We start from the raw sequence: 72,089 nt of genomic DNA, 5'->3' as shown, positions 1-72,089 counted from the left end.
TAACAACCTTTCAGTTAATTAATTTGAGGGCACGAGCACGGGAATTCATAGAGTATAATAATTTAATTTTGTACAGAGAATATTATTCTATATTTAATTTACTTAAAGTCTGAGGATATAAATGAGTGTATGTTAAAAAGAATGACGACTTAAAACTAATTCCAGGTGTTTGAGGTGTTAAGGAAATCTGTCTAATACTCACTCGGAATGCATTTTATAATTTATAATGATTTAATTATTTTCTAAGAATCATATTTCAGCAGAATCATATTTCAGCACAACTTCATTAAATTTTTAATATAGTGATCCCATGTCTGGTTCTTATATCTCTGTCCTGTGATGTTTTCCCATTTTAATTCCCTGACATCTATTTAATGGATTCACGAACGGAGCACCCCACGGGATCCTCGTGATTCTCCGCTGGAGTTGGACGGGCGCAATATGAATTATGATTTTTCAGGAAAGAGCCAAGACAAATATTAGGAATTTCTGTAACAATTTACTTGTAATAGGGCAATAATAATCACATGGCATATTACAATTGTCTCAACTTCATTAGAAAAATTTAAAAAAGGGGTTTGGAAAAGTGCAAAAGAACGAATTATACAAATGAAAAAAATAAATTGTACGTTTGCAATAAGTTTGTATGACACTTAACAAGATAGAACAGACAAACGCGAACACAGAGGATAATGTAGTCTTCCTACTGTTAGTGTTGGTATGACTGGAAATGTTCGCATGTATTTATCCGAGCACTACGCAGTAGTAAATGTGTGGCGGCCGCAAGAGTGGCAAGATTATGTCTTACGTACTCTGGAGTGGCGTTGACGCTTCCCGGTGATTATGGCTCAACCCCACGTCAGTTGTATACACCGTATATATCGTGTGAACCCACAAAAGATAATCTAAGGGTCAGAGATATGGAGACTCAGATGGTCACCGTTCGAGGCACTCAACGACCGATCGATTGATCTGGATACCTCTATCTTAGCAGTGTGGTTACGGAGCCGGTACAGTGGGCTGGTTCATCTTGATCTACGTAATGCTAAGGAGAAGTCTTCGCGCAAGTTCGGCAAGTCATTTCTCACATGCGTTTTACCGTAAACCCCCAATTTGGTCAGACTGCCATCAATAATAACAGGACCAAAACGATGATTGTTCCTCTTTCCAGAGATCGCCTTAATTTTCAATCTGAGTCGATGGTCAGTCCCATCTTCTAATACATCTAACATTCTCTAATGCCTATAAATGCACATTATGTAAGTTGTACGTTCGATCGCTTATGAATGTTTCCTTATTCTACCGCCAGTCAATGGATTTCCAGTGAGGAAAAACATCCGCGGGTTTCAGATCCTGAGTAGAGTAATCAATATAAGTATAAACGCTTCATCGAACATTATTTTTAAAACAGCCGAATTACTAAGTCTAAAACTTGTGGCACTTTGTCGAATCGTGAACTGTGGATTGTCATCGAAGATATCGATAAGTATGGGCCTTATTTCTGCAATTCATTCTGGTAGCGCTTATTTATATTGACCGTAAGAAAGGTAAACCATCCCCTACATCACTATGTGTACGTGTAAATACACTTTGAGCTGAGAATCTACGGCCTGGAAAACGTTCATAATAACCCCGTGGAGCAGTGCAGCACTACCATTGCGGAATATGTACAAGAACACATCATGAGCGAATTCCTACTGAGAGTACATGAAACATTTTCTCAATTCTGAAGTAATTAATCTATTGGTGTTAATGTCCGTAAACGAGGCAAGTAATCCCCATTTAATACAGTATTAAACAGCGGAGATCAATAGTACTGCGCTGTACAGACATCCCTAACGGAAGTGTTTGGTTTAAGACTGAGAAGGAGATTTCAATAGCGAGATCAGTTTATTTGTAAGCACAGACTGAATCGTCATAAAAATCAGCCAATTTGCGAAGAATGTAAACACTGATGCAGCCGAATACCTCGCTTGAGATATCTGCGACATCTATGTCTTAACTGTGAGGGTTTAATTTAATTACCCCTCTATTTGAGTGTTGCCAATATGACAAAAACAGGCCTAAATAAGTACCATTGCTAATCTACAGCATAAAAATTACAGGATGAATAATTACAATGCGATTTACGTTGTTTACAAATGCGGAGTTAAGGAATGATTTTTTAGGAGTATGAAGAGAGTCTTTCAGTGAAAGTAAACCTACGTCCTGAACTGCTGGTTTACGTGTACCAAAGCGAACACGAAAGGCTCAGAATAACATGGAGAATGTTCCCCTTCATCCCTAAAAGTAACAGTAATGTCCCAGAGGTTGTTCATGTTTTAGAAAAAATCTACGTAGGCTCATAAGTCTTCTTCTATTCTTCATTAACAAGTGATGCCTGAAAGTTATGGGGTTCGAACCAAAGTGTGAAATCAATGAATAAGCCTGATCTCGTACGAGAATGTACCGTGATTTTGTGAATATTCACTGATATCATGTTCGTCACTATGGGCATCTTATCTACGAGGGGAATTACAAGATGAAATAATAATAACGACAACAACAATAATGATAATTTTGCCTTTTTAACGATAGAGGTTGCTAATCGATGACATGGATAATTGAGATCATGTGAGATGCTTCATAATGAAAATCCAAGTTGATCGGAATACTCCCAAACTCAGTAGATTAAACGAGATGTGGATATTCCAATCTACAGCTGATATGTGTGAATGGATGAGTCTAATGTATTGACAGATTAAATTTAGGTTAATTAATAAGATATTTCAATAATTAACTGGGCGGAAGAAGCAATTAACATGATAATAATACAAATTAATAAGCAAGTAGAAGTTTTCAACGTTACAGTTGAAAGCTACACATACGTTTAATTACTGCAGTAAATACTGTTTTTAATCATGCAGTGTCGACTTCCATGACAGTGCAGATTGTTACATATTCTCACAAGAATGTTCATTCCGTCTTATTGTATAACGTCAGACATATTAGACGAAAATAGAAAGCTGAAGCATACAAACGGACTTAGCTAGGAAAATGAGCCTTCAAAGAGTAATTCTCCAAGTCTTGCTTTAGATTGGTTTGTTGTCACAAAAGTTGGAAGGAACAAAGGTTATATTAAAGTGCGACACGAGTGACAGCGAGAAATAAGCAAATACAATATCATATGCGATGTTTATTGAAAATGCATGTAGGGAATTGTAATATTATTGTGTATACATTAATATTAATAAAATATCAATTAAGATGTGTAGCCTATTTATCTAGAACTGTGAGAAAGTCATTGCGACAGATACGAATTACCTTGTTAACACTACCTATTTGAATTCACAGCTACGGAAGGCATGTTCATGTATATTATCATCCAGGAGCATTCTACTAACACAACGAGCCAGCATTAAAGACAATCCAAGGCCTAGGAAGATGGGCCAGTATTTGACGGTGGATCCAGGCTAAATGTGAGATAAAATCAAGGATGAGTCCAGGGATAACCTAACAGCACCACAACGATGTATCCAGCCAAGGTCGTTCAATTGGTTCTAAAACGTCCAATTACAAATAAGTTTAAATGTCTCTGTTCTTTAAATATATGCCATATATTTATTTTCAAGTTTTCAAGTAGCACTCAATTTGTCCTTATGTAACCTTTCTTTATTTTCAAGTTTAATTTAGAATATTATTCATGTTGATTACATTTAACCTATTTACTTGAATATCAGTAACATGGGACTTAGGATCTTTAAAATTAATCTGAAATGAATATAGTGCTTTGGTTTTCAAACACTTGAATTAATTTATATAAGCCAAAGTATGAATTATATAAATAATTTCAATCCCTAATACATTATGATAACCTTAAATGAAGGAGAGACAGTCATCTAAACATTGATATACTACCTATATTATGGTGTTATGTCAAGAAGATATTCTGTGGTAGTGGAATTACCTAAGGTCATGTCAAATAGCTTAGTGTCTTCACATTCTAACATAACTTATATCAAAAGATAGATTTGAGAACCAGGTAGTTAAAGTTGAGGATGTTAGGTTGGAGTCGTAGTAACTATTAATATGTGATGTTCGAGATGTATATGTAGGAAATGTGATATTTTATGGAAGTAAAGAATCATATGGAGGTTTATAGTCGTCAGGTATGCAAGGGCAGTCTTCATGATAACAGTGAATACCTATGATGTCTTGTGTATTGACGATGCAGATCTGATTTATTTGGGAAGTAGCTTTCATGTTATGAGTGATAAAGAGATGAATTCTGACGAAAATTGCAAGAGAAAAACCGTACATTTATAGTACACCACAAGTGAGTTACAGTAGTGGATGGCAGTGTAATGAGCATAGGAAAACCTCATGGTAGGTAGACCCATAAATGAATGTAGATCTTGCAGGTTCTTAATACATATTAAGGAAACTAAATGGTAAATGACTGATGAATATTTTCAAAACATGAGCGTTGAGTGAGAATGCATATTAATTACCCACACATTGAAATACACTGAATAATTAGGTGGATTCAGATATTAGGGAAGTGAGAGTCATATACAGGGTTATTCACCTAAGACGTTACACGGAAATAACTTCTAAACCATTAAAGATAACGGCATTCTGTTTTCATATTCGTAAATGTTACCCATGTAAATCGACGCGTTACTTATTCTGATGGGTGATTAATAACCGAGATATTGATACTAACTCCATATTCTTAAATGGAATGGCAGGAATGCATACAGCTGGCCTAAACGTTCAACTGCGTACAAGTTCAAATATGTAAGTATATTCAAAATCGGACAGTAACTTCTTGAGGTATCAATAAGAATGCATGTGGGCTTTTGCGTGCCGCATCAGACAGCGTATGGTTGGCCAAGGACGTATTGTCACGCATGCTGTTTCCTGGCATTGATTCCAGCCACAGAATGGATACGAGGCATGTACTGTAAACTATCGTACACATAATATGATGTACCGTAACATACCCCGGATGTGTAACGTTGTTGTATGACTGGCGAACACACAGCGGGGAAGAGAGATAATTCGGACATTATTCATTTTCTTTTCTAGAAGGAGCTCTTCCGGTGTCCTGCATTATGTTTAATTCTCAATTCATGCAGTAGTTTCTACTTTACGCTCAAACCAGTGAAAATAATAGTTTTCGTTATGTTCCTTTGAAGTGAAAGTAATAATTTTATTCATTTAAAAATTATCACACCTCCCTATTCTATCACGAATTCGCCTGTCATACACAGTTTGCAAACCCGTCACATGTGTATGATATGCTTATATTCCTGGTATCCATTGTGTGGCAGGAATCACACCAAGGAACTGCTTGCGCGTCAATATGTCCTTGCCCGACTTCACGCTGTCTGATGCGGCATGCAAAACAGCGCATTCTGTTCTTATTGATATCTCAAATAAAACTAAAAGTCCGATTTTGAAAATACTTACGTATTTGAACTTATACACAGTTGAACTTTTAGACCAGCTGTATGAATTTGTGCCATTCTATTTAAAAGTATGGAGTTAGTATCAATATCTCGGTTATTAATCACCCCATGGAAATACGTACCACACGGGTTTACAAGCTCCTGGGTACCATTTACGAAAATAAAAACATAATGCCGATATTTTTAATGGTTTAAAAGTTATTTCCGTGTAACATCATAAGTGAATAACCCTGTATTTACGTTAACTGTGATACTTTGATCTTTTTCAGGCATTCATCATTGGGTGATACATTTATGTTTTTATTTCAGAGTTCCTGAGAAGATATTGACTTCCTACACGTAGAATTAATTTTAAGGTCTTTCTCACTTGCATTTCAAACTGTGTTACGTAATCAACGTTGTCATGATAGGAGGTGGTATATTTTTCAACTTGCTGATATATTTTAAATTATTTTGTTTTCTTTACTGAACGGAGTAAATAAGAATTCGGGGAACAGCCACATTTAAGCTATATTATATCCATGGGAGGAACTGATTGTATTTCTCATGATTTATACATTAATTACTATATACATAAATTGTAACACCCGTCATGATTTTGCAATTACGTTTCGACAAAATTTTAATCCAAATCTTTCATTTTAAAATCCAATATCTGGATAATTTGAAGTAATTATTGGCGTCAATCATGATTTCCGAAACTGGATAGACGTTTCCATCGGCTTTTAATTATTATTTTTAAAACTGAGTCAATATCAACAATCTGAAGAACGGCATTGATGTAACCTAAAGACGTATTACCATCTTAATGTTTATATTCAATATACTTTCTTTTGGAAAATTCCTCTCTCAAGTGAATCAATGATTTTTAACAACATATTTGCTTAAACTTCAGTTCGACATTAGTTGACATTATTGAATAAAGAAAGAAAAAAATATCCCGTCCTAATTTCCCGTCCTGCAGAATCATTACCACGCCCATGAGAGGTAAGTATCGTGACTCGACGACTGACAGAAAACCGGAGCAACGAAGGGAAATTTGGAGTGTAATAATAATAATAATAATAATAATAATAATAATAATAATAATAATAATAATAATAATAATAATAATAATAATCGTATGTCCATAGCCGCCTGCTAGAGGCATTTTCATTTGGCATCTTTTAGTCTGTCTGCGTGTCATTTTTAAAGTACTATTTTACTGTACCAGATGCTAGAGATGCCTGAGGTCTAATTAGATTGTCGGGTAAACACCCAACGTAACACTAGAAATATTTTGCATGCCTACATCATCCTACGTGGAGTGCGAATAGACTTATTCCACCCTTCAAAAATCAACTTCCTCTGCCGGAATCGACCTCACGATCTATGGAACGAGGCTGTACTACTGATCCACAGAGGAAGCTAACAAAGTACAGTACATACAGTATTACGAAGTTCACCGAAATATATTTTCTGTCCTGTTTTACTTGTTTACTAATGTTGTAACACGTTATTAATAGACAAATAATGTTATTTTATTTATGTCTCACTAACAATATTTTCATGGTTTTTGGAGATCCCAGATGGGAGAATTGTGTCCCGCAGGAGTTCCCTTATGTGTAACACGTTGTTGCCAATAGATGAAGAGCTGAGCGTTTGTCGTCATTTGTATCGTATTAAGTTGTAGTTTTGCCGACCGTTGTTTACTCTTTACAAAGTAGACCTACAGTTCACTAGTATGAGTAATGTGACTATAATTATATTTTATAACATATCCAATTTCAGAAATCGTCACCTCAAATTTTAAAACCTAGGCTTGTTAGTTCGTAAACTATGAGAACGCATAGAAGTCAGGTAGTGTTAAATAGGCTAGATGTAGAAATGTACGAGGAATAAAGCTTTCAAATGACGGGCTTTAACAACCAATCAATTACCACCAATCTGCATTTAGGACTGCTATCCCACTAACTATATTTACATGTTTATTTTGGAGATCCAAACTGCCAGAATTTTTTCCCGAAGGAGTTCCCTTACGTGTAACACGTTATTGCAAACATATGAAGAGCTGAGCGTGTGGTTTTTGTTTGAGTCATCAGACATAGAACGGTTTGATACAGCTTCCATGCCATCCTATCATGTGCTAACCTCTTCACTTCTACCTAGAGGAATCTTCACTCGAGATTCGATCTATCCATCTCATCTTCAGCATTCTTCTGTAACAAATTTACAAATCTAGGCTTGTTTGGTCGTAAACTATGAGAACACATAGAAGTCAGGTAGTGTTAAATAGGCTAGATGTAGAAATACACGAGGAATAAAACTTTCAAATAATGGGCTTTAACAACCATTCGAATAAACGTATATTTGACCCAATTAGTCCCCTTGAATTCCAACGTTACCTTCATATTATGAAGCTTACTACATTGGAAAACACCATTCACTCTTGTTCCTCTGCTAATGTCATTGCACGTCATCCCTCCGCTGAGAGCATGGAACATACCGCTTAGTCCAGCATTTGACCCAATTCGTCCTATTGAATTCCAACTTTACCTTCATATTATGATGCTTACTACATTGGAAAACTCCATTCACTTTTGTCCCTCTGCTAATGTCATTCCACTTCATCTCTCCGCTGACAGCGCGGATTATACCGCTTTGTCGATCATTTCACCCAATTAGTCCCCTTGAATTCCAACTTTTCCTTCATTTCATGATGCTTACTACATTGGAAAACTCCATTCACTCTTGTCCCTCTGCTAATGTAATTTACGTCATCTCTCCGCTGACAGCGCAGGACATACCGCTCAGTCGAACATTTGAGCCAATTAGTCCTATTGAATTCCAACTTTATCTTCATATTATGATGCTTACTACATTGGAAAACACCATTTACTCTTCTTTGTTGTTGTAAGGGGCCTAACATCGCAGGTCATCGACCCCCATTCACTCTTGTCCCTCTGCTAATGTCATTTCACGTCATCCCTCCGCTGACAGTGCGGAACATACCGCTTAGTCGAGCATTTTGTCTTCTTACTCCCAATACCTCCCAGCCCGAAGTTTGTAACATTTTCGTAACATTACTCTCTTCTTGGAAGTCATCCAGAACAAATCGTGCTACTCGTCTTCAGCTCATTCGAAGTTCTCGAATCACGTAATTTTATGAGGGTCCAACACACAGGAACTATACTATAATGCGTTTCTTACAGTGAATTATTCACCCTCTCCTTCACATCTTTACTCCAGTCCCTAAATAACCTCATAATAATATGAAGAGATCTGTAATCCTTATTTGCAATCCCGCCATTGTGATTGCCCCAATGGAGATCTCTCCTTATATACTGGCGGACAAAAATACCAATTACCAGAAACGGGTTGTGCTAGGTTAACGAACATTGGTAGGCGTGTTTATAAATCTGAAATATGACGTTTATTAACATTTCCCGCAAATGCATTAGCGTGGCGCTAGTAGCGGTCCTATGACATTACACATCAGGTTTATTTTAAATACGGGCTGTACTGTGCGAGAGCGTTAGTTACTTGTGAGATTGGACGGGTGACTATGAGTGAGTCAAGAATAACTTTACGATGACAAAGAGGCCAGTATCAACTGCACACTGCGGTTGAAGGAGGCCGTATAACAGGGCTACGTGAAGGTGGATTTTCCTTCCGCGCTATTGCAGAACGACTTGGAGGAACATCTCCACTGTGCATGCGTGCTGGCAGCAGTGGTCACGAGAAGGTACGCTCGCAAGAAGACCGGGCTCCGGACGTCCTCGTGGCACATCCGAGAGGGAGGACCGCCGTATTCGGCGTATGGCTGTGGCGCAGTGGACTGTGACTGCAGCAGAAATTCGAGCGGCATTTGGCACCACAGTGACGCAACGAACTGTTCGAAATCAGTTACATGATGGACAGCTCCGAACCAGACGCCCTGCGGCGTGCATTCCACATACCCCAAACCATTGCCGCCTGCGACTTCAGTGGTGTGAAGCAACAGCTCATTGCAGGATGGAGTGGAGGCCCGTTGTGTTTTCCTAGGAAAGCTGGTTCTACCTAGGTGCCAGTGATTGCCGTGTGTTTGCTAGAAGGTGACCAGGTGAGCGCCTGATTTCCACCTGTCTATGGCGTGGACACACCGCACATACACCGGCAGTTCTGGTCTGGAGAGCGATTTCCTATACAAGCAGGAGCATTGTCGTGGTTATCCCACGGACCCTGACTGCAGACGTGTACGTCCGTATGGTGATTCAACATGTTGTGCTGCCTTTTATGAACAGCATTCCCGGAAGTGTTTTCCAGCAGAACAGTGCAGGCCCCATGCCGCTGTTGTAACCTAATCTGCTCTACAGAATGTCGACATATCCCCCGATCTATCCCCAATCGAGCATGTATGAGACATCATTGGACGACAGCCCCAGCTTCATCCACAACAGACATTAACCGTCCTTGTATTGACCGACCATGTGCAACAGGCATGGAACTCCATCCCGAAAACTTATATATAGCACCTGTACGACACAATGCATGCTCGTTTGCATGCCTGCATTCAAAAGTCGGGCGATTAGACCGGTTATTGATGGGCCAGCATGGCATATTTGAGATGGCCTTTCTCGCGCTGATATTAGGCTAACCTGTTATCTTGTACCTTTAATCAAGCAGTATGTTGAGAAAGTTGGACGTGCTACCCACTGTTTTTTCAGATCCCTCTAATTTTTCTCTCTACGTGTAACTGTGTTGCCTGCTCTGTTTTCTATCTCCCCTTAGAATGGTTAACTAGTGAAATGTGGTTTTACGATATTGCGTAGGTGTAAGAAAGAACATTCCCACAAAGCATATCCTAACTCTTAATGTTATTCCTAAATCATCGACAAATATACACTGACTGACAGAGCAAATGCAACACCAAGAACGAGTGGTCAGAACTTTATGCCAATTGCAGGGTAGACTGACGTCACTGAGGTATGCTCATGATGTGAAATACGCCGCTGTGCTGCGCACGTAGCGAACGATAAATGGGACACGGCGTTGGCGAATGGCCCACTTCGTACCGTGATTTCTCAGCCGACAGTCATTGTAGAACGTGTTGCCGTGTGCCACAGGACACGTGTATAGTTAAGAATGCTAGGCCGCCGTCAACGGAGGCAGACAGACGACTTTACGAGGGGTATGGTGATCGGGCTGAGAAGGGCAGGTTGGTCGCTTCGTCAAATTGCAGCCGATACCCATAGGGATGTGTCCACGGTGCAGCGCCTGTGGCGAAGATGGTTGGCGCAGGGACTTGTGGCACGTGCGAGGGGTCCAGGCGCAGCCCGAGTGACGTCAGCACGCGAGGATCGGCGCATCCGCCGCCAAGCGGTGGCAGCCCCGCACGCCACGTCAACCGCCATTCTTCAGCATGTGCAAGACACCCTGGCTGTTCCAATATCGACCAGAACAATTTCCCGTCGATTGGTTGAAGGAGGCCTGCACTCCCGGCGTCCGCTCACAAGACTACCATTGACTCCACAGCATAGACGTGCACGCCTGGCATGGTGCCGGGCTAGAGCGACTTGGATGAGGGAATGGCGGAACGTCGTGTTCTCCGATGAGTCACGCTTCTGTTCTGTCAGTGATAGTCACCGCAGACGAGTGTGGCGTCGGCGTGGAGAAAGGTCAAATCCGGCAGTAACTGTGGAGCGCCCTACCGCTAGACAACGCGGCATCATGGTTTGGGGCGCTATTGCGTATGATTCCACGTCACCTCTAGTGCGTATTCAAGGCACGTTAAATGCCCACCGCTACGTGCAGCATGTGCTGCGGCCGGTGGCACTCCCGTACCTTCAGGGGCTGCCCAATGCTCTGTTTCAGCAGGATAATGCCCGCCCACGCGCTGCTAGTATCTCCCAACAGGCTCTACGAGGTGTACAGATGCTTCCGTGGCCAGCGTACTCTCCGGATCTCTCACCAATCGAACACGTGTGGGATCTCATTGGACGCCGTTTGCAAACTCTGCCCCAGCCTCGTACGGACGACCAATTGTGGCAAATGGTTGACAGAGAATGGAGAACCATCCCTCAGGACACCATCCGCACTCTTATTGACTCTGTACCTCGACGTGTTTCTGCGTGCATCGCCACTCGCGGTGGTCCTACATCCTACTGAGTCGATGCCGTGCGCATTGTGTAACCTGCATATCGGTTTGAAATAAACATCAATTATTCGTCCGTGCCGTCTCTGTTTTTTCCCCAACTTTCACCCCTTTCGAACCACTCCTTCTTGGTGTTGCATTTGCTCTGTCAGTCAGTGTATATTGCCAAAATTGTCGCATTCTACATTCCATATATATCATGGTGTTTGAATATTTTTTTCGCCAGTGTATTAACACGTAGGTATTTACAGTGATCCCCATAAGGAACTGTCCCTCAAATGTAAGAGGATGTTTCTTCTTGGTGAAACATACAACTATTCACCAACTTTACCATCATACCATTGTCTGCTGTCCAGATCTTATTGCACCCATTCACAATTCTGTATCTTATGTATTACTCTATAAATTATAATATCGTCCTCATCCTACTTTAATAATGTGGGGTCTATTTTCCAGAAATGTAGCTAGTCGTTCAATCACTCTTTTTTCTAGATCAATAGCCCCCATTTTTGTGACTTTTCTCCCATGACCTACCCTATTAAAAGACCCTGGTAGGTCAGTAGATATCGTCGTTGCCGGGACAAAACCTCCTACATGGAATATTTTAGCTTAGAACTTTGGCCGGTAAGGTTCTGTCATCTAAGGTGCAATATTGAGTGAATATGGTCAAGGCATTCTCGCTCTTCATAATGCATGTGCTGCGGGTCAGTGTATCTCCAAAAATATTATCACATAGGAGGTTTTGTCCCGGCATCGACGATATGCAAGTCCATTTGACCTCCTTAATCTAAAATATTTGCTGGAATACTATAAGTTAAGCCTCGAGTTAAGCCAAAATGCATTCTATCAAAACAGTTGGTAATTTAGCAGACATGTCTAATATAATCAGATAGAACACTTTCCCAGAGCTCGCATGCAACACATGTTAAGCTGTCTGCCCTGAATTCGCTTTATGTATACCAACATTTACTTTGTACACTGGTGTTACTCTAGCAACTCTCAATTCATTTGCCATAGCTCTTTCATTCAAACAGTAACCAAATAAGTTCTTAATATATTGTACCACATGCCAACATATTACCTTTAGTATGTACCCCTAAAAATTTTCAATTCCACATTTTTTAAAATTTCTTTATCATTTTGTAAAAATCTTCATTATCATACGTAAATTTTACTGCTTCTCTAGAATTAGTCACTTCCTCTTGCTAGACAGTGCACTTGTATCCAACTATCATAACATGGGGCTGACTAAATAATATTCTGTCTTATATGAAACCTCACTTGTACAATCTCATTGTTCATCAATGATTCCCGAAATCCTCTTCCTGAATTGTTTCTGACTAAGTATTCTAACCTTCTGCCGGAAACAGTCGTAGACCAGGAGACATTCAAATGGAGTCCGGTCTAATATCACTGATAAATATGAACGATTTCGAGGAATTTACATAATACAATAAAGCCATATACTTGGTTTAAGACTGAAACAAATAACAAATATATTTTTAAAAATCGGTCTTTCTGCCTGGTTACGATAATGAATTACGATGAATTTTAACGAATTACTTAACTTTACATCTTAAAAATCTAGCAAACAAATGGGATATTACTGTATAAATTATTCCTAATCACTTCTAATAAATGACAGCCGTATACCATTGGTTATTAAATTATTAAATTGTGAATTTTGAAATTACCGTCACGTTAGTTTTTAAATACTCTTTTTACGGAAATTAATTTTAAAGTATCAATTTGAAATCAATGTAACAGATTAATTTTTAACAAGTTCCCCTCTGTGGTGTAGTGGTTAGCATGATTAGCTGCCACCCACGGATGCCCGGGTTCTATTCCCGGCTCCTCCACGAAATATCAAAAGTGCTACGAGGGCTGGATCGGGGTCCACTCAGCCTCAGGAGGTAATTAAGTAGAGGGATATTCGATTCCGAGCTCAGTCATCATCGAAGTCGTTTTCCGTGGTTTCCCACTTCTCTAGGCGAATGCCGGGATGGTATTTAACTTAAGTCATCTGCCGCTTCCATCCCTCATCTTGTCTATCCCTTCCAATGTTCCCATCCCCCACAATGCCCCTGTTCTGCAAAGCAGATGAGGCCGCGTGGGCGGGGTACTGATCCTCCTCCCCAGTTGTACCCTCTCGACCCAATGTCTCACGCTCCAGGACACTGCCCTTGAGGCTGTAGAGTTGGGACCCCACACTGAATCCGAGGGAAAACCAAGCCTGGAAGGTAAAGAGATTAAGAAAGGGAGAAAGAAAGAAAGATAGAAAGTTTGAACACATTGTAAAATACTATTCAAACAACTAATTACTGAAATGTCCTTGATTTTTGATTTTCCATATATGTTGTTTGTTGTTGCTGACGAGATGAATGGACATAATAATTTCACATAGTTTTCCTTTAGGACGTAACAGATATATTTTCCTGTGAAAGAAAAATAATCAAATCTGAAATATTTCCGATCCATTGCAAATAATACAAAGTTGGTTTAAGACTAAAACGCCGTTGATCTCTGCAAAATAGAACCAACAACGATACGTAATAATCACCACAGGTCTGGATAATACAAGACGAAAGTAACATAAAATACCACAATCGAACTTATCTAGAGTCGAAACATCTAACCAAAGAAATTACACAAACACAAATATCACTCAAAGCACACGCGAAATATTGGCGTGTATTAAATCATTCTCATTGAAAAAACATTATTATCACAATTATTTACAAGTCAAAACCGGTTTAAATCTTCACAGAGAGTTCATATACGACTGATATCATAACCACACTACTCATTCAAAGCGAACAATTTTTGGTTTGTGACTGTATTCACGATCTGGTCACTATTAGGTCTATGAAACACATATAATCTGAAATTAGACACTCGCTGATGTGCTATTAAAGAAGGTGACATGAAATTAAAAGGACTCTGAAATATCAAATTTACAAATGTATGGCACTAACCACATGAAATATCAGAATTATTAATATCATTCTATAAAAATGAAATAAATCGGCGTGTGGCTTTTAGTGCCGGGATGTGTCCGAGGACTTCGGCTCGCCAGGTGCAGGTCTTTTGATCTGACGCCCGTAGGCAAGCTGTGCGTCATGATGAGCATGAAATGCTGACGAAGATGACACATACACCCAATCCCCATGCCACGGGAATTCAAAAATTATGGCTAAAATTCTGAATTCTGCAGGGAATCGAAACTGGTACCCCTGTGATCAAAGGCCAGCACGTTAACCATTTAGCCATGGAGTCGCACGTTCCGTAAATACGTACTGTTTTCATTCATTGTTATGAATTATCTAAGTCTTCTTATATCGATCATAAGTGATAATAAATTCAAGACGAGTCTCCTATATCTACAACACCACAAGGTAATATGTTCGTGAGCTAACGCAATATACTTCAAAGACCATCCAAATAAACTTTCGTGACGATTTATCACGTTTGCGAACAATTAGTTACCCCAAATATAATTCCGATTTTCTTGACATTATTGTTTTCACCTTCCTATTCTTCTTTATCTCTTTACCCTCCAGAGTCGGTTTCTCCCTCGGACTCAGCGAGGGATCCCACCTCCACCGCCTCAAGGGCAATGTCCTGGAGCTTCAGACTTTTGGTCAGGGAATACAACTGTAGAGGATGACCAGTACCTCACCCGGGTGGCCTCGCCTTCTATGCTGAACCAGGGCCTTGCAGGGGTATGGGAAGATTGGAAGGGATAGAGAAGGAATAGGGACGAAAGCGGCCGTGGCCTTAAGTTAAGAGAAGTGGGAAACCACGGAAACCCACTTCCAAGATGGCTGAGGTGGGAATCGAATCCACCTCTACTCAGTTGACCTCCCGAGGCTGAGTGGACCCCGTTCCAGCCCTCGTACCACTTTTCAAATTTCGTGATTGAACCCGGACCTCCGGGGTGGCAGCTAATCACACTAACCACTACACCACAGAGGCAGACAGCCTGGTAATTTAATATTGATATTTTACCTTCAGTGAATATAGGTCGATAATATTATGAGTTGGTGGCCTTGGTCTTGATCCAACCAATCACAGAACAGAACTCAAGAAGCACATCGCTCCAAAATCGAACCGATTTGATTATTGAAGGAGGAGCGGAGAGAAGAGGGATGAGTGAAGTGCGGGCATATACGCCACTATTGAAATATATGGGTTTGTTTTGCATCTCTCAGTTTCCTGTGTAAAAGGAAAAGAGTGATGAGCGCTGAGTGAGGAGTAATCCTCCCGGCATGTTCGTACCCTTAGGCTTCATTGGTGTCAGTTCTCCCGTTAAAGCTGCCATGGCGGTTGCGTTGAACTAAGAAGGAACTATCTTCAATCACGAACATCCACTGGCCAAACATGTTAAAAAGTTCCATATTTCCTTCTAATGCGATGATTTATTGATATAGATCTCCAATTATCAAGCAACATGAAATCTGTAAATAATAAATCAGACAAGGGCTTCACTATTCTTCAACATGTGCAGCAGTTACACCATACTCAACTTAAGGTGACGAGACGATCCGGCAATTAGCAAGGCCTGAGCACTATGAAACATGCACGTTTATTTAACCACCGACTTTACAGGTGGAACATACCTCAATTCATCATCATCATCATCATCTGTTTACCCTCCAGGTTCGGATTTTCCCTCGGACTCAGCGAGGGATCCCACCTCTACTGCCTCAAGGGCAGTGTCCTGGAGCTTCAGACTCTTGGTCGTGGATACAACTGGGAAGATTGACAGTACCTCCCCCAGGCGGCCTCACCTGCTATGCTGAACAGGGGCCTTGTGGAGGGATAGGAAGATTGGAAGGGATAGGCAAAGAAGAGTGAAGGAAGAGGGAAGGAAGCGGCCGTGGCCTTAAGTTAGGTACCATTCCGGCATTCGCCTGGAGGAGAAGTGGTAAACTACGGAAAACCACTTCCAGGATTGCTCAGTTGACCTCCTGAGGCTGAGTGGATCCCGTTCCGGCCCTCGTACCACTTTTCAAATTTCGTGGCAGAGCCGGGAATCGAACCCGGACCTCCGGTGGTGGCAGATAATCACACTAAATACTACACCACAGACGCGGACACATACCTCAATTGACGTTTTAAATACACACGTGTTATTGTAGGCGTACATTTTGGATTTCCTGGTTCCAAAATATACGTTTTAAAAAATTACACGGATATCACTAATTAAATTCATTCACAATTTAATTATTTTATTAATTAATCACGCACGCACACGTAAATATTTTCTTTTCCAAGCGGGAGATGTTTTCGAACTCTGGTCAAGTATATTTCCGTGCATACTGTGTCCCCAAATTGTTCAATGTTCTGTCTTCCAAAACCAGGTGTTATAATTCTATTGTGGCTCGTTCAATACTTCACAAGGCCGTGTGACATCTTGCCCAAGTGTATAATACGCGGCAGATGAAACAGTCTAAGACAAAGTTGATACCACTCGCACACATGTAATCGAGCATAGTACCTACGCATACAATTCAACTTTTCGCTAAAATTCATCATCATCATCATCTTCTTCATCATCATCTGTATCTGTTTACCCTCCAGGTTCGGTTTTTCCCTCGGACTTAGCGAGGGATCCCACCTCTACCGCCTCAAGGGCAGTGTTCTGGAGCTTCAGACTCTTGGTCGGGGGTTACAACTGGGGAGTATGACCAGTACCTCGCCCAGGCGGCCTCACCTGCTATGCTGAACAGGGGCCTTGTGGAGGGAATGGGAGATTGGAAGGGTAGGCAAGGAAGATGGAAGGAAGCGGCCGTGGCCTTAATTTAGGTACCATCCCGGCATTCGCCTGGAGGAGAAGTGGGAAAGCACGGAAAACCACTTCCAGGATGGCTGAGGTGGGAATCGAACCCACCTCTACTCAGTTGACCTCCCGAGGCTGAGTGGACCCCGTTCCAGCCCTCGTACCACTTTTCAAATTTCGTGGCAGAGCCGGGAATCGAACCCGGGCCTCCGGAGGTGGCAGCTAATCACGCTAACCACTACACCACAGAGGCGGACGCTAAAATTTATATCACTGCCAATTCATTATGCTTGAGATCATCTTTTCCTCAGTTGACTTCTTTGCTTGCTTCAATTTCTTGGCATGTTCCTTCAATTTCTCCGTACTTCCACAACCATTGCTAACTTCATGCACCTCGTTCTCATTACCTTTATATCTGTTGTATTATCGTGGAGTGAGTCTTTACTCTTCTTTACCACATTCATAAGTACATACCTGTCTTCACGCATCTGAATAATTGCTTTAAACCCAGCCCATAGGCTGTTCACATTTTTATTTACCGTTTCCTATGGATCAAAATTACATTTTAACATCTCCACACAGTGAGCCTCCGTGGCTCAGACGGCAGCGGGCCGGCCTCTCACCGCTGGGTTCCATGGTTCAAATCCCGGCCACTCTGTGTGAGATTTGTGCTGGACATAGCGGAGGCGGGACAGGATTTTCTCCGGGGACTCCGATTTTCCTTGTCATCTTTCATTCCAGCAACACCGTCCAATATCATTTCATTTCAAACATTGCCCCAGAGGAGTGCGACAGGCTTCGGCAGCCGGCAGAATTCCCTATCCTCACCGCTCGATGGGGGCTTCATTCATTCCATCCCTGACCCGGTCGAATGACTGGAAACAGGCTGTGGATGTTCATTTTCATTTCCACACACCTGTTTTATCAACCATATAGTACTGCCTATTACACCTACTTTTGTAACCTTCTGACCTACTCACAGATGTGCGACAATATGTGACGTGCTGGGTCAACTTAATTTTAATATAAATACATACTTGCTCATATATTTCTCCATAAGCAATATCCCATGGGCGCCATACTTCAAACTTATGGCTTGAAGACGATAGTTGATAAATAATAATAATAATAATAATAATAATAATAATAATAATAATAATAATAATAATAATAATAATAATAATAATAATAATAATAATAATAATAATAATAATAATATGTAATGAGACTCTAAATACTCCCAGAGGTGGGGTGACGGAACACTAACCATTAAGTACACACTAACTTGGATATTAAGGATCGTTAATAAGAATATCTATATTATCCAAATGAATAACTCTTTATTAGGAAGAAAAACGTGACGGCGTATTTACGAACTCTGAACTTACGGAAGCAAAAGAAAAATGCAATGAAATAAAATTTAATAACTGAACTGTTGCGCGAAGACTTGCAGTAATTTATGCCATTAGCTCATCATTTGTAGACTCTGTTATCTGGACACGATCTATTTAGCAGCTGATGTTTGTTGGACCTCTCGTGCTGGCGTCGTCATCTCTCGTTGTAGGTACCAGTCCTATTTCTCATTCGTGCATGACTCACTTATTGAACAATGGCTTTCCTGACTTTAACACATCCCACAGTACTCCTTACATAAAGTTGTAATGAGTCCTAATTTCAATAGCAAAACCACCTTGGGTTACGGTCATGGAGAGAATACACTTGTATTCTTCCGTATTACAGAAATGTAGCGTAACTAAATACATAACAAAATTTCTCCTGTCCTATACCAGTCAAAACCGGTCTCTCGTTGACTTTAACTCTCGTCATTGAGATAAGCAGGTATCAATGAGAGTAATTATGAGTAGTGCTCTACTCAGATGCGAAGTGAACTAAGTTAAGATCTTCAACAGTTAAGACCTTCTCCGATGTCAAGACGTACAGCCCTCCTCCTATGTAATGGCAGAATATATTAGAATTGATCGATGGACGCTCTCAAGCTCTTGTCGTTGATGTATATAGGCTCTAAAATCTCCCTCCATGTACCATATCACATGGTCCAGTAAGATCTGATGTACTATCCCTTCTCCTATCCATCGTTGTATATCCATCATCTTGTTCCATAACGTCCATTAACATAGGTTGAACTTCCCCGGGCAATCAAAGCGTCATGTAGTGAACTTCGAAAAGTATGCGTTAAGAAGGCTTTAACTGTCTCTTCAGAGTATAGAAGGGACCAGTAGCGGCGACTAAGGGGGGCGAGGGGGCTGCCCCCCATTTAGTAGAGAAAACATTACAATTTTATTCCATTTTAACCGGCTCAAACTAGGAATTATAGGAATTATTAAAAAAACAATTTGTGCAAATTTTTAATTATTAACAAAATTATAATCGAAAATACGCACAAAATGTCATTTTTCGCGGCTAACCGATTTGTATAGCGCCACAGCAAGTAGTGGGGACTTCGCAAATGCTATGAGGAAGGGTAACAGGGGTATAGTTTTTGCCAAGGTCGTGGACAATGAGGTATGATTCGCCTGCTTGCCGAGTGCATTCGTCAGTCTGTTAGTTTCTTACAGCGTAGTAAAATAATAAATGATTTTTTCATTTTATAATCACGCCTCACTTATATTTAATTATAATACGTGTGTAATATTGTTTCCTTGGCGAAAGTATAGTATTGAATGAAAATCTTAAAAAACAACTTAAGTTAGTAAACTCTCAACCTTTACCTTCCTGTCGAAACTCGCTCAAAGAGTATCAAAAACCTACCATTTTGTATGTTTTTTTGTTCAGTTTTGATGTGTATAACCCCCCGCCCGCTATATCCCTCAACCCGGCTACTTTCTGTTATCTGTATATGTCTTTGCCCCCCCCCCCCTCCTACTTTTAATCCCCAATCGCCGCTACTGGTAAGGACTCTTGCAAGCTTGATGAAGTCTTTTTCCTGGTAATGGGCTAAAATTAGTATGTTGAGTCCGGTCACCTGACCTTGGCTACTGGAAATTTACTGCAAGCTGTAAATAAGAGTGATGTTGTAATACCTTACTCAAGAAGCCTTTCGTTCAGAATACGTTATAGCCGTGATGCAAAGAAATGATATGATGATGTGAAATGGATGACTAAAAGCTCTCTATATATACACAATAATTAAAAATGACCTACCACTAATTAAATATATATGTATCTTTCCAATTAATTACACAGTTCGGTAATTTTGTACATGCTGTGATGTTCCAAACATCACAACATTTCTATCGCATTTATGTTCATCTACGACAAATGCTTCGTGATCGCTTGTACAATCCCTCACTTCTGTTCCTCTGTAGAACTCATTTGAAGAGTGTCCATTTCCTTGGCTGAATGGTCAGGATACTCGCTTTCGATTCAGAGGGCCCAGGGTTCGATCAATTCTCGGCCGGGTCTGAGATTTTAGCCGTAAATGGTTATTACCTTTGGCTCGGTGACTGCGTATTTGTACTGTTCCCCACATCCCTGAAACTCACACACCACAGAGTCCGACTCGTTGACTGAATGGTCAGCGTACTGGTCTTCGGTTCAGAGTGTCCCGGGTTCGATTCCCGGCCGGGAAGGGGATTTTAACCTTCATTGGTTAATTCCAATGGCCCGGGGGCTGGGTGTTTGTGCTGTCCCCAACATCCCTGCAACTCACACACCACACATAACACTATCCTCCACCACAGTAACACGCAGTTACCTACACATGACAGATGCCGCCCACCCTCATCGGAGAGTCTGCCTTACAAGGGCTGCACTCGGCTAGAAATAGCCACACGAAATTATTATTATTATTATTACACACCACAGAGAACACTATCTTCCACCACAAAATCTAGCAGTTTCCATACAATGCAGATGTCGCGAACCCTCGTTGGCCTTACAAGGGACGCACCAGGCTTGAAATTACCACACGAAATTTGTGTTATTATTATTATTATTATTATTATTATTATTATTATTATTATTATTATTATTATTATTATTATTATTTGAGGAATGTCTGTTAAAAATGCGATATTTCCACCATGAGAATGTTGTGGAAAATGCAAGAAAAATATAATAATAGAACGTAACCGTGACTGGGTATGGTGCACTTTTTAAGGAATTACATCTTTTTTTGGCCTGGGTTTATCATGGCATTCAATATGTGGTATTCAGTTACCGCAATGCATGTGAACGAAATACTTTTTTGGAAGTGGAAATAACACCATTTGAACAGACTCTCCTCATTTGGTTTTATCAGAACCACGTCTAGAATACTCTTCCTTTCAGTTGGTTCCATAATTTTCTTATTAAATTGCCCTTCCCTTATTAACCACTTTTTTGTCTTATTCTCTGTCATTCGCATTAGCATTTCGTAAATTGAGATCACCCGCTACAATCACGTTACTTTCTGAGTCGTTCCCCACATAGGTGGTTACCTTATTTGTGCCAGTCTTACATCTTCCACCTCTAAAATATCAAGTTGCATTTTATCTTTAGAGGTGAAACTTACACCTGGAATGTCATGTTTCCAGTCCTTAACTTCCTCAAATTTTACAAATTTTTCTTTCACCAGTATGAATACTCCCTCTGCTACTTTTCCTATCCTGTCCCTGTGATAAACATTCCATTTCCGACATTAAGTTGTGAACAACCCGCAAATTTGTGTTTATGGATCTTGAATACATTCTAGTCCTTTTCCAAGACAATACTGTAATCTATATAAATAAAATTGTATCTGTTTGTCTGTTTGTCTGTTTGTCTGTTCCACCATCACGTCGAAACGGCTGGATAGATCTCAACCAAACTTCATATTTAGAGTATACTCATCCCGGGGAAGGTTTAGATACGCATATAATTTTAAAATCTTTGAATACACGGGGGGTTTATAAGAAAACCAGAATGGTTTTTCCACCATCACGTCGAAACGGCTGGATAGATCTCAACCAAACTTCATATTTAGAGTATACTCCTCCCGGGGAAGGTTTCGATATGCATATCATTTTAAAATATTTGAATACACGGGGGGTTTATAGGAAAACCAGAATGGTTTTTCCACCATCACGTCGAAACGGCTGGATAGATCTCAACCAAACTTCATATTTAGAGTATACTCCTCCCGGGGAAGGTTTAGATATGCATATCATTTTAAAATCTTTGAATACACGGGGGTTTCTAGGAAAACCAGAATGGTTTTTCCACCATCACGTCGAAACGGCTGGATAGATCTCAACCAAACTTCATATTTAGAGTATACTCACCCCGGGGAAGGTTTCGATATGCATATCATTTTAAAATCTTTGAATACACGGGCGGTTTGTAGGAAAACCAGAATGGTTTTTTCCACCATCACGTCGAAACGGCTAGATAGATCTCAACCAAACTATATATTTAGAGTATACTCCTCCCGAGGAAGCTTTCGATATGCATATCATTTTAAAATCTTTGAATACACGGGGGGTTTATAGGAAAACCAGAATGGTTCTTCCACCATCACGTCGAAACGGCTGGATAGATCTCAACCAAACTTCATATTTAGAGTATACTCCTCCCGGGGAAGGTTTCGATATGCATATCATTCTGGAATCTTTGAATACACCGGGGTTTATAGGAAAACCAGAATGGTTTTTCCAGCATCACGTCGAAACGGCTGGATAGATCTCAACCAAACTTCATATTTAGAGTATACTCCTCCCGGGGAACGTTTCGATATGCATATCATTTTAAAATCTTATAATACACGGGGGGTTTATAGGAAAACCACAATGGTTTTTCCACCATCACGTCGAAACGGCTGGATAGATCTCAACCAAATTTCATATTTAGAGTATACTCATCCCGGGGAAGGTTTCGATATGCATGTCATTTTAAAATGTTTGAATACAAGGGGGGTTTATAGGAAAACCAGAATGGTTTTTCCACCATCACGTCGAAACGGCTGGATAGATCTCAACCAAATTTCATATTTAGAGTATACTCGTCCCGGGGAAGGTTTCGATATGCATATCATTTTAAAATCTTTGAATAGACGGGGGTTTATAGGAAGACAAGAATGGTTTTTCCACCATCACGTCGAAACGGCTCGATAGATCTCAACTAAACTTCGTATTTAGAGTATACTCCTCCCGGGGAAGGTTTTGATATGCATACCATTTTAAAATCTTTGAATACACGGGGGGTTATAGGGAAACCAGAATGATTTTTCCACCATCACGTCGAAACGGCTGGATAGATCTCAACCAATTTTCATATTTAGAGTATACTCCTCCCGGGGAAGGTTTCGATATGCATATCATTTTAAAATCTTTGAATACACGGGCGGTTTATAGGAAAACCAGAATGGTTTTTTCCACCATCACGTCGAAACGGCTGGATAGATCTCAACCAAATTATATATATTTAGAGTATACTCCTCCCGAGGAAGCTTTCGATATGCATATCATTTTAAAATCTTTGAATACACGGGGGGTTTATAGGAAAACCAGAATGGTTCTTCCACCATCACGTCGAAACGGCTGGATAGATCTCAACCAATCTTCATATTTAGAGTATACTCCTCCCGGGGAAGGTTTCGATATGCATATCATTCTGGAATCTTTGAATACACCGGGGTTTATAGGAAAACCAGAATGGTTTTTCCAGCATCACGTCGAAACGGCTGGATAGATCTCAACCAAACTTCATATTTAGAGTATACTCCTCCCGGGGAAGGTTTCGATATGCATATCATTTTAAAATCTTTGAATACACGGGGGGTTTATAGGAAAACCAGAATGGTTTTTCCACCATCACGTCGAAACGGCTGGATAGATCTCAACCAAATTTCATATTTGGAGTATACTCGTCCCGGGGAAGGTTTCGATATGCATATCATTTTAAAATCTTTGAATAGACGGGGGTTTATAGGAAGACAAGAATGGTTTTTCCACCATCACGTCGAAACAGCTCGATAGATCTCAACTAAACTTCGTATTTAGAGTATACTCCTCCCGGGGAAGGTTTTGATATGCATATCATTTTAAAATCTTCGAATAGACGGGGGTTTATAGGAAAATCCGAATGTTTTTTCCAGCATCACGTCGAAACGGCTGGATAGATCTCAACTAAACTTCATATTTAGAGTATACTCCTCCCGGGGAAGGTTTCGATATGCACATCATTTTAAAATCTTTGAATACACGGGGGGTTTATAGGAAAACCAGAATGGTTTTTTCCACCATCACGTCGAAACGGCTGGATAGATCACAACCGAACTTCATATTTAGAGTATACTCCTCCCGGGGAAGGTTTCGATATGCATATCATTTTAGAAACTTTGAATACACGGGGGGTTTATAGGAAAACCAGAATGGTTTTTTCCACCATCACGTCGAAACGGCTGGATACATCTCAACCAAATTTCATATTTAGAGTATACTCATCCCGGGGACGGTTTCGATATGCATATCATTTTAAAATCTTTGAATAGACGGGGGTTTATACGAAAAGCAGAATGGTTTTTCCACCATCACGTCGAAACGGCTCGATAGATCTCAACTAAACTTCATATTTAGAGTATACTCATCCCGGGGAAGATTTCAATATGCATATCATTTTAAAATCTTTGAATAGACGGGCGTTTATAAGAAAACCAGAATGGTTTTCCTGCATTTTCTCTTATACTATTGATTTTCTGTAAACTTCGTTTACCGTACGTGAAACGTCTCTTAATTATAAACAACTTTCGTTATGTTCATAATTTACCTTACTCTTTACATGACGGAGAAATTTACAATTTTCTGCTGGTACCATGCTCTGCATTGAGTGACCGACAGACCGACAACGAACCTACAGGTTACCATGGCAACGTCTCTGACTGCATGTCAGCAGGGAAGTAACGTATTGCCATTTTCCTCATCATGCTTTTAAATTCGTGGTTGTTCCTTAGGTAGAAGGCAAGAGAGGCGTCAATCGGCCTATCTGCGGGATATTGGCGGAATATCGTTGGATGTTATAACCGCCTTCGAATAGATTAAGTAATAACACCATTAGTCATCTTCTTATTATTTGTTTACCTAGGAATCAATGGACCTAAATTTCTCCTCTGTTACCGCTTTATTATATCCATAACTCACACTAGCATAATTTATTGAGGGACATTTGATTTTCCAATACATTAACTTGGCATTTACATATTTGTCGTTTTCCGGCTGCCCTCAATTATAATCCATTTTCTATTACTTTCAACTTTCTTAACTGTATTATTTCTTCCTTAATTACGCCGTATGTACGCGAGTGCTACAAACTACTGGATGTATTTCCACCAATACTCATATTTAGAATACACCTGTCCTTGATAGGTTTTAGGGCAAATATTGTTTCTAAATCCCTGAACTGACTGGGGGTTTATACGAAACCAAACAGTGATTTTGCACTTCCACAAAATATACACAACCAACGTTAATTTAAATCTACCTGCCTCGGTAGAAATTAATTTCTAAACCTTTTTTCTCATGTGCATCATTTCGATACGAGGATTAATAAGGGAGATATCATTAACGGACCGTTTTTTTGTACAAGTCCCATCGGAATTAACTCACGAGCGGGTGCGTGTAAAGCGTATTCCTTACAACTTGAAAACTACTGAAGATATTCGAACCAAAATTCATATTTAGCATCCACCTGTCCAAAGGTAGGTTTTAAACGTAAATAACATTTCATGTTCCGGAATGGACTGGCGGTTTATAGGGAACCGAAATGGTGATTTTACTCTTCCACAATATATAGAGAACAAGACCAACCTGACTGGAAATCGACCAAACGTGATGGAATTCCACCTCTAAACCTTTTTTCATCTGCATTTTTTCGTCAGGAGGATTAATAAGGGAGATATCATTAATGGTCAGTTTTGCAGGTTAAGTCCAGCGGACATAGCCAAAAAGGTGTTTTACATGGAGCAGATTCCTTATCTACATAAATCAAATCGTAACGACTGTGTGCCTCTACACTGACTATTTTGGCGAAATTTTCGTACAGCTTTCCGTTTAAGGGGTAATAATGACCATCTGCATAATTTTTGGTTTAGTTTCCTGAAAGTCCTAATTTTTACCCGCCTCGCCCAAAATCCAGATTGCGGCATAATCTGCCAGAAGAAAAAGAAGATAATTGAAATTTGACAAAATTATACGTTTTAGACTGTAACGAACGGAAAACATCCAAGATCATTAAATTTTTCACTTTTTATCCCCGAAGAATATCGAAATATGCAGGCAATTTTTATGATGGTGCAGACCTTCGGAAATTCCTATCACATAACAGATTGCACAATCTCCGTTCAATTTGGAATGATCTACAACCTTGGTCTTATGACTTTTTGCCGTATCTGTATCACTTTTACGTTTTATTTTCCTCTATTAATGGATGTTAAGTCAATTTGGAATTTTCACTTTGCATAATTCATACCTTCGATTACTTCTATGAAATACAGAATCATCAAACTCTTCACGAAAATTGGCCCACCCAGTAGCCATATATGAGCCAAATGCTATGTATGTAGCCGTCACATAATTATTCGAAAATTAATGTAATGTGAGATAATCTTACAAGAACGTTACCCTGTTCCACGTTTCTAACTCAATCTGACCCAAGAATAGATTACATATCATAGGACCAGCCATTTAGGCCACTAAATCCGGCGTGTCTTATGGTATAATCCTTTGTCGATATGACGTACGTTTAGTAGCAGTTAATCTGTAAATGAAGGTCTTCAATATTGTAAACACGCATATACTTTCGTATGTCGATCTATATATATTCACTGATGTCGATTTGTAGCGATCGAGAAAGGGTGGGTCTGCTATTGTAATCAGTACTCCTCACACCGACTTTGACTGGCAGTATGAAAGGGTTCCTTCTCCAACTCCTGTGTAACTGTCATTAGTAAGGAAGGTCTACAATTGTAATGAATAGTTCACTTCTCGATTTGACTTGCAGAAGGCAAGTGAGCATGCAGTTTTGTTTAAAACTCCCCTACCCGATTGTGTTTGGCAGTAGGCAAGGGTGCCCGCCATTATAAAGAAATGTCCTCATCTAAAATGTGACTGGCATTAGGCATAGTGGCCTGCTATTTTGATGGAAACTCAACAACTTGGTGTGACTGGCAGTAAGCTGGCTGAAAGTAGGAAAATGGGCCTGGCATTATAATGATAACTGCACAACTCATTTTCGAGTGATAGTAGGATAATTGCCTGCCATTATAATAAAAACTGTAATCTGTCTGGAAGTAGGAAAGGGGGGCTGCCATTTTAACGAAAACTCTCCAAATCGATTCTGTCCTCATAGTAGGCAATGGGGCCTGAAATTATAATGTAAACTTCCCAACTCGATTGTGAATGGCAGTAGGCCAGTGAGCCTGCCGTTATATCAAAATCCATAGCAAACACTTTACATTGGAAACAACGTACGGGTACCTCCCCATGCTCTTCCTCGGATAACGCTAAGAGACATGCAATTTTAAAACAATCTTATTGACTGCATGCACACTATTTACTTCGATATTCGAATACAATGTAGAATACCGTAGCGAAGCACGGGTACATTCGCTAGTATGGCAATATTACTACATTTTACATCGAATAAATTCTACTGATATTACTAAGGGGCCAGGCACAGATTCAAATCCAGGTCATCCGGAGCAGGGGATCAGATACACCACTTGGTTAGTTTGGTGAACCCGACCGCAGTGAGTGTCAGCATCGATCCGTGGGACAATCTGCTGCCAGACGAGCAGCTAAGCTAGTCGGCATCCAGTCTACAGGCAACGTTCGATTACGTTGGTGAGAGCGCATCAGAGTATTCCAGCCGAGACTATTTCCCAAACGTTATCCCATCAGGTAGTTAAGGATCTTATAGTCAATGGATTTCGTGCGGAGCTGTATATCAAACACGCTATTTGACTAATATCTATTATATAGATATTTTCATACTAGTTCAATGATCACATTTGTGTATTGGGAAAGTATTTTCCCAAATTCCTAGTAGTTGTGTTACCATTATCTATGAGTGTAAATTCTCAGCATGCCTTCCGTGTACTTTATGTTCAGCAATTACGTAATTGTTTTGATTTAGTACGTACGTAAAGTATCTTCAAAGAACTTTCCCAATTTACAATGTGTTTCGACTCATACGGAGACGTGATTGAGATCGTAAAGGTTAGGCTTCATAAAGACAGGCAGCTATAACCTGCTCCAAATTTTCACATGCTCTGTTTCGCAAATCATGATTTGTATACCACCAGTAATCTCCCACATTTGTTTTTCTGAAAGTTTATTGACAAGCTGTCCTGGTATTCCTGATATCGCATTGCTCTAATGCGTACTATATCACATTATTCGAAGCTATCTCTAAGTTTCACACACTGGCACGTACAACGCCCCTCTCGACGTTCTGATGGTTCCATTCAGATTGAAAATCAGATTACTCCACAAAATTGTGCTTCAGATAAGTAGTACTTAACCCTTTCCACCCCAATGTTATTTGACCGAAGGAAAGAAGAATTATTCTTGAAAATCCCCTTCCAATAGGTATTTTTTTTTAATTTTGCTAGTTGCTTTACGTCGCACCGCCACAGATAGGTCTTATGGCGACAATGGAACAGTGAGGGGCTAGGAGTGTGAAGGAAGCGGCCGTGGCCTTAATTAAGGTACAGCCCCAGCATTTGCCTGGTGTAAAAATGGGAAACCACGGAAAACCATTTTCCATCTTCAGGGGTGCCGACATTGGGGCTCGAACCCACTATCACCCGAAGACTGGAAACTGCCCGCACTTAAGCGACTGCAGCTATCGAGCTAGGTCAAATGGGTATGGATAATGTTTCTGTAAAAATCCATGCATTTTTTTAGAAAAATAAGGAAAACGGAAAAGTGATTCCAAGTAGGGCCGCTTCTGTGGTGTAGTGGTTAGCGTGATTAGCTGCCACCCCCGGAGGTCCGGGTTCGATTCCCGGCTCTGCCACGACATTTGAAAAGTGGTACGAGGGCTGGAACGGGGTCCACTCAGCCTCGGGAGGTCAACTGAGTAGAGGTGGGTTCGATTCCCACCTCAGCCATCCTGGAAGTGGTTTTCCGTGGTTTCCCACTTCTCCTCCAGGCGAATGCCGGGATGGTACCTAACTTAAGGCCACGGCCGCTTCCTTCCCTCTTCCTTCCCTCTTCCCTCCAATCTTCCCATCCCTCCACAAGGCCCCTGTTCAGCATAGCAGGTGAGGCCGCCTGGGCGAGATTCTGGTCATACTCCCCAGTTGTATCCCCCGACCAAGAGTCTGAAGCTCCAGGACACTGCCCTTAAGGCGGTAGAGGTGGGATCCCTCGCTAAGTCCGAGGGAAAAACCGAACCTGGAGGGTAAACAGATGATGATGATGATGATGATGATTCCAAGTAGAATCAAAGAGGAATACGAATGCGAAAGGTCTGAAATAACAGGCAATGGGGAACCTAATATTATGTAATGTATTAGACAATAGATTAGGTGCAAACTATATCAGAGTATGTTCTAAACATGTAATAGCGTACGATAGTATGTTATGAAGAGTGAGGGAAATATTAAAATGTGAATATCAGTTACATTATGCAATATGCAGCGTACAACGTTATTTCGACATGTCACCTAGCTCGACAGCTGCAGTCGCTTAAGTGCGGCCTGTATCCAGTATTCGGGAGATAGTAGGTTCGAACCCCACTATCGGCAGCCCTGAAGATGGTTTTCCGTGGTTTCCCATTTGCACACCAGGCAAATGCTGGGGCTGTACCTTAATGAAGGCAACGGCCGCTTCCTTCCCACTCCTAGCCCTTTCCTGTCCCATCGTCGCCATAAGACCTATCTGTGTCGGTGCGACGTAAAGCAACTAGCAAAAAAAAAATCGACATGTCACCTGAGCACACACAACTTACAAGGAGGCATTCCCTACTCGTCACCATCGATTTCTTTAAAATTTATAAAACATGCAGGTCTTGGCTAGAAATGAAATTGCCCAAAGTAGGAGCTCCAGATAGCCAAGTGTATAGAAAATAAAAATATAAATTAAAATGTTGACGCGGCTCTCGCACCGTATAAACCACTTACGTTAATGAATGCGTAGGAGAAGTTGGCGTAGCGGTAAATGGTCGGACTAGTAATTCAATCGTCGTTGGCTCGGCTCTCCGCGTGGAGAATATTTTTTCTCAATTTTCTATTATTCTTTTATTTTAATTTATTTTATTTATTTATATGCAAAAGGCATATGGGACGTCATTTTCTTAATGACCGGGCGAGTTGGCCGTGTGGGTAGGAGCGCGCGGCTGTGAGCTTGCACCCCGGAGATAGTGGGTTCGAATCCCACTGTCGGCAGCCCTGAAGATGGTTTTCCGTGGTTTTCCATTTTCACACCAGGCAAATGCTGGGGCTGTACCTTAATTAAGGCCATGGCCGCTTCCTTCCAACTCCTAGGCTTTTCCTATACCACCGTCGCTAAGAGACCTCTCTGTGTCGGTGCGACGTAAACCCACTAGCAAAAAGAAAAAGAATTAATGAGCGCACAATTGTAGAAAATTTGGAGTTACGGACTTTCCCGACGTGTTCAAACAGAAATTCTTCATTTTTCTCCTTTATTCCCCTCCTCGGGGAATGTGCCATAAACGTGAATAGTCGTTTCGCTATAAGATTCGTTTTCATCTGACAAGTGAAGGTTGCTCCTGGCGGATGTACACAAACAATAGATTCTTGGCGCAGGTAGAAAAAAGTCTGACAATGAAATACCAATTTTTACCTTTTCTATGCCTTTTGCTTATAAATAAATAAATAACATGAATTATTCACCTCTTTGCGTAATTGGAAATGAATAACATAAAAGTTGACAGGAAAAGCCAGTCACCTCACGGGGAGTCGAACCCACGACCGTCGACTTACCAGTCCGAGCTCTTACCGCTAAGCTAACAACTGCTCGGCGTGTCCAATAACGTAAGTGGCTTATACGGTGCGAGAGCCGCGTCAACATTTGTATTTTTATTTTTATTTTCTATACGCTTGGCCATCTGGAGTTCCCACTTCGGGTACTTTCATTTCTAGCTAAGCCCTGCATGTTCTGTTAATTTGAGCAAAATCGGTGGTGACGAGTAGGGAATGCCCCCTTTTAGAAATGTGCGTAATTTGTCACTTCTCGTCCATATTGACAACGTGCTGGAAGTTCATTTATTCACATGGAAATCTTTGAAACTTTTTTTGTCCGAATGGCAGAGAGCAATTCGACATTTTGAGAGTCGTAACCTTGAATAGGACTTGATCAACAGCTTACACTTGTTCTTTTGCTTCGAGTACTCAGTCCAGTGACCAATCTGTTCAAAGCGCGTGTCAACTAATGGAAGGTTTGGAGCAGGTGGAGATACCCGATCTCAGGACGGTTGCCCTTTTCCTTTGATTCCATTTCTCCAGCAGTCATCAATGCAGACGCTATATAAGCCTTGAGCTCAAAGAAAAACATGACCTTGTTACACTCTTTTACTTGCAATGTCCCCGGTAAAGAATCAATGAATCGACAGCACACACATCCAAGACGAAAAATACAACTCTTATTCTCTTATGACAGAAAGAAGTCATTGAGTTTGACATCACTACATGTACATAATCTAGAATACCACACACCAGAAAAGCCCATCGATTCCAATTGGAATCACAAACCCTTTGATCAATATATCGTTCCCGTTTCGATATAATGGTCACGTAAGATGGTCTTCGGGGAGCCTCCGTGGCTCAGGCGGCAGCGCGCTGGCCTCTCACCGCTGGATACCGTGGTTCAAACCCCGGTCACTCCATGTGAGATTTGTGCTGGACAAAGCGGAGGCGGGACATGTTTTTCTCCGGGTACTCCGGTTTTCCCTGTCATCCTTCATTCCAGCAACACTCTCCATTCTCATTTCATAGCATCTATCAGTCATTAATATATATCACTTTGGGAGTGGCGACCCCATCGTAATAATAGCCTATATATGATTCATTCCATCCCTGACCCGGTCAATGATTGGAAAACAGGTGGTAGGTTTTCATTCATTCATAAGATGGTCTTCATAAAAATGAAGCTGCAAATCACATATAAGTATTTTTTTTCTAGCTTCATAGAGATAAGGTAACGTGTTGAAACACCGGATCGCGTGAGATCTCCGAAGTTAGGGGGTAAGGGAATGGAGGAGCGGAAAGGAACTGGCCACCCTACCGCACGTAAACTCCGGCACAGAAGCACCTCTGCGGAGGTTCGGACCTGCCTTCGGGCAGAATAACCCTTACCTTTACCATAGAGATAATATACTGTATTAACTGAAGAAGAAGCGTCGAACATCACAAATAAAGAACCAGTAGGTAACCTTGACGTAACACAACAATCACTGGCATTACTAACAGCTTGACCCACCTCTAATGAAACCAAAGCTTCCAAGGAATGAAAGATATCTGGCAAAGAGGTACTTAGTAAAAACACAGAAGCTGTGAAAGTTAGTGATTCTAATTGGAATCACTGGCCTGGGGAGGGTTAATTTGTAAGCAAGGTGAAATTTACAGAAACCTTTCATGTAGAAAGTAATAAATGATTTTAACATATACCATAAGAGTTACAAGGTTTGATTGCGCAAGATGGCTTCGTGGCACGGGTTGTAGAACTAGAATCTTGCAGTCGACAGATGCTGCATTCATACTGTTGGTAGACATGAGTAAGATTTCTCATGGCCTCCCATACTACCACCTGACAAGTACCGGACTGTACATTAATTAAGACAACGACCCCTTCCTTCCCTACCTCATTTCACCGTGGCCGAAATATTACCTGTGATAGAGTTAAGTTTTTTAAAATAATAATGTTATTGACTTTACGTCCCACTAACTACTTTTACGGTTTTCGGAGACCCCGAGGTGCCGGAATTTTGTCCCGCAGGAGTTTTTGTTCGTGCAGTGAATCTACCGCCACGAGGCTGACATATTTGAGCACCTAAAAATACCACCCGACTAAGCCAGGATCGATCCTACCAAGTTGGGGTCAGAAAGCCAGCGCCTCAACCGTCTGAACCGCTCAGTCCGGCAGTCTTGTTTCTAGCAAGCTGAGCTGAGTGACTTAAACACTATAGTGCCGGGCTTCTGAGTCCAAGGTCGCAGTTTGATTCCGGCTCCGTCCGGGGGTTTTTAGACGTGGTCAAATAAGTCAGCCTTCAGTCGGTTGACACGGCAATGACAGTAACTTACGCGGAAAAATTCCAGCACCTCGGTGTTTATGAATATACTAAAAGTCATTAAGAAAATGTTAAACCTATATTATTATTATTATTATTATTATTATTATTATTATTATTATTATTATTATTATTATTATTATTATTATTATTGTCCGACTCGTTAGCTCAATGGTCAGCATACTGGCCGTCGGTTCAGAGGGTCCCGGGTTCGATTCCTGGCCGGGTCGGGGAATTTAACCTTCATTGGTTAATTCCAATGGCCAGAGGGCTGGGTGTTTGTGCTGTCCCCAACATCCCTGCAACTCACACACCACACATGACACTATCCTCCACCACAATAGCACTCAGTTACCTACACATGGCAGATGCCGCCCACCCTCATCGGAGGGTCTGCCTTACAAGGGCTGCTCTTGGCTAAAAATAGCCACACGAAATTAAATTAGCAGTAGTAGTAGTAGCAGTGGGAGTAGTAGTAGTAATACGTGTAACATTGGACTTCTTGTAATATAATCTTAATTTTGGGTGTAATATTCTGTTACTACATCACTAACTGACTGATTGACTGCCTGACTGATTCATCATTGCCGAGCCAAAACTACTGGACATACAGAAATGAAACAAAAGAAAGTAAAGATTTCTATTATTGTTAACCTCAGCATTTTATGGAAAAGACTATTTACCTCTACTTCTCATTGGCGTGTTTCTCCTAGTGTTCGAAAATTCGGTGTGAATGGTGTTGATGAAAACCACAGCATTTCCTATTTCAGATTACGTTGCTGCAATTTAGAGTGATATATCAGAAAAATATAATACAAAATTCCAGCGAGTTGGGAATGCATCTTTGCGTTTCGTCTTCAATATTCATAATGATATTCATGTAACATCTTACAAAACCGAAGAGCGGGACAGAAGATTATACTCAGCTGCTTGCTTACTACTGAGAATTTTGAAGTGTATTGCTTCCTCGTATTTTGCCACTCTATCTATCTATATCTATATATATAAAATAGCTTGTCCTGACTGACTGACTGACTGACTGACTGATTCATCATCGCCGAGCCAAAACTACTGGACATAAAGGAATGAAATTTTGGGCATAGATTCATATTAAGATGTAGGTGCTCGCTAAGAAAGGATTTTTGGATATTCCTTCGCTAACGGGGTGAAAAGGGGGTTGGAATTTTAAAATGAGTGTATATATATCTCAAAACTTTGAAAGTTTACAGATGTAAAAATTGTTATTTAGAATCTCCTTTAAAAATAAGGAAATACGTATTTTTTTGTTTTCAGAAAATCCCAATAGGAGGGGTGAAAAACGGTAAAAAAAGGGGTTGGATGCCTTTAATCAGAATACCGGTACTTATATCTCAGTAACTGAAGATATTACAGACCTGAAAATTGGTACTTTTGATCTCTTTTAAAAATAAAGAAACACGTATTTTTTTGTTTTTGAAAAATCCAATTAATTGGAGGGTGAAAAGGGGGGTGAATTTTTAAAAACAGTGCATCTATATCTCAAAACTTTTAAAGTTTACAGATGTAAAAATAGGTATTTAGAATCTTCATTAAAAATAAAGAAACACGTATTTTTTTGTTTTCGGATAATCCCAATAGGAGGGGTGAAAAGGGGTGAAAATGGATTGAATGCCTTTAATGAGGATACTTATATCTCAGAAACTGAAGATATTACAGACCTGAAAATTGGTACCTTTGATCTCTTTTTTAAAATAAAGAAACACGTATTTTTTGTTTTTGGAAAATCCAAATAATGGGGGTGAAAAGGGGGGTGAATTTTTAAAATGAATGTGTCTACATCTTAAAACTTTAAAATTTACAGATGTAAAATTGGTACTTGGAATCTCCTCTAAAAATAAAGGAACACGTAATTTTTTGTTTCCTTAAATCCCAATAGGAGGGGTTTAAAAGGGTGAAAAATGGGTTGAATGCCTTTAACGAGGATACATATATCTCAGAAACGAAAGATATTACAGAACTGAAAATTTGTATATGGGATCTCCTATAAAAATTAAGAAACACGTATTTTTAGTTTTTGGAAAATCCAATTAATGGCGGTTAAACAGGAGTGACAAAATGGGGTGAATTATTTGAAAGACTATATCTATAGAATATCTTGGAAACGTAAAATGTTACAGACGTAAAAAGTGGGTGTTTGTAATCTCCTGTAAATGTAAAGAAACATAGGTGATTTGTTTTGGGAAACTCCACTTAAGGGGAACTCAAAAGGGCTGAAATTTTAAAATGAGAATTTTTACAGTATATCTCAAAAAACTTAACATGTTACAGAAGTGAAAAATGGTATTTTTTATCTCTATTAAACATGAAGAAACGTATATTTTTAGTTTTCGGAAATACCACTTGGGTGGAGCGGGGGGGGGGGGGTAAAAGTGACTGAAAATGGCGTTGAATTCATTTAATTAGGCTACTGATATATCAAAAATGAAGATGTTACAGACGTGAAATTTGATATTTAGAATCTGCTTTAAAAGTAAACAAACACGTACTGTCGGAAAATCCAATGAAGGGGGGGGGGGTGAAAGAATTGAAAAATTAATTGACTTAATTGTATGAGAATACATACATCCAACAAAACTAAAGTTGTTACAGACGTGATAATTCATATTTGGATCGCCTTTAAAAACAAAGAAAAACGCGTTTTGGGGGGTAACCATCTTGCAGGGCGGGAGTGTAAAGGAGTTGAATTCCTTTCATGAGGACACATAAATCAAAAACTGAAGAATTTTGAGTCGCGATAATTGGTATTTAGAAGATCCTTTACTATTAAAGAAACAAGTATTTTTACTGGAAAAATCACTTGGGAGGGGGATGGAGGAGTGTGAAATGAAGTGCAAAATGTAAATTATTTTTATGGGGATACTTATATCTCAAAGCTGAAGGTAATAGACGTGAACATTGGTGTTTGGAATCTCCCTAAACATAAAGAAACAAGCCTTCTTTTAATTTTTCTTGGGGGGGGGGGCGGGAGAGGTGGCGGTAAATAAACTTAACGGCGGTGGGGTGTGGATGGAGGTGAGACCAATTGATTTTACTGTTCTTAATGTACTTATAAGGATCCTCCGTTGCTCAGGCGGCAGCATGCCGTTCTCTCACAGCTGGGTTCCGTGGTTCAAATCCCGGTTTTTCCATGTGTCATTCGTGCTGGACAAAACGGGGGCGGGACAGGTTTTTCTCCAGATACTCCGGTTTTCCCTGTCATCAGCCATTCCAGCAACAAATAATAATAACAATATGAATAATAATAATAATAATAATAATAATAATAATAATAATAATAATAATAATAATAATAATAATAATAATAATAATAATAATAATATTAAGAATAATGTTCCGGACCGTCGTCAAATGTGCGGACCGCGCTGGAAACGGCTCCTGGACGGGTAATGACTAAGAATGCAGCCCGGTCGCGGGTTCATTGCCGCCAAGGCATCCAATATGACACCACGCCGGATCTCCTGAAGGATTTTATCCATATTAAAAATGATTATAGGAAAAGATGGCACAGATTTACGGACCCAACTGACCGGGCGGAATACCTGAGCCTAACCCGGGAAGTACGAAATCGATTGCTGAAAAGGAAGATTGAAAAATTGGAGGAAACGTGCCGTAAAATAATAGAAAACGAGTCAGATCGGAAATTTTGGTGGATTCTCGCAGAAAACGAGTCAGATCGCGAATTTCGGAGGATTGTATATCTAAAACAATAAGCATTCAATTATAAATTTCAGTGTAATACCGTAGCGAAGCACGGGTATCTTGCTAGTCTATATATATAAAAGATCATGTCCTGACTGACTGACTGACTGACTGACTGACTGACTGACTGACTGACTGACTGACTGACTGATTCATCATCGCCGAGCCAAAACTACTGGACATAAAGAAATAAAATTTTGAAGATACATTTATATTACAATGTAGGTGCCCGCTAAGGGAGGATTTTTGGATATTCCGTCGTTAAAGGGTGAAAAGGGGGGTGAATTTTTCAAAGGAGTGTATATATATCTCCAAACTTTAAATGTTTACCGATGTAAAAATTGGTATTTAGAATCACCTTTGAAAATAAAGAAACAAGTATCTTTGGTTTCCGAAAAATCACAATAGGAGGGGTAAAAAAAGGATGAAAAATCGGTTGAATGCCTTTAATGAGGATACTTATATCTCAGAAACTGAAGATATTATACACCTGAAAATTGGTATTTGGGATATAATTATAAAAAAAGAAACACGTATTTTTGTTTTTGGTAAATCCATTTAATGGTAGTTAAACGGGAGTGTCAAATTGTGGTGAATTTTTAGAAAGATTACAACTACAGTATATCTCAGAAACGTAAAAAGTTACAGACGTAAAAACGGGTATTTGGTATCTCCTCTAAAAGTAAAGAAATATAGGTGATTTCTTTTTGGAAACTCCACTTAAGGCGAACTAAAAAGTGGGGTGAAATTTTAAAATGAGCATTTCAACAGTATATCTCGAAAGCTTAACATGTAACTGAAGTCAAAAACAGTATTTTTTACCTCTGTTAAAAATAAAGAAACATGAAATTTTGTTTTCTGAAAAACCACTTGGGTGGAGGTGTAAAAGTGTCTGAAAATGGAGTTGAATTCTTTTAATTACGATACTGATATCTCAAAAGCTGAAGTTGTTACAGACGTGAAATTTGGTATTTGGAATCTCCTTTAAAAATAAAGAAATACATATTTCTTTCGAAAATCCACCTAAATGGGTGAGGGAAATTGAGAAATTAGTTGAATTATTTGTATGAGTATACTATTATTTCAAAAACGAAAGACTTTGCAGACGTGAAAATTGGTATTTGGAATCTGATTTAGTATTAAAGAAACAGGTATTCTCGGAAAATCCAATGAAAGGGGGGGGGGGATTTGAAAGAATTGAAAAATTAATTGAATTAATTGTATGAGGATACTTACATCTAATAAAAAATAAAGATGTTACAGACGTGAAAATTGGTATTTGGATCTTTTTATAAAACAAAGAAAAAAGCGGTTTTGTGGGAATCATCTTGGTTGGCGGGGATGAAAAGGATTTGAATTCCTTTTATGAGGACACACATATCAAAAACTGAAGATGTTAGATGGATTGGAATAACTTATGTTCAAAAATTTTCCAATTTCTTTGCGATTATTTAAGAAAAGGCTAGGAAAACCACAGGTAAGGAATCTGCCACCTGGGCGACTGCCCTAATGCAGATCAGTAGTGACTGAATGAGTGATTGATTGTCGTGATAACTGGTATTTACAAGATCCTTTACTATTAAAGAAACAGGTGTTTTTAACGGGAAATCCACTTAAGGGTGAGGGGGAGTGTGAAAGGAAGTGAAAAATAGTGAATTATATTTATGAGGATACTTATTTCTCAGAACTGAAGGTAACAGATTTGAACATTGGTATTTGGAATCTCCTTTAAACATAAGGAAACGCGCCTTCTTTTTTAGGGCGTGGGGATTAAATCAACGGCGGCGGGGTGAAAAAGGACTTGAGACCAATTGATTTTACTGTTCATAATGTACTTCTTCTGATCATCAACTGATCATTTTTAATCTTTTCTGGGTTCGTTTTCAAGAACCATCTTTTCCTTTGGAGAACATAAAGTTAAGTAATTTAAGTAATTTAATAGATATATACTTACCAGATATTGTAATAGGAGTTGAATCATGGCTGAGAAATGGTACAATGGATGCAGAAATTTTCTCACGGAACTGGAGGGTGTATCGTAGAGATAGGATAGGAAAGGTAGGAGGGGGAGTATTCATTCTCGTGAAAGAAGAATTTGTAAGCTACGAAAAAGTTAAAGATGACAAGCACGAAATTCTAGGAGTAAGGCTCATTTCTAAAGATAATAGGCAACTAGATGTCTTTGGAGTGTACAGACCAGGAAAGGGTAGCGCAGATGCTGATTCAGAATTATTTGATAAGATAATCAGCTATGTGGGAAAAGATAAGGAAAGGAACGTGATCGTAGCGGGTGATCTCAATTTACCAAATGTCAATTGGGAAGGTAATGCGAACGACAGGAAGCAAGACCAACAAATGGTAATTAAGTTAATATGGGAAGGGCACCTGATTCAGAAAGTGATGGAACCAACTAGAGGGGTGAATATTCCGGATGTGGTGCTGGTAAAACCAGATGAGTTCTATAGAAAAACCGAAATGAGAGATGGTATTAGTGATCACGAAGCAGTTTTTGTGGTGATTAAAAATAAATGTGAAAGAAAGGAAGAGATTAAAATTAGGACTGTTAGGCAGTATAGTATGGCTGATAAAACAGGCACGAGGGAGTTTTTAATAAGCAACTATGATAGGTGGAAAACGGTAAATAAAAATGTAAACAGACTCTGGGGTGGGTTTAAAGCAATTTTTTTTGCTAGGGGATTTACGTCGCACTGACACAGATAGGTCTTATAGCGACGATGGGATAGGAAAGGCCTAGGAGTTGGAAGGAAGCGCCCGTGGCCTTAATTAAGGTACAGCCCCAGCATTTGCCTGGTGTGAAAATGGGAAACCACGGAAAACCATTTTCAGGGCTGCCGACAGTGGGATTCGAACCTACTATCTCCCGGATGCAAGCTCACAGCCGCGCGTCTCTACGCGCACGGCCAACTCGCCCGGTGTTTAAAGCAATTGGTGAGGAATATGAAAATAGGTTTGTAGCTTTAAAGGTGGTAAGGAATGATAAAGATCCACTATATTATAACAGGGACGTAAAGAGACTAAGAAGGAGGTGGAGGTTGGAAAGAAATAGAGTTAGAAATGGCTGCGGAAGTAAGGAGAAATTGAAGGAACTCACTAGGAAATTGAATCTAGCAAAGAAGTCAGCTAAGGATAACATGACGGCAAGCATAATTGGTGACCTCACTCATTTTATTGAAAAATGGAAGAGTATGTATAGGTACTTTAAGGCAGAAACAGGTTCCAAGAAGGATATTCCAGGAATAATTAATGAACAAGGGGAGTGTGTATGCGAGTATCTTCAAAAGGCAGAAGTATTCAGTCAGCAGTATGTAAAGATTGTTGGTTACAAGGATAATGTCCAGATAGAGGAGGTGACGAATACTATAGAAGTATTAAAATTTACCTATGACAGCAATGACATTTACAGTAAGATAAAAAAGTTGAAAACTAGAAAAGCAGCTGGAATTGATAAGGTTTCGGGGGATATACTAAAGACAGTGGGTTGGGATATAGTACCATATCTGAAGTACTTGTTTGATTTTTGTTTGAATGAAGGAACTTTACCAAATGAATGAAGAGTTGCTATATTAGCCCCTGTATATAAAGGAAAGGGTGATAGGCATAAAGCTGAAAATTACAGGCCAGTCAGTTTGACATGCCTTGTATGTAAGCTTTGGGAAAGCATTCTTTCTGATTATATAAGACATGTTTGCAAAATTAATAAATGGTTTGACAGAAGGCAGTTTGGGTTTAGGAAAGGTTATTCCACTGAAGCTCAAATTCTAGGATTCCAGCAAGATATAGCAGATATCTTGGATTCAGGAGGTCAATTGGACTGTATTGCGATTGACTTATCTAAGGCATTTGATAGGGTAGATCATGGGAGACTACTGGCAAAAATGAGTGCAATTGGACTTGACAAAAGGGTGACTGAATGGGGGCTCTGTTTCTAGAAAATAGAAGCCAGAGAATTAGAGTAGGTGAAGCTTTATCTGTCCCTGTAAAAATTAAGAGGGGAATTCCTCAAGGCAGTATTATTTGACCTTTATGTTTTCTTATATATATCAATGATATGTGTAAAGAAATGGAATCAGAGATAAGGCTTTTCGCAGATGATGTTATTCTGTACAGAGTAATAAATAAGTTACAAGATTGTGAGCAACTGCAAAATGACCTCGATAATATTGTGAGATGGACAGTAGGCAATGGTATGATGATAAAAGGGGATAAAAGTCAGGTTGTGAGTTTCACAAATAGGAAAAGTCCTCTCAGTTTTAATTATTGCGTTGATGGGGTGAAAGTTCCCTTTGGGGATCATTGTAAATACCTAGGTCTTAATATAAGAAAAGATCTTCATTGGGGTAATCACATAAATATGATTGTAAATAAAGGGTACAGATCTCTGCACATGGTTATGAGAGTATTTAGGGGTTGTAGTAAGGTTGTAAAGGAGAGAGCATATTTGTCTCTGGTGAGACCTCAACTTCAGTATGGTTCCAGTGTATGGGACCCTTACCAGGATTACTTGATTCAGGAACTGGGAAAAATCCAAAGAAAAGCAGCTCGATTTGTTCTGGGCGATTTCCGACAAAAGAGTAGCGTTACAAAAATGTTGCAAAGTTTGGGCTGGGAAGACTTGGGAGAAAGGAGACGAGCTGCGCGACTAAGTGGTATGTTCCGAGCTGTCAGTGGAGAGATGGCGTGGGAGGACATCAGTAGACGAGTAAGTTTGGATGGTGTCTTTAAAAGTAGGAAAGATCACAATATGAAGATAAAGTTGGAATTCAAGGGGACAAATTGGGGCAAATATTCGTTTATAGGAAGGGGAGTTACGGATTGGAATAACTTACCTAGGGAGATGTTCAATAAATTTCCAATTTCTTTGCAATCATTTCAGAAAATTCTAGGAAATCAACAGATAGGGAATCTGCCACCTGGGCGACTGCCCTAACTGCAGATCAGTAGTGATTGATTGATCGATAGCTTACAGTGGATTCTCCTGGCATATAAATAAAAATGTAAACACATTTGAAATAAACGATAGGAATGAAACTGACCATGCAATTGCTCAACTCTATAATAAGGTAAATAATGCACGGAAGTATATCATTCGTGTCGCCAGAAAACTCGCTCACTTGCCTACGCGCGACGATGGTGCTGGTCACAATGTCAGCAATGATAATGGCAGCAGATTAAATTTATCGGCAAGTAGTGGTCTTGTATTTTGCTCTCGGTTCCAGACCATCAATAATAATAATAATAATAATAATAATAATAATAATAATAATAATAATAATAATAATAATAATAATAATTAAATAATAATAATAATAATGTTCTGGACCGTCGTTAAAATGTGCGGACCGCGCTGGAAACGGGTCTTGGCCGGGTAATGACTACGATTGCAGTCAGGCCGCGCGTTCAGTACCGCCAAGGCTGCCAAGACGACACCACTCCGGATCTCCTCAAAGATTTGATCCATATAAAAAAATGCTCATAGGAAAATATGGCAAAGATTTAGGAACCCAACTGACTGGGTGGAATACCTGGATCTACCTCGGGAAGTACGAAATCGATTGCTGGAAAGAAAGATTGAAAATTGGGAGGAACTTTGCCGTAATCTCTCAGAAAACGAGTCAGATCACGAATTTTCGCGGATTCACTCAGTAAACGAGTTAGATCGCGAATTTCGGTGGAATATATATAAAACAATAAGCATTCAATTATAAATTTCATTATAATACCTTAGCGAAGCACGGGTATCTTGCTAGTTGTTCATATGAGTCATGTGCATGATCGGGAAAACAGGATTTCCCTTCAGTTTCTACAGCTTTGTACGGTAATGTGCAGTAAGTCTTTTTTGCTCTTTGCTTTACGTCTCACCGGCACATATAGGTCTTATGGCGACGATGGGATAGGAAAAGCCTAGGAATGGAAGGAAGCGGCCATGGCCTTAATTAAGGTATAGCTCCAGCATTTGCCTGATGTGAAAATGGGAAACACGGAAAACCATCTTCAGGGCTGCCGACAGTGGGATTCGAACCCACTATCTTCCGGATGCGAGCTCACATCTGCGCGCCTCTAACTGCATTGCCAACTCGCCCGGTAGTAAGTCTTTTACTGTCGCTGGCTCTAAATTTCACAATGACCCTAAACTAAGCGAAATACAGCAAATTACTGTCAAAGCTCAGAAAATATCTCAAAAACCGCCACCTTAATATTTATTAACCCATATAAGTAACTTTTTACCAAATTAAATTAAATATTTGGAAATGTTATAATCACCTAGATATATTTGAAATGTTTAGTTTTAATTTTACTATGTCCTCGGCATTAAAACGTATCTTAGGTTCATTTATTTATCTTCTTTGTTATTTTTATGTATGTTCTCTGATGAGACAAAATGAACTTTATTGTCTCCTAGATATATCCTAGATGTTTAGCTTTTAATTTTAATTTATATTCAGTATGAAAATGAATCATACGCTCTTTTATGTGTTCCCTTCTGTGTTATTAGATTTTTGTATAAGTTATTATCTGATAAATTTTGGTTAGATTGGCAGTTATAGTCAAATGGACCTCGGATCCTATTTGCAAATTAACTTCAAATTAATTCATTTCTATTTCTGTATCCTTGGCACTGAACACCTGGGATGTAATAGAAAAAAATGATTGAGTATGATCCATGTCTTGACATTAGAGATGAATTAACCAGACTATACTCTAATAATATGTTTCTTCGTTGGACGCGCTAAGGAATGGTCGACTGTTGAGAGTACATAGGTCTTATTGTAGTGATAAAGTAGTTGAAGCAATTGAAATTTGGTTAATTTTGTGCGTGCCTGTGATCTGTTTAGTGCTTCTTGGTAGAAATAAAGATTAGCCATATTTATTTAGTCCGCCTCTGTGGTGTAGTGATTATTTTGATTAGCCACCCCCTGCGGAGGCCCGGGTTCAATTCCCGGCTCTGCCGCGAAATTTAAAATGTGGTACGAGAGCTGGAACGAGGTCCACTCAGCCTCGGGAGTTCAACTGAGTAGAGGGGGATTCGATTCCCTCCTCAGCCCTCCTCGAAGTGGCTTACCGTGATTTCCGACTTCTCCAGGCAAATGCTGGGATGGTACTTAACAGAAGTCCACGTCCGCTTCCTTGTTTATCAATTCCAATCTTCCATCATCCCACAAGTCCCCTGTTCAGCATAGCAGGTGAGGGCGTCTGGGCGAGGTACTGGTCTTCATCCCGGTTGTGTTCCCCGACCCACAGTCTCATGCTCCAAGACGCTGACGATGGAGAAACCAATCCTGGAGGGTAAGCGGATTAAGAAATTAAGAGGAAAGGAATCTGTTTAAAATTGTACATCAAGTGCTTCATTTGGAGGTCGGTAGGATACGTGCTCTATGTTAAGTGCGTAGGTTTGCTTTGTATCGAATGGAGGTTGGGGGAAATATGAAATAATATTCACTTTTTATTTAAATATCTAAATATCTGTAGCTTCGTTGGTAGATTATTTACTAATAGAGATTATTATAAGGAATTGTAACTTCAGTAACGTTTATATTTGTGTAGGCATTAGACAAGGTATTTCTTGTAATTATTCAAGATCCGTGCATACTGCCATGAAGGTAATACTTTATTTCATTGAATAAAACCATTCGCCTGTACACTTTATTTTCAGAAAGAAATAACAAGCTCGAGAGAATATTCGGCATTTCACTGGCGAAAGAGTAAACTGTTCTTGGATAGTTGCCGGGTCCGCGGTGTAGGGGTAGCGTGGCTGCTTCTTACCCAAAGGCCCCGGGTTCGATTTCTGGCCAGGTCAGGGACTTTTACCTTGATCTGAGTGCTGGTTTGAGGTCCATTCAGTCTACGTAATTATAATTGAAGAATTATCTGACGGTGAGATGGTGGCCCCGGTCTAGGAAGCTAAGAATAACGGCCGAAAGGATTCGTCGTGCTGACCACACGTCACCCCATAACCTCCAGAACTTCAGGCTGAGCAGCGGTCACGTGGTAGGCCAAGGCCCTTCTGGGCTGTAGCGCCAAGGGGTTTGGTTTGCTTTTGGAGAGTTTCCGATAGTCTGATGCTCTTTGTATTAAAATATTGCATTGCTGGCATTCCGACGAGAGCAAGGAGTATAGGGTAGTCGAAGAAACGAAAGTAATAATCTACTGATTACTGTTTTACTATTATTTGTACGGTATTTCAGAGGCTCTTGCGTACTTTGTATTTTGCACCTTCAATCATACAGTATTTAAAAGAAACGTAGAGTAGTTTTAATTTCTATTACTATATAAAACTTCAAAATTTTAATGAAGTGTTTAGTATTAACAACATTTCTGTTGTTTCATTTAACGTATTGTTCTTCTTGATTTTTATCTTTTTACTCTCCATTGTCGGCTTTTCCCTCGGACATAGCGAGAGATCCCACCTCTACCGCCTCAAAGGCAGTGTCCTGGAGCTTCAGACTCTGGGTCGGGGGATACAACTGGGGAGGATGACAATTACGTCGCCCAGACGACCTCACCTGCTATGCTGAACAGGGGCCTTGCGGGAGATGGGAAGATTGGAAGGGATAGACAAGGAAGAGTTGAGGAAGCGGCCGTGGCTTAAGTTAGGTACCATCCCGGCATTTGCCTGAAGGAGAAGGGGGAAACCACGGAAAACCACTTCCAGGACGGCTGAGATGGGAATCGAACCAAACTCTACTCTGTTGACTTCCCGAGGCTGAGTGTACCCCGTTCCAGCCCTCGTACCATCAAATTTCGTGGCAGTGCAGGGAATCGAACCCGGACCTCCGGGGGTGGCAGCTAATCACACTAACCACTACACAACAGAGGCGGACTTAACCTATTGTAATTACGGTTTATATAAGTAGTATGGAGCTGTAATGTAGTTAATTATGCGATACGGTAGTATATTCTTCGCTTTCTTTACTGTTGTTTAATTCTTGTGCATTCCTCCCGATCTTCGGTATATAACGGCAGTCTTAATTTCCGTCAGGGCACAGTTGATTAAAACATAATATGCATGACTCTTACCCAGAGGACTCGGATTTGATTCCCGGCCAGTGCAGAGATTTTTAACTGGATCTGAGAGCTGGTTCGAGGTCCACTCAACCTACGTGATTATAATTGAAGAACCATCTGACTGTGAGATAGTGTCCCCGCTCTAGAAAGGGAATAGTAAGGGCCGAGAGGATTCATCGTGCTGACCACGCCTCAACTCGTAATTTGGAGGCCTTCGAGATGAGCAGCGGTCGCTTGGCAGACCATGGCCCTTCGGGGCTATTGCGCTATTTTGTTTGGTTTGGTTTGCTTAATGTCATAGTCCCCTACCACTAGGAACAAATTTTCTCCTCGGTACTCTGTCATATGCCTTCTGTAGATCTATGAAACATATATACATCCTGTAGCATTTTTCATTAACTTCACACATATTGAAAATCTCATCCTGATAGCAACTCTGTGGTCTGAAACCACACTGGTTTTCATCCAGCGGGCAAAGAGGCCATAGGTTTAGGGGCGCGTAGCTGTGAGCTTGCAACCGTGAGATAGTGGCTTAAAAACCACACTGTCGGCAGACCTGAATATGGTTTTCCGTGATTTCGCATTAGCACACCAGGCAATTGCTGGGGCTGTACCTTAATTGAAGCCACGGTCGCTTCCTCTCCACTTCTATGCCTTTCCTATCTCGTCTTCGCCATAAGACTATTTGTGTGGGTGCGACGTAAAGCAAAATATTGAAAAAGTAATTTTCATCCAACTTACTTTCAACCGCTGATCGCACCCTCCTTTCCAAAATCCCAGTAATAACCTTACCTGCTATACTGATCAATGAGATACCTCGATAGTACTTGTAATCCTTCCCGGTCACTTATTTACCGGGCAAGTTGGCCAAGCGGTTAAGGGCGCGCTGCTAGGATCTTGCATCTGGGAGACAATGGGTTCGATCCCCACTGTCGGTATCCCTGGAGATGGTTTTCCGTGTTTATCCATTTTCACACAAGGCAAATGTTGGGGCTGTACCTTAATTAAGGCCACGACCGCTTCCTCCCCTACCGGGCGAGTTGGCCGTGCGCGTAGAGGCGCGCGGCTGTGAGCTTGCATCCGGGAGATAGTAGGTTCGAATCCCACTATCGGCAGCCCTCAAAATGGTTTTCCGTGGTTTCCCATTTTCACCTATGCTGACGACTTGCTTTTAATGGCAGATTGTGCCGAAAGCCTGCAGTCTATTATCTTGGAACTAGAAAATATGTGCAATGAGTATGGTATGAAAATTAGCCTCTCGAAGACTAAATTGATGTCAGTAGGTAAGAAATTCAACAGAATTGAATGTCAGATTGGTGATACAAAACTAAAACAGGTCGATAATTTCAAGTATTTAGGTTGTGTGTTCTCCCAGGATGGTAATATAGTAAGTGACATTGAATCAAGGTGTAGTAAAGCTAATGCAGTGAGCTCGCAGTTGCGATCAGTCATATTCTGTAAGAAGGAAGTAAGCTCCCAGACGAAACTATCTTTACATCGGTCTGTTTTCAGACCAACTTTGCTTTACGGCAGCGAAAGCTGGGTGGACTCAGGATATCTTATTCATAAGTTAGAAGTAACAGACATGAAACTAGCAAGAATGATTGTTGGTACAAACAGGTTGGAACAATGGCAGGAGGGTACTGGGAATTATGAGATAAAGGCTAATTTAGGATTGAACTCGATGGATGAAGCTGTACGCATAAACCGGCCTCGGTGGTGGGGTCATGTGAGGCGAATGGAGGAGGATAGGTTACCTAGGAGAATAATGGAATCTGTTATGGAGGGTAAGAGAAGTAGAGGGAGACCAAGACGACGATGGTTAGACTCGGTTTAAAATGATTTATAGATAAGAGGTATAGAACTAAATGAGGCCACAACACTAGTTGCAAATCGAGGATTGTGGCGACGTTTAGTAAATTCTCAGAGGCTTGCAGACTGAACGCTGAAAGGCATAACAGTCTATAATGATAATGTATGTATGTATGTATGTATGGACATGGAAGAATTATGTTTTTCTTAAATTTACATATTACACAAGATGATAAAAAATCAAGGATTTTAGTATATGTCAATGTTTATCATCATTCCCTTCGATTCCTCGTCCTCGCGTGTAGGATATCTCGACAGACCAATACTTTCTTCAGCCACTGTATATTTAGTGTCGGAGTTACGATTAATAGAATTCTTCACCGCCTACTCCTTTTGTGGGCCTCCCTGCTCCGTAAGGAGCATTGCTTTACTTAATACTATACCTATATTCTCGCTAACAAGGAAAGTAAAGCACTTTGAACAAGTGGCGGGAATAGAAATTAAACAGAATGTGTTGAACAGTCATTCGACTCTGTTCCAATGAGTCTGGTATCACTACATGCCCGGAAACTCATAGTGAAGCCACCATCGCTCTCCGTTCTGTGCTAATAATGCAGTGTAATGCGTCTAGGATGCATACGTTTTGTGAAGTGACCTTCCTCACAATGTTGATCGACAGGTTTCCTGACGCTGCACGCATCTTTGACAATACTATCGTTATAATAGTTATCGCACGATTACGTCCAAAGTGGTCCACCCCTCCTGGATGTTTAACATTTTGTGTCAATGAGTGTACTATCATTTTAATAATTGTTATTACCGGGCGAGTTGGCCGTGCGCGTAGAGGCGCGCGGCTGTGAGCTTGCATCCGGGAGAAAGGGGGTTCGAATCCCACTGTCGGCAGCCCTGAAGATGGTTTTCCGTGGTTTCCCATTTTCACACCAGGCAAATGCTGGGGCTGTACCTTAATTAAGGCCACGGCCGCTTCCTTCCAACTCCTAGGCCATTCCTATCCCATCGTCGCCATAAGACCTATCTCTGTCGGTGCGACGTAAAGCCCCTAGCAAAAATGAAAATAATTGTTATTATTGACCGTAACATCTTATGGAAGAGAAAATTTACTATCATTATAAGAATATAATAATATGATTTAAGAATTAAGTTATGAGATTGATATTTTATGAATTTTTTTCTATTTGCTTTACGTCGCACCGACACAGATATGTCTTATGGCGACGATGGGATAGGAAACGCCTAGGAAGTGGAAGGAAGCGGCCGTGGCCTTTATTAAGGTACAGCCCCGGCATTTGCCTGGTGTACAGATGGGAAAACACGGAAAACCATCTTCAGGAATGCCGACAGTGGAGCTCGAACCCACTATCTCCCGATTACTGGATACTGGCCGCACTTAAGCGACTGCAACTATCGAGCTCGGTTTTATGAATTGGAGAGGAAGGAGGAATTGCACGAAAATAAGGAAACTCTCAGTATACTAATAATTATCAGTGACTGGTTCTGATATCAGTTATTTTATATGTAAATATATGAGAAGTGTTATGTATAATTATATACAGTAGCAAGTCTGGTCAGGTGCCAGTTTCTTACTTAGATCAATTTTCACTCCTTTTCCGCTGGTCATTTAATTTCCGTATTTCATTCATTACCAGTATCCAGCTCTGCTGATCCGAAACATGTAATAAAGAATATCATTCCGTCCACATGGAGGACTCTTGCGAACGATACGAAGGGTAAGGACGTGTATATGCACAATTTTACGTCTATATCAACGCAGTAAACAAAATGTTCTGTTCATTTCATAGAAATCCAATATTTTATTTACCATTGCTGATATATTGCAGGGAGTCAGAAATAAGAATAAATATTTCTCTTGCGTTTTTCAACTGATTTTTTCGAATGCATTGCAGTTTTCTATGCGAAAAAGTGAAATAAACTCTTTATATAACTTTTTAGTGGGGTGCTGATTTCAGTCCTTTAAGGCATTCTTTTTAAAAAGAAGGGTAAAGTACGTGCGTGTTATTCCTTGACCACCCTACAGCGCATTCATAATTCAGCAAATTCGGCAGGCGGCTGACACCTCAATAACTTTCATAATGATCGAGAAAAGCAATGAGAAATGACAAAACTTCTCATCTGTCTGGCGGCACAACTTGAGGGATATTGGACATTGAAAGAGTTTGAGAACGAACGAGTCCTCGGTCTGAAGATTGCTATTTGCTTTACGTCGCACCGACACAGATAGGTCTTAAGGCGACGATGGGAGAGGAAAGGCCTAGGAATGGGAAGGAAGCGGCCGTGGCCTTACAGTGGGGTTCGAACCCACTATCTCCCGGATGCGAGCTCACAGCTGCGGGCGCCTAACCGCACGGCCAACTCGCCCGGTAAAAGTTGATTATATTATATTATATTATATTATATTATATTATATTATATTATATTATATTGTCGGCAGCCCTGAAGGTGGTTTTCCGTGGTTTCCCATTTTCACACCAGGCAAATGCTGGGGCTGTGCGTTAATAGTGCCACGGCCAATTCCCTCCCACTCCTAGACGTTTCTTACCCCATCATGGCCCTAAGACCTATCCGTGTTAGTGCGACGTAAAACAAATTGCTAATATATTGCAAATATACATGGGCATATTATTAGAGTACTGGAATGTAGAGCTTTTGAATGCATGAAAACAGTGAACCAAATTCGAATAATATAGCCTATTGCGCGATAAGTTGCGATAAAAACAAAATACATTCTCACAGATCGAGTGAATGTTTATAGGAATTCTTTTTATACGCTCCTCTCTCTTTTTTCATTTTCTTTCCCTTTGCCAGGATGTGGTGCACTCAGAAATGCCTGTATTCGATGAGGATATTATTTGCCTTCGGTGGTAATGTGGAGAGTGAGCCTGGAAAGCTCAGTTTTTTTTTTACTTGTCATTTTCTCCTTCATGGTAAGTATTCAATGTCTGACGTAAATGAGGTTTCCGTAATCACAATTCTTCGCTTGAGGCTCCTCATTACGGAATTTGGAACCACCCACACTTCGTAGCTGTCATGGAGCGAATAGGTTTTGATTCATCGCCTTGAGGCAGGTAAACGATATAAGAGCTCGTGCCTTGTTTATATCTGTACATTACACCTTAAATCTTGCCCAAGGAGTACAGCACGCAGATATGAGGCAAATGGGATTCCGAATCTTCTCACAGCCGGTACTTAAATATTTACATTGTGTGTGTTTTTGAATTCTGTTCATCTGTATACCTTGTTTCAATACATGATAACTTGCTGTCTCGTGCGATATAGTCGGCATCTTACAGCTTGATGTTTGAAAGAGCCTTTAGAGAAAACTCCTTATTTAGTACTCTATGAAGAGCACACCATCCCGCATGTTAAAGAGTGGTTGAGGTCACCTCACCTCCAATATACGTAGGCCTACAATAAGCAGAGGGAGAGAGAGTGTGTGTGAACACTTCAAACTTCATCCCTGCATAATTGCAATGTCCAGCCCTCCGTAAGATAACGTAAGGCCTTTCGTTACACTTGTTGGAGAAGGAAAAAAAAAATGGAAATTCAGTTATATAGTTGTATATTCCATTTTCCTTTTTATAAATTGGCTATACGTCGTACCGAAATAAATGGCGACGATGGGACTGGAAAGGGCTAGGCGTGGAAAGGAAGCGGCCGTGGCCGTAATTAAGGCAGAGCAATGGGCGAGTTGGCCGTGCGGTTAGGAGCGCGCAGCTGTGAGCTTGCATCCGTGTGATAGTAGGTTCAAACCCCACTGTCGACAGCCGTGAAGATAGTTTTTCGTGGTTTCTCAGTTTCACACCAGGCAAATGCTGGGGATGTACGTTAATTAAGGCTACGGCTGCTTCATTCCCATTCCTAGGCCTTTCCTATCCCATCGTCGCCATAAGACCTGTGTGTGTCGGTGCGACGTAAAGCCAATTGTAAAAAAAAAAATACTTAGGTACAGCCCCTGAATTTTCCTGGTGTAAAGAAAGGGAAACGACGGAAGACCATCTTCGGGGCTGCTGACAGTGGGGATCGATCCCTCTTATCTCTCGAATGCAAGCTCACAGCTGCGCGCTCCTAACCGCACGGCCAACTCGCTTAATCCTTGTAATTCGTGAGGACACATTATTTGAAACTCAGGGTGATGGTGGTATGAATGTCATTTTAGAAAGCATATCCCAAAGAGGTAATTTCACATATACATCTACCTATTCCGTGGTTTAAGATACGTGTAATTTTTAAAATCTGCAACTGTTATTAATTTATCAAATATTTAAGTACCAAAGTCAGAAAGCATGTCCATAGTATCGGTTCTAATTTGAAATGTACTATTTCTCCCTCAACAAATAAATTCAACTTTTACAGTCGTATTTTCAATTGTGTTTTCATTCATGGAACAGAACACTCTGGTAAAGTGGCCCTTCCTAAACCCATTAAGAAACAGCCATCGGGTTCTTCTAGTGCTTTGGTACAACCACCTCAGAAAAATTATGCTATTATATCATAGTTTAGATAAGCCATTGTTAATGCCAGAGATGTTCACACTGCTGCATGCTACAATGAACAACACGTTTTCAATGATCACTGAGTAAGAAATATATATTTTCTAATACTGTACATCTGTATGGTTGCTAAAGTCCTTCTTCTGAATATATGGTGAATTGAACAAGACTGATTTCTTGGTTATTATTATTATTATTATTATTATTATTATTATTATTATTATTATTATTATTATTATTATTGACTTGGAATAATATTCGAAAAAAGAACTACTATCGAACTTTTGCCTCTTTTATGCATTGACATTCGATTTAATGACTGGTAATTCCATTAACGGAGTGAATGCTGTTCAGTGCTTCGCAGTAAAACGTATACAATTTGGAAGCAAATACTAATTGGAATTCGTAATATGTGCCGATTTGCTCTTCTCTTGACCTGATACCATATTTGAAGAAACTCACGTCACAAGCTTCTAGATTGTGTCTGGCGAAGATTATATTAAGCAGTGCAGTGACTTTCAGTTGTCTGCCAGCTCAACACTAAACACAATGCTTTTCACAGCTCAGTGATCTTTGCTGAGAAGTGCTGAAGAACAACCTGGGAAGAAATAGTATGATTCTTACACTCAGCCTCCGATAAAAGGTACTTACCGGTACGTAATAATTGCCGACCTTATTGTGGACCAAAGATGTGAGTTAATTCAGGCTAATTGGAAAGTATTTAAGTTATCTTGTGCCATAAAGAGTTTTCAGTCCTGGCGTATTGAAACTGTCAGTTAGTCTGGTCGATACCGGTCCAGGTTGGAATGCCTTGTCACGTGAACCATTCCAGAGATTTCACTTCACTGCAGGAAGAGGGGAAGCTATATTTGGCCAACATCACCATTATCCAAACTAATTCATCCATCTTATTATCTTACCATCTTATTAGCATCTGCTCCATTCGTTAGAGAGCCATCTTTGATGATGGCATTTCCGAATGTTAAGGAAGGGGACAGACGCACTGAATAACTTATTTGGTTCAAATTCCGTGGAGTTCTGCTACAGTAGGGTTCAAACTCCTTCAAGGTGCTCGACGAAGATCACACTGGCTGACGTTCTCCTGGTAATGTTTTACTTCTTCATAAAGCATTTTTATATGGGGGTTCAATATCCGACATATGGGTTCGATTCCTCGTCAAAAAGTCGAAAAATTTTAGAAACAAAATTTCCACTTCCGGAGGTTCACATGGCTCTGATGTTCACTCATGCTACACCTGGGGGTAAAGGCGGCCGGGCGTAGAGCTAACCACTCTACCCTTCCAAGTGCCGAGGTTACGGATAGTGGAAGCGTTTGCCTTGCACCCCTTCTAGGGTCTTCATGGTCTGTATGGAGATAACTTTGCTTCACCATCCGACAAGGATTTATTTTGGTTATACACAGCAACGGCTCGAAGATTTGAGGTAGTTGGACAATAAAAAGTAAAATGGCGTATGGCCTCCGGAGAGGCCTGGTGCCGGTCTTTTTCTAGTAGACGGCCTATTAGGCGACCTGCATGTCTGTGAAGACGAGGGCCCTACCTAGGATGATTTCTAATGTTGAATACGCCACACATACCCATCCCCCGAGCCATTGGAATTAACCAATTAAGGTTAAAAGCCCAGACCCGGCCGAGAATCGAACCCGGGCCCCTCTGAACTGAAGGCCAGTACGCTGACCATTCAGACAACGAGTCAGTAGGACAATAAATTGTTGAGATACAGTTCTTAAATGCTGTACGAGTATAGGTAAAAATCTCCACGGATGATTGCAATAAAAAACTATATACCCGGTTACTATCATGCTGTCACTGACAGCCTCATGCTGAAAACTAGGAAAAGGAAATACAACTCACTATAAACCAGAACAGAGGGACATATAAGTCTTAGCAATATATTCACTCAAATTTGATGAAAAGTTGAAATTATGGTATAAAATTATATTTAGATCGAGGAACAGAAAGCTAAACGGAATTCAACCAATAAGCTGCATCCGGAACTCATTCTTGTCTACCTTATATATAAAATAGAATGTTGGTTTGTTTGTTTGATCGTAGCCTATAGACTCAAACACTACTGCACCGATTTCGCCGAAATTTTCATACTTTGTTCTTATTACCCCTAAGAGGGTTATGGAAGTTGACATGTTAATTCCTCAACATTCCCTTCGGCACATCACAATAGGCTAATATAGGCGAAATATCGAATCTTTCGTACAAGGACGAGACAAAGTTCATTTGAAGCCTCGCTATGCGAGGAACAAACCTCGGCAGATCCCTACGGGACGCGAAAAACATATTTTAAGGCTCTAAAACCAACCGTTTTCGAGATATTGACACCTCGGTACCCCGCTCTAGGAATCGACTGAAGGAGTGACCCGCCGTAACCCTGGCAACGTTAAATCAAGGATTCTAGATTATCGAAAAAGTAACATATTAGTGTTGATCCATAGTTTTCAGGGTCGCTGAGATGAACTGTGAAAAAATTATAGATGTAGCATCACGAGTGTTTCGGATACTGGATCCTCATCTACATACCATTACGTTGTCGTAGATAAATGCCTTTATAGAATGTTTCATTGACAGGAATACGATCAGACGTGTTATATCAGACAGCTTCATAATGCTCATTTCACAAAATTTCGTTCGTCAGACACATTCTCATCTCCCAACGGCGTGGGGCGTGAGAATGGGTGGAAAAGAATAATATCCAAAATGACATAGCTTATCGAAAAAGACCAATATTAGTGTCGATCCATAGTTTTCGGGGTTGCTGAGATGAACTGTGGCGAAATTATAGATGTAGCACCACGATACTCACTTCCGGAATCAAGTTCAGAAACACAATGATCTTCACTATACCTTCCCTACAGCAACAAGATATGAAAATAAGTACATACAGTAGTAACATGTTAGTTGTGTTTTCATACATCATTATTTGGTCCTCACACATATTATTCGGACATTATGTCGCACATACTAAATATAAATATTATTATTGACGCCGATCAATGTAAGTTATATATAATGAAAATTATCCAGTGCAAACCGTAATTTTTCTATTTCTTAAGCGAATCAACGAAATATTTCAGGTTATTATTTATAATCGCACTAACATCAGAACTGCCCAGACTACTTGAGTTTCGCGAGGCCATTTTGTCCCTTCCCAATATAAACACAGCGTTTGTAATACGTTTTTCAGAATGCTTGCCTAAACTCGCCGATAATAATATTCAGAAGGCTGTGGATTCCCTAAAGTCTAGGTATTGCACTAAAATAGATAATTACTTAAATTCTTCCCATGCAACTTTGTAACCGTCCAGGCTTCTCCAGCCATACTAATTTAATATAATATCATTTTACGCGATATCATTTGATATCAAGTTTATCCGCCATCGGCAATTATTTGTAATAACATATTTATTCAACGTCAAGCATTGGTAAATAAGGTTTTTGCAAACATATTGTATGTAACATCATTTATTATTTATTATTATATTATGTAGGATAGGAATTCATTATGTTGTAAATACGGTCAATATGTTGAGACATAGTTGTTTTCATTTCATCTCATGTTTGTGTATACGGAGGGTTATTCTTGAAGCTTGGGATTTTGCGTTAGTCATGGGTTTATTTTATGACCAAGGCTAGTAAACAGCGACCCGCGCGCGAGGCTTGCAAAGCTGGTCAGCTATATCATCGCCACGCCTTCTGGACTTGTCGAGGAAGAGAAGGGGAGTTGATGCTTCGATCTATCGAATCAGATACTTCGTTGTATATGAGTTTTGAGATTGAACTGTTACCAAGAGTGGGGGTGAGCCCGGATATATACTGATTCTCAACACGAGAACGGGACCTAACTAAGTACAACTTCTGCTGACAACCTTACAACCTAACTACGTGATACTCCATCACTAGTACTTCTACTGTGAACATCTACTTTGTACGACGTGATTTGATTTTTGATACAGTGTGTGGTCGCTCCGCGACATAGTTATTTTTGTACAATGTGTTATCGTTTCGATACAATACTCAGCTGCGGTAATATCGGATCTACGAGAAACGAAACAAGCTTATGGCTTGTGTGATATTCAGTAAATATTGTGGACGAAGAACTATGTTTAGTTCAAGTCTACGGAATTTTGGTACAAGTCTGTACCGTATAAATAGTATAGCTCAGTTGGATTGAGATTTCTACTAATATGGAAAAAAATCATATCTCTGAATTTTCTCCTCATACGATCAACGCTGATCAGTTTTTACAAGTATAGGGCCAATGTCTAATTTAAAGACTAGGCAAGCAGGGAGTGCTAATCCAGATAGCCCGTACCATATCAAATAAGGAAGGAAGGATGTCCATGGAGCAAAGTCTACATCGAGAAGAAGAGAACGAGTAACCACGGAAACCAGATGACTTCATCGGAAGCTGCAATTGGTGAGCTTCAATTAGATAAAGCAAGCAATGGTAAATTCAGTAAATTATAAATTCCTCTACGCTTTAAGGAAACTTTTCCGATTCATCTCATTTTTTGTATAATAAATTCATTTGTATTTTATATTGGTTTAATATTCTTTCTTAAGCGATACTTAATGGTTAATTATTTAAAATCCTACCCCTGTGATTTAAGTATAAGTCTCTATGCTAGTAAATATAAACTTTGGTTTACAGTTTTATTTAAAACTGTAACCATGGCGCCCAAACATTACATAGAGAAATGGGGAACCATGGAATGTTGATTGTTTCTATTTGCGTGGCAATTTGCGGGCAAGCCACAAATAGTTTATTTAATATTCATGTGTCACAAGATAATAAGTTTCATCTCCTGAAGTGTTTTGCTGAGGTGGAACAGTTACAACTTTACCATCGCTAGGCATTTAGCGCCTTCCCGTTGTAAATATAGCGCTTGATATAAGTTCTGAAAGTTGTCTGCCTAAACTCGCTGATAATAAAATTTAGAAGGCCATGGATCTTCCAAAGTCTACGTATTGCCCGAGAATCGCAAAGTACTTAAATTCTTCCGTTATAACACATTATTCTTGCTAAAAACATTATCTCAAAACACTTCAGACATACGAGCACAACAGAAAATCGAGACAATTGACAATCGGCAAAAGACAAACAGAAAATGATCGGTATGTCAATTTCGATATTTCACTTTCACGCCGAAATAAATTTTCTTTGGACATAGCAACACTGTAGCTTTCCTCTAGCAACAAAATATGAAAAGTTGAAATTATGGTATAAAATTATATTTAGACCGAGGAATAGAAAGCTAAACCGAATTCAACCAATAAGCTGCATCCGGAACTCATTCTTGTCTACCTTATATATAAAATCGAATGTTGGTTTGTTTGTTTGATCGTAGCCTATAGACTCAAACACTACTGCACCGACTTTGCTGAAAATTTCATACTTTGTTCTTATTACTCCTAAGAGGGTTATGGAAGTTGTTTGACATGTTAATTCCTCACCATTCCCTTCGGCACATCACAATAGGCTAATATAGGCGAAATATTGAATCTTTCGTACAAGGACGAGACAAAGTTCATTTGAAGCCTCGCTATGCGAGGAACAAACCTCGATAGATCCCTACGGTACGCGAAAAACATATTTTAAACATGTTTTTGTACGTCATTATTTGGTCCTCCCAGATATTAATCGGATTTCATCTCACACATAAAAAATAGAATAATCATTATCGATGCCGATCAATGTAACATATATTTAATGGAAATTTTCCTGTGCAAATAGTATTTTTTCTATTTATTAAGTGAAAAAACGAACGATATTGTATGTTATATAACCTTATATCGTGTTACATTGCTTCGTCTAAAAATATGCCTCTCAAACGTTTGTCACATAGTAGTTCTACCAGTTTAGCAGGTAGAAATAAGAGCATTCGGGCTTCTCAAACAAACGAGGAGCGACAAGTGAGCAATAAAGCAGATCGTTTACGAATTGAAAATTCACGGTCATCACAATCTCAAAATCAGCATGCGGGAAGAATCGAAACACAACCTTTATGTGCTATCTGATCACGTATATCAGAATTAGTAGAGCAGCATGCGGCAAAAATTGAACGAGAACTTTTATGTGCTACACAATCACGTGTATCAGAATTAGAAGACCAACATGCGGTAAGAATTGAAAGAGAGCTATCCGATCTCGACGAACAGTGTATGTTGATTTGCATCTTGCTGCATTTCAATACGATGCTAATTAAGATTACAGTTTACGTCGCAGTATAAATATCAGAAAAATGGATAAGGCCTGTGGGCGTTGCAGTTCATATCAACAACGAAACACCTGGAATGTACTGAGCCAATTGCAAACGTTTATTACCGACATTGTATCCACCACCTGATCTATTGTTATCATTGCTGAAATTCCTAATCCTGACGAAGATCGACTGCTGACCGATATTTTGACGAAAAACGAGGTGCATGGACCATGCGGAGCAGGGAATCCGCAATATCCTTGCATGGTAGATAACAAATGCACGAAAAAGTTTCCCAGATACATTGTTCATGAAACACGCACTGGTGATGACGGATGTCCTCAATACAGACGCAGAAAACCAGAATATAGAGGTCATAAAACAGCAACAGTAATGAAAAGTGTTGAAGTTGAAATCAACAACAAGTGAATTTTGCCTTATTCTCCTTTCTTATCGAAAACATTCAAAGCTCATATCAACGTTGAATATTGTCACTCCGTAAAATTCATCAAGTAAATATGCAAATATGTCAACAAAGGCAGCGATATCGCAGCGATGTGCTCAACGATGAAGTTACACAATTTCAAACAGGTCGATATATCAGCAGTAACGAAGGTGTTTGGCGTATTCTGAGTTTCTTAATTCACAGTCACCATCCCAATGTTCATCTCAGTGTTCGTATTAAAAATGGACAAAGAGCCTATTTCATGGCATAAACTGCACAAGGCGTTGTTACTGAACCAGCACACACAACACCTGCACTTTTGCGCTTTGTGAACAAGATGCATTTGTCAAAACATTATTGTACGCAGATGTTCCAAAGTACTATGCGTGGAATGCTACATCTGAGATATTTCAATGACGTAACCAAGACATGCGTGTTGAAGGCTATCAAAATGTATATTCGTCGGACGTATTGGGGCGTGTTTACACAGTACATCCAAATAATACCGAGTGTTACTATTTGAGAACGCTGTTGGTTAATGTCAAAGGTCCTACTTCATTTGCTAATTTGAGAACGGTCGACGACGTAGAATGTCAGACGTACAGAGAAGCTTGCCAAAAGCTTCATTTGCTCGAAAATGACAAACACTGGGAAACAACATTGACGGATGCATGTGCCAGCTGTCATCGGCGACAAACTGATACATTATTCGCCATTGCTTTAACCACATGTTCGCCATCCAACCCATAAGATTTGTGTGAAAATTTCAGAGAGGATTTCAGCGAAGGCATTTTGCACCGTGTTCGTACCGTTAGCAATGACAATTCTATTGAGTTTTCGGAAAATATTTTCAATCAAGCTCCGATTGAAATCAAAGACATATGCTTAACTATCAACAACAAAGAATTCATTCAACATGGCATGATTGTGCCACAACGTTCTGCATATCAAATATGTGGTCGCGACTTAGTAAGGGAACAGCAGTACAATGCCAATGATTTGCGTATAGTAGCTGAAGCAAACGAACGACCTGGCGGAACAAAATTAGCCTACAACACAATTATAAATGCCGTGTCAAGTTGATGCGCCTGGCGACACTGGAAAAACGTTTGTCATCGGTTCAACACTGGCTCACGTTCGATCTAAAACTGTAATTGCTTTAGCTCTTGCTTCATCAGGTATTGCGGCTGCATTATTATATGGTAGACGAACAGCGCATTCGGCGCTCAAATTGCCACTGAATATTCATTTCTCGCAAACTCTTATATGCAAAATTTCAAAAGGATCTGACATGGCTAAAGATCTTCAAATTTGCAAGGTCCTTGTCTAGGACGAATGCACTATGGCTCATAGTAAATCGCTTGAAGCACTTGATCGAACTCTTAAAGATTTACGATCAAATGTACAACCGTTCGGTGGCAACATTAGACAAACTCTTCCACCAGCTGATGAGCTCAATGCTTTCCACAAAGCATCGCATCTTTGGAGACATATGCGAAAACTCATATTAAAAACCAATATACGCGTACATTTGGAGCGCTATGCACTGGCAGACACATTTTCAAACCAGCTATTGAACATTGGTAAAGGAAAAGTACCATTTGAGGCTACCACGAAATGTATTTCATTTCCATTGAACTTTTGCGTCATTATGCTATCCATCGATCACCTCATTCAGAAACATTTTTCCAAAAATTGCAGCCAGTTACAAAACCATAAATGGCTTTGCGAACGTACTATTTTGGCACAAAAACACCATCATCAATGCAATCAACCATTCATTTGAAGAAAAAATTCCAGGCGATTCTGTTACCTACAAATCGATTGACAGCGTTATGAAAGCGGACAAAGTTGTAAATTATCCAATTGCGTTTTAAAATTCGTTGGATCTTCCTCATATGCCACCGCAGAAATTGTCACTAAAAGTCGGCGTCCCAATAATTCTCTTGCGGAACATTCATCCACCCCGACTGTGGAATGGAACAAGACTATCTGTGAAGAAACTGATGCCAAATATCATCTAGGCAACTATTCTTAACGAAATATCGAATGGAGAAGTTGTACTCATTCCACGCATTTCCATCAGTCCCACCGGTATGCCTTTTGATTTCAAACGACTGCAGTTCCCAATTCGACTTGCGTTCTGAATGACCATCATCAAGGCACACGGTCAATCATTTCAAGTGTGCGGGTTGAACCTAGAAAATCCGTGTTTCTCACATGGCCATCTGTATGTTGGATGCTTACGAGTCGGACAGACCAGACATTTATTTTTCTTGCTGAAGAAGGAAAAACGAAAAAAAAGTCTCTCCTAAAGCACTAGAATGATAAAGTTAAGAAATTAGAATGAATATAATTTATACTTCTCCTTTATATATCATTCAATTTCAATAAGTGTATTCATTGTCGAGAGGAAAATAAGTATCATTCTTTCTACCATTCCCAATTAAACAAGATAACTATTTCAAATTTAAAACGATAGTTCCATGTATTCCTTCTGAGGCAGCAATGCGCCGGGTAATAGAGCTAGTTTATATATATTTTACCCTTTTGATGGCATGTGTGGCGGTAATCGTCCTGTAGATTTGCCTCGGCTGCTGAAAATAAATGATACTACTATGGGTTAAGCTAATCTACAACAACGTAGCCCAGACAGTTTTAAAACCAATAATAAAATTTATTGACAATAAAAGTCCGCCTCTGTGGTGTAGTGGTTAGCGTGATTAGCTGCCACCCCCGAAGGCCCGGGTTCGATTCCTGGCTCTGCCACGAAATTTGAAAAGTGGTACGAGGGCTGGAACGGGGTCCACTCAGCCTCGGGAGATCAACTGAGTAGAGGTGGGTTCGATTCCCACCTCAGCCATCCTGGAAGTGGTTTTCCGTGGTTTCCCACTTCTCCTCCAGGCGAATGCCGGGATGGTACCTAACTTAAGGCCACGGCCGCTTCCTTCCCTCTTCCTTGCCTATCCCTTCCAATCTTCCCATCCCTCCACAAGGCCCCTGTTCAGCATAGCAGGTGAGGCCGCCTGGGCGAGGTACTGGCCATACTCCCCAGTTGTATCCCCCGACCAAGAGTCTGAAGCTCCAGGACACTGCCCTTGAGGCGGTAGAGGTGGGATCCCTCGCTAAGTCCGAGGGAAAAACCGAACCTGGAGGGTAAACAGATGATGATGATGATGACAATAAAAAAGAAGTGAAATGAAACAATGTTAAATTTAACTGAAATTAGAAAATTGAAATGTACTTACTCCTACTCAGAAAGAGCAAATACTACAGAATAATAACGACTCTCAGAAAAAAGTATCCTGAAATCTAAGACAAAATCAAAAGAAAAACTATCACCTAACAGTACTTAGGAATGAATCAAAACCAACTTAAATCAAATAAATTACACTCAAAGAAAATGATAATAAGATTAAATCAAACTGTTACAAGTGTTGTAACAAAATTAATTCCTAAGACAAAACATCATCAATGAAACTAGTTCATTACAGCGATAATTCAGATAATTCGAAATAGTTAGGTAACCTACCATTGCACACTGTCATCAGTGTGAAACCATTTCGCACATGAACACACACTCTTACTTCTAAACATACTTCCTTTTATTGTTATCTTACTCACACAATGTTATCATCTGGCATGTTGATGCCTTTCATGTCTGTCTTTAAATTTAATGCAGATGACAGATTAAAACATTTTTTCAGCCATGAAAATATAAAGTTACTCACTGTGGCAGTCATTGGACACTTTAGAATTTACAAGTACATTTCGTTCTGCCATTGATCAATAATTAAACTCGCCTGCCAATACATATAAAAATTGCAGTATACCGCTGATCACTCTTAGCAACCCTTCTAAAATGCAACCTATTACGTGATATACTGTTGCGGCAGTTTTCCTCACTCTTAATCAACAACTTTTGGCATTTATTTTGACATTAAGTTAATTTATCAAGGTCGGTTCATTGACATGACATAATTTCTAAGTTACACCTAATGGTTGTGATGAATTCTTTTTCGGATGTTTTTCACTATGATAAAGATAAACGTTGCAATTTAATAATGATGACCACCTGGTTGTCCTTCCTTAGAATAGCTAAATCAAAGTATAAAATTACCCTTGGAATTATATACAAATATATACAACACTGTCATACATAGTGTTCGTAAAAATAGAATAAACATTAGCACATAACTGCCGATGGTGCTGGATTTTTTCGTGATTGTCTTAAGCTGATAAACCCTGAGGTAATCATCCCATATCGAAAAGGAAAATTGTGAAAATGATTATCAAAATCGTGAAGGGGCGATCTTTTGAAAAATAAGGTAAGAGTGAGTCATTAAAAGAGGAATAACGACTCCCTTTACATTAGATGCCCTGATGTCTCAGGGTAGGAAGGAAGTTAATGTGAAGGCATACAATACTGAACGCCCATGAAAATGCACTACAGCAACATTACATCGATTATTGTTTTTTTTATGATATGCTTTGCCTCCCTGCGGCCACTCATTTCCGATAGATGGGATTATTGCTGCGTTTCGAGTAGAACAGCCTTGTTGAATACTGGAGAAATTTAGCTGGGGAGTCAGATAACTTGATTTTGTATCATGTCATTCTTCTGGTTCATACACGTTCTTACAAATAGTGGTACGTGACCCACTGGTTCATCACAGTATTCCAGCTATTTGATCCCCGCTCCGAGGTAATGATAGGAATGGGGAGTGTGAACACTTATGAAAAAATGGGAGGGCAGTGTTCAACACTGTGAGTGGCTGGGTTATTCGAGTTCTGTAGCTTGACGCCGTTAGAACGCCAGCATAATACTCTTCGTGAAAAGTGAGAACTGTGTAGTTTTTTAATTTTATCTAGCATTTCATATGATAAAAATACATTTAACATTTAAGTTGGTTAATATTGTATTCTGACGAGAATACTGACGTCATTGTAATGAGCGTAATTGCTTATGTAGAATTGAGTTTAATATTTGTCCGTGTCTGTTAAAACACCCCAGGAAAACAGATTAGGTGGGTTTTGATGAAAGCTGATATTTCTGTTTAGGACAAGGTCGAGCGGAATCTTCACTATTAGTTTTCCAAACCATTTCACAAGAAGTGGGTGTATAAGGAGGGGCCCAAAACATAAAACTGGATGCATCTCTCTTACGGTTGGTTCGACATGAAAATAGCTCATGGCGAATTTTTTCCCTTCCATTTTCCGATACAATGACCAATAATGTGAATACCAGTGGTAGTTTTGTGAAATTTTGAACCCAAGAGCCGATGGCTAGCTCTATAGACTGTAAATTTATTTGCTATGGAGACCGTTCCGGCAACATTCTAAAGTACACCTATCAGCATTTCTAAAAATATTATCCCTTTCCCTTTATTGACTTTCTTTTATATCGGAAGGAAGAGATCAAATCATGATCAGCAATAATGCGAAAAAAGGAATATGAAAATTGAATGGGCCACAGAATGCAAGGAAGCGAGTACGTCACGACAAGCCGCGGACAGGCAGGGACATGCCAACTTATGTGCCTGAGAATCTGGGAAAAATACGACGGGTGGAAAAAAATGTTATAATTTACATGCTAAGTGGTTGGTGGTTGTCCCGTCAGCAACGGGTATTACAGCTGTTATGTTTTAAACGTGGGGGATGCAAATTGAAATTCAGTGAATGTTCCCAATTCCTCTACATTGGACAAACCGGCCTAAATACTGAAACTATGCGCACAGAATACATCGAAACGCTTAGATATAACGCAGGATCTGTATTTCCTTCAGTGTACTAATCGCAGTACCAAGAATGAATACATGAACATAAGCATGCAAATCCTTCGTACAAGCGCAGACGGATACGCTCGAGCACTCCAGAAAAGAAAAAGACATACACGCATACAGTTTTACCTCAAAATAGCATCACTCTAAATGTGCAGATGAAATTTAAATCCCATGCGCTCGACCACCACACCATTCAACATTACCATTTTAAGCACTATGTTTATAAAAGTGACACAGCATCATGTTAAGGTATTATTATTATTATTATTATTATTATTATTATTATTATTATTAAAACCCACAGTTTTGAAAGTACGGCAATGTAATTTTGTACCATGCCTTACATAAAATTAACACATTCACTATTAAATTCCTGGTTTATATATAAAATATCTATTAACTTTCTTAATTTTACTTTTTTACAAAAATATATATATATGTACCTTTTCATAAGAAACTATTCAAGAGATTTCTACAAACTTTTATCCGTTTAATCTCTTTGCATATCATTTTTAAATATAACGAATAGGAGAATTTCAATAATATTTTAATTATAATATTTTAGCTATGATATAAAATCCATGCAAAATTCCACACACTTTGCCCCATATCTCAGCTTACACTAAGAATTTCGAAATTTACTCTTGCGACAGCATTTAATAGGTTTATTAAAATAAATGTGCAAAATGTGATAATTCTACCCTTCATAGCATCTGAGAAAAAGGTATAGAAACGTTAGAAAACATAATTTTCAGGAAATGCAATTTAAAGTTGAACCTACTGTTGTTTCTTACATCACCTCTTCAGAAGGCGCCAGATTTGTACTCATGGTCATTATTCCCTGCTTAGCTTCTCTTCTGGGTTATTGGTTCTTGTTTTCTGCCTTCATAACAATAACGTACAACGGGTGATTGTTTGGTCCGCCCGGTCAATATATTTTGAATAATTTATACGTACATGTTTCGGGAGCCTTAACTCCCTTCATCAGCGTATTTACATCAGAATCTACCTTACCTAATGTCCAAGATATAACATCTTATCACATCAACATTCAGCATTGTCCTTTCTAACCTCAACTCTAGATACTATATGTACATTTTGCATTTTTGTATGATAATGCCTGTTGTACTCGACACGTAAGGCATGGAACATTTTAATAACACTCTTGAATCGTCCACTCATTCCTCATGTCCTTTGCACTCATACACGTGTATCATCATCCTGGATGGATCAACTAGCTGTGTCGACCACTGATGAAATGTTACTTGTCACTGCTTGCATTGTGTTGACATTATGAAGCTACTATCTTACGTCCAATTTGATATCCTTGGAAGTTATAACCCTTTGTTGCACTGAATATGGTCATCGTTCTAATATATTTTTTTTAAATTTTTTTTAGCCATGCATGTGCAAAGACCGATATGGTCAATTTTGTCGACTTTGGATTCTGCCTTCATTCCGTTAGCGGGTCTTCAACTGACGTTTCAGATGCAGAGGCACTGTAAATCAATTTTTCTCAAGATATCTTCAGTGAAAAATCTTACCTTAAGGCCCATTCTCTCTAATACCTTCATCCTCCCTACATACCCATCATTAAATACAAGAACTGCACCGTAAGTTGCAATTCTGACAACTGTAGAGGATGAAAAGGTGGTTTTAGGGTATCGTTTCTATATGAGTGAATTTAGTGACTCATTTTCATTCTGGGTTTTGACATGACACTTTTTGAGGAGTTCAGGATCGGCCAGAAATCTGTAAGTGGGCTTGAAAACATCTAGGAAACATTTTGGGAGCTTCTCCTTGTGAATGTATGGGTTATTATCCCTCTGAGCCTGTAGATATTTGCACCAGCTAATGTGGCACAGATTATAAATGGGATGTTCATCTGTTGACATCATGAGAAAATGTGTAGCCCATGCTGCACTTTTATTGTCACTTTGGATAGGTTCTGTCTGATAGCCTTGCCATAATTCACTTGAAGAGTGTCTATCATTTTTTTGAGTCCGTTGTGTCCACTAATGCCTTTTCCATCTTCCATCACGTTGCCCCTCATATCACTGACAAGTTGTATCCAATGCATTCAAGTTTATCAACTGAAAGTTCTCCATAAGGTTTGCTCTCATTCACAGTCTTGAATGCCCTGGAGTCACCATCCCCAAAATACTTCACGTATGTGACACCATGTTTCTTGAGAGATCTGTTAAAAATAATTTTCATATCAGCTCCCTCCATCCCACCACTAGAACCAGAGTGCACTTTACTGCAGTTAAGTCTTTATACCTCTTCTTCATGTTTTCAATCTTCCCTAAGTGCACAGATGTGGCAGAACTTGCTCATAACTTGGACATCAAGTACTTTACCTGTGTCAATACTTATGACATTCGACACACTATATAAAGACATATGCCCTATTTTCATGAATGTACCATCATATGACACAACAAGGTCTGTTCTGATATGGTCCCCCCAGAACCCGACTTGTTCTTGGTTATTTGATTTATTTTATCACATACTTTCCTACTGCCATTGTCCTTACACTTTTTATTTATGTCTGCAGCCATCTTTCGTTGCCATTCCGACTTAGTTTTTCTTAACAATTCTCTGTATTCTTTCCTTATTTACAAAATTCGTTTCTAAATACTTGACCACCATTCACCCTGTATCTCCTAAGTGCCTTCATAACTAGTGACTTTTCTTTACATATTCTGTATTATACCATCCACATTTTTTTCTGCGTTTTACTTAGATTTTGCCTCATATATTTCCCTGCCAAACCTATTAAATTTTCTATCCTTGTTAGGGCTTCCTTAACTCTATTCTCTTTTATCAATTTTACAATACCTATTTTCCAAATCTCAAAATCTTGTCCACTGACTTACTCTCTGAATTCTCTCTCCAACGATACCTACGTATTTTCCTCTCCTTTACGCTATCGTAAACGATCTCTTGCGCTCTTTTATCATGAATCATTAATTTTATAGATAGTGGCATATGGTTTGCCTCTGCCCAATCCCTAATACGTATCTCTTTGATAATTTGCAAACTATCCCTACAGCATACAACTGGGTCAATTGTACTGCTCCCATTTTCTACTACACAGGTTGGTTTTCCACTCTCATTTCCGAACCACCGTCCATTCAATATATCGTCGCTGCCGGGAAGAAACCTCCTATGTGAAATATTTTAGTTTAGAACTTTGGCTGGTAAGGTTCTTTCATCTAAGGTGCAATATTGTGTGAATATTGTCAAGGCATTCTCGCTCTTCATAATGTATGTGCTTCGGGTCAGTATACCTCCAAAAATATTTTCACATAGGAGGTTTTGTCCCGGCAACGACGATATATAAAACTCCTCTACCGCACACAATTTTAGTAGTTTTTCTCCATTTCTGTTACATGCTTTATCCTGGCTATTTCTATTAACTACTAATTCTCCGTCCTCAAGTTGACTATAAACTGGCTCTGTCCTGATATGCCTAGAGGTCATTTTCTGCAATAGCTTATACTGTAGCTGCTATCATACTGTCCTCACAAACTTCAGATATAATGTTTTCCATTTCACAGTTTATTTTTGTAAATCTCAGACATAGTTCTGGCATATTTATTACGCCTAACAATAAATTTTCCCCTTTTATCCCTACTCCAATGCACCTCAAGCCATAGGAAAACCTTTTATTAGCTTCATAGACTTATTACACGTAGACGTTTTGAGTGAAGTATTAGTATCACATTTTTTGCATACAATATGCAGATTGGCCACTAAGCCCACTCTCTTACCATCATCTATACACTGAATGTTATCACTACCACATGTCCTGCAAACACAAGAGAATTTCATGCCTGCAGTTAATAAATCAAATTTAATTAATCTAAATCCAGTGTACAGAAATTCATCGCTGGTGTATCCATAGGCAAGTGTTTTAATGTGGATGAAGGTAGTATTTGCAACCGCATATGGATTGGTTTTAATTATTACAGCTTAAATACTATCACAGTTCCTAGATTAATTCATGTACATCAGGTACCGGGGCATTGTCATGGCTGAGCGTTACAGTTCTTTTCATGAGTTGGTAATCTTTTGAAGATAATCCGTGAGTGGAATGCTGACTTGGACTCATGAAAACTATGATTTCTTGATAAAGGTAAAACAAAGATACAGAGGCACCCGATTAAAATAAATAAAACTTTGGATTACTTCTTGAGAAACTGTTGTTGATGGCAATTATTCAGGTAAGGGGAAACCAGAAGCTATGAGAGATAACGGTGTAACATACAGTACAATTAGAAATTATAATAATATGAAAAGGAACTTAGGTCCGGGAAGGAGTTAATTTCCTGGACTCAGTCACAATACAATCAAAAGTTCGCGAGTGCACTTAACTACCAGAATCTTCGCTTAAGAACACAAATTTCCCGGTTGAAATATCAGTCACTTCACTGACATTTTATAAGTATCAAAATAATGTCCGCGTCACGCAAGGCATTAAATGAGTTGAAGACGTTACATGACAGGAGGCAATCAAAAACAGTAAATATTTGTTTAAAAGCCAACAATGAATTTGTTAGCCATTAAAAAGTTCGTGAGCACTCATATTCTTCGGAAATTAACCTTCATTTCCAGTCTGAAACGTTTATTACAGTGTTAGGGACTGTGTTCGATTGTTGCTACCTACTGTATATTACCATGACTGTTAAAAGCCATGACAGGAAAGAATGGGAAAGTAAAATTTGAAGTGTTCGAAACACCGCCGTCTCGATCCTCTTATACTGCTTGCTATATGGCAGGCTTTTTGTGTATAGGCTCCGACAAACAATCTCCGCTAGATGGCAGGCAAAGACGCACAAAGTTCTTATCACATTTTTATGACGACAGCCTACAAAACACTATGCAGTATTGCAGTGGCGGCTCGTGGCTGTAAAGTATGGTGAAGAGCTATTACCCGTTCGGTTTCGAGCGACAGATTTAGGAACTTCTTTCTTTCTTTCTTTCTTTCTTTCTTAATCTGCTTACCCTCCAGGGTTGGTTTCTCCCTCGGACTCAGCGAGGGACTCCATCTCTACCGCCTCAAGGACAGTGTCCTGGAGCTTCAGACTCTGGGTCGGGGCATACAACTGGGGAGGATGACCAGTAACTCCTCCCAGGCGGCCTCACCTGCTATGCTGAACAGGGGACTTGGTGGGGGATGGGAAGATTGGAAGGGATAGACAAGGAAGAGGGAAGGAAGCGGCCGTGGCCTTACGTTTGGTACCATCCCGGCATTTGCCTGGAGGAGAAGTGGGAAACCACGGAAAACCACTTCCAGGATGGCTGAGGTGGGAATCGAGCCCACCTCTACTCAGTTGATCTCCCGAGGATGAGTGGACCCCGTTCCAGCCCTCGTACCACTTTTCAAATTTCGTGGCAGAGCCGGGAATCGAACCCGGGTCTCCGGGGTGGCAGCTAATCACAGTAACCACTACACCACAGAGGAGGACATGATTTAGGAACTACGTATTGTTTTTGGTTGTTTTGTACTTGTACCTTGTACCTGTGAGTGGCGGAGAGTCCAGCACGTGACCACGATTTATTGAATTTAATGTTTCGTCATGACCACTAAAAGCTAGTTCTTGCTTACTTAAATAGAGCACTGCATCAATTACCAACTGAAGGAAAAGCCTATTTAAATGTACATTTTCACTGAACTGTACAATTACAATATACAATCGGGCATTTTCCTTCAGGACATCAGAGATCGTACTTTGGTTTGATTCCAATGTCTTGAAATCTAGCTGCCGTATTTTATGTTCTGCAGAGTCTGAGTGTTTATGTAAAGAACGTGTTATGTTCAAAAGGGCTGAAAATCCGTCTTTATTCCAAACGTTATTTTTATTGATAAAAGGCAAGCAGGCCCAACAAAACAACTTCTGTAGAGCTAGAGAGGAGCACAACCATGGAAATTCCTTAAACCGCGATCGTTTGAAACTAAGATTGTAAGATTTACCGGAATGTTTCACTTCTTTTGTAGCACAAATTTGCAGTGATTCAGTAGGGCGATCAAAATGTAGAACTTCATTCTGATCTTCGTTTCTCTAACGTGAAGATGGTGTTTATAATAAAATGCACACTCTGTCATAAATAGGATACATATTTAAATAAAACAGCACAACACTACGAATGAACCACGACGCGTAAGTACTCGTACTTCACACAGAATGACGCAGGGAAGACGAAACATTCCGATCTTCCGAAAACTTCACTAGCACATTCCGCTATGTGGAAAGTACGCGGGTGACGTCACGGTTGTCATGGCAACCGCCAAGGCCAAGCGCTAGGAGGGAGCACTTGGGAGGTAGAGGCAGCTGCTGAATCTCTCGTCTTCACTCAGTCACACGCGCCGTACTGTGGCCGACAGCCGGCGCTTTCGTGAGATCCCCTGGTTCTCATCAGGTGATGAGGTGCTCCAAACGCCGTACAATAAAACATTTTCTTTCCGTAAAACCAACAAATGTCATAAGAAAAATAAATTTAAGTAATTCATTATGGTAAAAATAAGTGGTGAAGTGGCACTTCACCTACTTCACCCGAAAAGCCGCCCCTGCAGTATTGTCATATGATCGCTGAAGCTCGTAAATTAAAACAGTAATATTAAATATCGGTAATATTACCTATATGAAATCGTATTTGGCCTTTTCATCTCACAGTTTAAAGATTATCCTGGACGAAGGCATGGAGTGATACACCGGGCGGCTAACATTGTGTTCTTGCCAACGCAATATCAGTTAATAGAGGTCTTACGAACTTGGATAGTGTAATATCAATAACATTTTACTGATATTATCTGACCTCACACTGCAACAGAACACATTCCTGAAACGGAAGAAGTAGCAATTCCTCGTATTAGGCTCATAAGTTTGATGGACTTCCGACAGTAGGGCACAGCAGCTTCAAAAAACTCCTGCAGGTACCTCATTAG

Source organism: Anabrus simplex, chromosome 2 (assembly GCF_040414725.1).
Source record: "Anabrus simplex isolate iqAnaSimp1 chromosome 2, ASM4041472v1, whole genome shotgun sequence".
NCBI lineage: Eukaryota > Metazoa > Arthropoda > Insecta > Orthoptera > Tettigoniidae > Anabrus > Anabrus simplex.
This window is presented reverse-complemented; position numbering follows the sequence as displayed.